The sequence below is a fragment of the Odontesthes bonariensis genome, chromosome 9 (assembly GCF_027942865.1).
Source record: "Odontesthes bonariensis isolate fOdoBon6 chromosome 9, fOdoBon6.hap1, whole genome shotgun sequence".
In the NCBI taxonomy this organism is placed as follows: Eukaryota; Metazoa; Chordata; class Actinopteri; order Atheriniformes; family Atherinopsidae; genus Odontesthes; species Odontesthes bonariensis.
This window is the reverse complement of record NC_134514.1, coordinates 12,037,715-12,092,318: the sequence shown is the minus strand read 5'-3', so window position 1 is coordinate 12,092,318 and position 54,604 is coordinate 12,037,715. Positions and strand designations below refer to the sequence as shown.

Genomic DNA, 54,604 nt, shown 5'->3' with positions numbered 1-54,604 from the left:
GCATGCTAAATCGGTAAGCATTAGGCTACTGAAGAAAGCTAGTCTTTTTAGTTACATTATATTATTATCTTTCTTCTCGGCTATAACCTTTGGTAACGGCCACTGGCCCTAACCTGACGCCCTAGCTGTCAAATCACCGGAAGTACTGGCGCACACACAAAAGCTCTCTCCAGGCATATCTTTCTTTCATTTCGCCTAGATGAAATTTAATACCACTCTTCGAAAAATCGGCGAAATTTAAGACATTTTAAGACCTTAAAAATTTTTTTTTTTTTATAACTTTTTAATACTTTTTAAGGATCCGCGGAGATCCTGTAATGGCGGTATGGACAAATCCACTTGATGGATGGGGGCAGTGGGCGCAATCGTAACACGCACCTGCTTCTGAACTTGTCCTGAAGAGGCAAGGTCTGTGCACATGGCCATTAACGGGCTGCTATCAAATGTAGACTAGATAAATACATTTAAAAATCGTTTAAAAAAAATAAAATAAAAAATCGGAGGCCACCGGCCCAGATGTGGACCGGCCCACCGGGCATTTGCCCGGTCGCACAGATTGCCAGTCCGAGCCTGGTTACGCTACGAGGCGACAAGGAAGATTTAAACTCTCCCGACAACCCTGGAAACTTTTCATCATTGCTAAAGCTGATGGCAGTGAAAGATGATGTGCTGCAGAAAATGAAAGTGCGGCAAGTGAAAACCGGACTTCTCTGGACTGTGGGGGGGTTCATCCGAACCCCCGGAACCTCCTCTACCTACGGGCCTGAGTACAGTTTGTTTTATTTGATTTCCTAAAAACAAGATAGACAAGATACTGTCTGACTGTCATTAGAGGAAAGTTATGGAAGGTGAAAGACAAGTTGAACCATGCCATACTATATAATGGAAAAACACCTTAGGTGACCCACCACAGTACTGCTACAGTTTGTATTACATTTGTCAGAGATCCCCGGATCACGTCATGGCTACTCCTTTAACTGGGATTCAGCTCGGTTTCAATGCAAGTATATCCGCGTCTTTACAGGCCTTAACCCCCCCTCCCCATGGATCCGAGCCGTGTTGCATGGTCCTTGTTGCCACATGGTGCAGCAGTTGCCAAAATGTACTGAGAAAGTAGAGAACTGCTTGTGACTCGGTGCAAAGATAAAAACTGTAACGCTTGCTCAAACCACTATGAAATCTTCGAGGTTGGAGTTTTTTTACATCAGAAACATTTTGAAAATAATACGAGGTCTGAAAAGTCCCGTACAGCCCCAGTTGTGGCCCAGGGATGCCCCATCGGGACAGCTGGGGAGACCATCGTATTTCTTATTCTGCTTGATAGCCTGAAGGCTGTGGATTGGTCCGCGTGCACAGATTGTGATTTTTTTTAACTTATATTGTTTTCAGAAATTATATCTTCCCTTAGATCAAATAAAGTTTGAAAGTCTGTATCTTTATGTTAGTTTTGCAGTCAAAGTTGTTTTTGTTGTCACCGTGGCCTGTGCATTCAGAGAGCACCAGCGGGGAATGCAGTCTTGGGATTATTGTATCCATGGCTGTGATTTGGTTTTGTTCACATGGGTTTAGACTACAAACAAAATAGTGATGCTAACTAGAAAATTTCTGAAGAAATTTAGAAGGGGCCTGCCAAAGTGTACGTATCGCTCAACCAATCACAGCTGCTCAGGAATGGTTCGCAAGGCCTAAAGAAGAAGCATTCAAGCCTAAACGGCATCAAAACCGTTTAAATTTAAAGTTGCGAACTGTCCCTTTAAAGAGGCGTTCTGTACCTTTAAAGCGGCGAACTGTCCCTTTAAAACGGCGAACTGTCCCTTTAAAGAGGCGAACTGTCCCTTTAAAAAGGCGTTCTGTACCTTTAAAGCGTCGAACTCTACCTTTAAAGCGGCGAACTCTACCTTTAAAGCGGCGATCTGTCCCTTTAAAGCGGTGAACTGTCCCTTTAAAGTAGCGAACTGTCCCTTTAAAGCGGCGAAATGTACCTTTAAAGCGGCAAACTGTCCCTTTAAAGAGGCGAACTGTCCCTTTAAAGCGGCGAGCTGTCCCTATAAAGAGGCAAACTGGCCCTTTAAAGCGGCGAACTGTCCCTTGAAAGCGGTGAACTGTCCCTTTAAATTCAATTCAATTCAATTCAAAAATACTTTATTTATCCCAGAGGGAAATTAAATGTTGATGTAGCTCAATTAAATCAAGGAGTTATTATAGATGCTGATGGCTGTGGGCAGGAATGATTTCCTGGAGCGGTCCGTTTTGCATCCAAACTGAAGAAGCCTTTGACTGAAGAGACTCTGTTTTCCGATAACAGTCTCATGGAGAGAATGTTCAGGGTTGTCCATAATTCTCTTGATTTTATGCAAAATCCTTCTTTGCATTGTTGTCTCCAGAGTTTCCACAGTCGTCCCCAGAACAGAACCAGCCTTCCTTATCAGGTTATTGAGTCTTTTTAGGTCCCTGGTTTTTATGCTGCTGCCCCAACAGATGACGCAAGAGGAAATGACGCTCTCAACAACAGACATGTAGAATATCTGCAACATCTTGTTGCAAACCTTGAAGGACCTTAGCTTCCTCAAGAAGTAGAGTCTGCGCTGTCCTTTCTTGTAGATGGCTTCACTGTTGTGTCTCCAGTCCAGTCATTTGTCCACATGAACACCAAGGTATTTATATTCCTCAACCACCTCCACTTCTTCTCCCATGATGGAAACAGGGTTCGATCTGACCCTGTTTCTCCTGAAATCTACAATCATCTCCTTTGTTTTGTTAACATTCAAGATGAGATGATTGTTCCCACACCATGCCACAAAGCTGTTTGTCAGGTAGTCATTAATCCAGGTGATTGTTGAGGCCTCCACCTGAGTCTTCTGGAGTTTCAGACGAAGCAGATCAGGCTGAATTGTGTTAAATGCACTGGAGAAATCAAAGAACATGATCCTCACAGTGCTGCCTGCTTTGTCCAGATGACAGTGGGTTTGTTGAAGCAGGTGTATGATAGCGTCTTCAACTCCAACTCCATGGCGATAAGCAAACTGCAGGGGGTCCTGATATGTGCTGGTTTGCTTACACAGGTGGGTCCACAGGAGTCTCTCCAGGACCTTCATGATGTGGGATGTCAGGGCAACAGGTCTGTAGTCATTGATGTCTGAAGGATGAGTTTTCGTTGGTACCGGAACCAGACAGGATGTCTTCCACAACAGTGGTACCTTCTCTTGGGTCAAGCTAAGGTTGAAAAGGTGTTGCAGAATCCCACAGAGCTGCTCTGCACAGGCCTTCAGGACTCGGGGGCTGACACCATCTGGACCTGCAGCCTTGTTCCGGTTCAGTCTCTCCAACTGCCTCTTCACCTGACTTCTAGAAACAGAAAAGTGGGAGGGGGAGGCAAAGGGGACAGCAGCATCTCCTGATTGGGTTGAAGACAAACTAGTGGAAGCAGAAGAATCCATGACTGAGGTGGAGGTGGAGATGTTACAGGAAAGCTGTGGGTCAGAGGAGGGTGGGATGTCTCTTTGGCTGGGAACAGGAGGGGAGGATGGTGAGCTTGATCCTGAACTGAACCTGTTGAAGAATGTGTTCAGCTCATTTGCTCTGTCCAGACTTCCATCCATCCGATCCTCCCTCTGTTTGAGGCCTGTGATCTTCTTCATTCCTGACCACACATCTCTGATATTGTTCCTCTGCAGTTTACTCTCAAGCTTCTTTCTATACACCTCCTTGCTCTCTCTGATCTTGACTTTGAGCTGCTTCTGTATACTCCTCAGTAACTCCCTGTCTCGCTCCCTAAAGGCTCTTTTTTTCTTGTTCAATAGTTCCTTTAGCTCACTGGTGATCCAGGGTTTGTTATTAGGGAAGCATCTCACTGTTCTGGTGGGGATGGTGTTGTCCACACAGAAGTTTATATAGTCAGTCACACACTCAGTCATGGCATTAATGTTCTCTCCATGTGGCTTACAAAGAGAAATCCAATCGGTTGCATCAAAACAACCCTGTAAGGCTTCTTCAGCTTCTTGTGACCACTTTCTAACAGTCCTTTTTGTGACAGGTAGTCTCTGGACAAGGGGTTTATACGCTGAACAGAGAAAAACAAGGTTGTGATCTGATTTACCCAGGGGAGGTCTTGATTTGGAAATGTATGAATCCTTGATATTTGTGTAAAACAAATCCAATGTCTTGTTTTCTCTGGTAGAGCAGCTGACAAACTGTTGAAAAGTTGGCAGTGTAGCAGAGAGTGAGGCATGATTAAAATCACCAGATATTGCCACAAAAGAATTGGGGTGTTGTGTCTGTATCTGAGCAACAACGGAACTGATGACATCACATGCAGTGTCGGCAACAGCGGAGGGTGGAATGTAAACAGCCACCAAAACAACACTGGTGAACTCTCTTGGCAAATAATATGGACGAAAACTTACTGCCAATAGTTCAATGTCAGGACTGCAGAGACGACTCTTCACAGTAACATGTCCTGGGTGACACCATCTGTTGTTGACAAGCACTGCCAATCCACCCCCTTTCCTTTTCCTGCTACTCTTTAAATCTCGATCTGCTCGTACAGTCAGGAAGCCCGGCAGAGAGACGCTGGAGTCGGGGATATGATCCTGCAGCCATGTCTCAGTAAAACACATAATGCTACATTCCTGATATTCTTCCTGAGTCCTTGTCAAGGCTAGAAGTTCATCCAACTTGTTAGCTAACGATCTTACATTGCCCATGATGACGGATGGCAGAGATGGTTTGAACTTCTTCTTTCTTTCTCTCCTCTTTGCTCCTGCTCTGCATCCACGACGCCTCCTTTTCAATTCCAGTGGGATTTCTGGCTTCAGTTGTCGAATTATTTCTGCTTTTCCATTGTTAATCAGCTGCTCCCTGTTGTAAACCACCTTGTTGCTATGGTTATGCATCATAACAAAAGAGAAAAATATACAAAAGTATTGTGAAAAATCAATCCAGCTGCACAATATCCAAGGCAGGAAGGAACAGTTGTCCAAAAAATGCAATTTCTTCCAAGAAAAAACAGGAATGAAATTTAGAAAAAAGAATAAATCTCAATGTGAGGTACAGAGCTACTCCAACGTGCTGCCAACCTCAGCAGCGCATTCTAGAAAAGTGGCGAACTGTCCCTTTAAAGCGGCGAACTGTCCGTTTAAAGAGGCGAACTGTCCCTTTAAAGTGGCGAGCTGTCCCTATAAAGAGGCAAACTGGCCCTTTAAAGCGGTGAACTGTCCCTTTAAATTGGTTAATTGTGCTGTTGAAACTTCAAAGGACTGGCTGGGCCACTAATAGTCTTGTTTCTATGGTAACATTTAACTGACAGCTAAGGTGCCACAGCTGCGGCTACACTAATTCTATGAGACTCAGGCTTCTCAGAGCCAAGAAAACCTCTACGAACAGATGCTTCCCATTCGGAAACCGTAAGAGGTACGGAAAATATTCTCGCAGAATGAGCGAGGGACGCCTTTGGACTTCAATATTCCTGCGTTTCAGATCTGTAACACATTCACAGTGACAGCACGGATGAGAGAAAGGAGGGCTGCAGGAGCGGCTGAGATTCTGAGAATTGGATGAATTAAAATGGGGATTTGAGGTCTTTGAGCCCCGACATCACTTTGCTCTGAGGGGCTCTGAGTCAGCCCTAGATGAAATATCACAACATTTTATTAATCCCAACATGCGTGCCTATATTATGACAGTACATAATGGCATTGGAGCGATATTTGTAGGCGTGAGGGCGATTCGAAAATGAATCTTAGGTCAGAACTCTTGCTCTTCCTACACTCTAATGAAATGGTAGTTGTGCTCTAAAAATTCAAATTTTTCAGATTTTGGCCAAACTTTTGGGTCGCTTGGAGGCATGCTGTGGGAAATCCGTAACAGGTATCGACATGGCGTCTTCACTTCTGAACACAGCACGGACGTATCTACAAACTGACATTTGAATGGCGTTTTTAGGTTAATGCATGATAACACAGTAACTGCTCAAAATTTAGGGTTTTTTAGGATTTTTCCAGGTCATCCCCCTGTTTATTCCTAGGGGGGCATTGGGGGGCTGTTTTTTGCTTATTACGTCGCCATGGTAACTCCAATCTTCAATAAAAGTAATAGCCCGCGAAAACTCATCGAGCCGGTCGTTTTGATATATATATTGTTGGGATGTGCGGATTAATGTGGACGGAAGAATAAATATATATATAAATAAATAAATAAATGAAGAGACGTTTTCAATGTTAAATCCCATAGACTTTTGCCAACGGAATAGTAATAGGTGCCTTGCCATGCATTTGCATGGGGGTTATTCTCTTATGGCTAATGACCTCCAGTAAAACTCACTAAAGGGCCAGATTGGTTCATTAATTATTAATACCATATCCCCTGTTGAGAGAAAGTGGAAAAAGCTTTAGCTGTTTTCCCCTGAAGTTGTGATCAAAACTTTGATAAACATGCTTGTCGAGGGCTGCCCGGCTTTGAGGAGGGGGCGGGAGAGTCAAGTTTTTTTCTACAATTCTAGGTCAACATTGGCTAAATCGACAAAAACTCATCACTTCCGAGGCTGCTCGGCGTCTCTGGGGGTAGATTAGACGTGGGCGTGTCAATATGAGGGGCTGTGTCGTGATGATTAGAGTTAGTGTTTGTCCATCATGAGAGCTGTTGTGGCAGCCGAATTTTTAAGCGGGGAGAAGCACGCTGGAACTTCAGTCCCAAAGCGGATACGAAAGAGACTGGTTGTCTGTGAAAGTGCTGTAATACTTTTAGTTGTTTCTTTCCAGAATTCATGCTGCCCATTCACAAATGTTACCTTTTTTTAAGAATACTTACCACCACCATCAAACTCTAAGTATTCATTATGACAGGGAAAAATGCTCCACAGATTCTGATCCAGCCACAGATCCAGCCATTTACAGGCCTTAGATTCGATCATACTTGATTTTGGCCTTGCTGTGTGAATTTTCAAAGTCTATACCTTCTTTCTATGTGTTTGCTGGGCATACTTGTCACACTAGACACAGCTATGTTATAACTAATTCTTTTTAACTTTGTTGTCTTCTGCTTTGGGATGGCACGAGCCACTACAACCCTGAACGCGTAATATGGGCTTCCCCTGTTTTAAAAGTCAGCAGCCGCAACTGGTCTCCTCATGTCAGTATAGCACCAGAGAGAAGAACAATTGCTCTGGAACACACTGCAAAGAGAACAATCTACTTCATAGGCTACTTTATTCAGTTTTCAATGAAAGGGGGGTAAAAATGGGTACACCTTTGCCAGAAATACATATAAACACATATAAACAGGGGCGGACTGGGGAGAAAAAGTGAAAAAAACATCTGTAAATTAACTTGTTATCTCGAGAAAACGATCAAAAAAAAGTTTATACGTACCACGTCCGCTCTGGGCTTCCATAGAAATCGAAAAATCTTTCATTAACGTAAACAGCTTGAACAAAAAAAAAAAAAGCATATAATAAAATTGTAAAAGTCAAATCAATAATAGCTGCGATGGACTGGCGGCCTGTCCAGGGTGTACCCCGCCTCTCGCCCATTGACTGCTGGGATAGGCTTCAGCCCACCCGCGACCCGATCGACGGATTCAGCGGTATAGATAATGGATGGATGGATGGAAATCAATAATAGTTCAATTTTACTATCCAACATGACTGTAGCTGAGAAATGTAAAGCCATACACATTAATTTGTTGTCATGTTAAAGAGACCACAAAGACGCCGTCAAAAGCCCTCAAAAGCTGTGGTGTGGGGCAGGAAACCAAAGTCGAACAATTTGGTGACTAATTTGGAGTTAAGTGAATTTGATTTGTTTGGATTATGATTGTATTACAATCCCACCTGATGACCCCAATGACATGTTGGTCAGCACTGCTCACTGAACTATATCATAGGGAGGATAGGGAATTATTCACTGAGTCTGGTCCTTTTTATATATATTTTTTTTAGCACAAGTTTCTTGTGTTTACCTTGAATCTAAATCTAGCCTAGCTAGTAACTGTTGTGAATAGGGCAGCTGACAACAAGGGAAAGACCATGTGACAGATTGGAAAGACAGCTGACAGGAGGCAAAGGCCCTAAAGGTGCTGCCATGGGCTAGCAATCCATGGTCGCGGTAGCAAGGCCTAGCAGCTTTGTTACAACCAGCATAAGCTACAGAGAGATTAAAGAGAATACCCCTAGAGTCAGCGAGAGCAGGGGCGGAAGATGACTCACAGGCAGACTACATGGCAACTGACACTGGAACGAACATGACTAAGAGGTGGATAAAGCTACAGAAGAAGAGAGAGAGGGAATTAATGTTTTGCAGGAAGAATTGAGAGGCAGGCTAGCAATACTCAGAAGGGCTGAAAATCCTAGGAAAAAGAGAAAGAAGAAAGAATATGTAAGGACGGCATTTTACAGGGACCCATTCAAGTTTGTTAAAGGATTGTTTAACCAGGAAAAGGGAGGGCAGCTTAAGGCAACAAAGTCAGAGGTGGAAGAGTATCTAAGAAATGCATATTCAGATCTTGAGCAGCGTAGAGTAGTAGGCCTTCCACCTGAAATGCCACCATTAGGAGAGATAGCTCATAAGATGGATGTTAGACGACCTAGGTGGAAGGAGGTTGAGGAGGTAGTCAGGCGTGCAAAGGCTTCGTCGGCCCCAGGGCCAAATGGTGTCCCCTACCGGGTTTATAAAAGCACCTTTGCCTGTAATAGTTGTTAACTTAGTAAGAGCATATTTTCAGGATATTAGACTGTGCTTAAGTACAGCAGGTTTCACAATAGCTTGGCAGAGGCTAGAAATAGGCATTATGGCAGGGTGTACGATTTCTCCATTAGCATTTACAATGGCGATGGAGATAATTATTAGAGCTTCCAAGTGGGTTGTAGGTGGAGAGAGACGTCAGGATGGCATGCGCCTTACACCAATTAGAGCATACATGGATGATATGACATTAGTGACTACAACAGTGCCATGTATGAAGAGAATACTTGAGCGACTTAATAAAAATCTAAAGTGGGCTGGTATGAAAATCAAACCTACTAAGTCTAGAAGTATCTCAATGAGAAGAGGGAAATTAAGTGATAGAAAGTTTGTAATAGATGAAGAAAACATTCCAATAATTAAGGAAAAGGTAGTAAAGAGTTTAGGCAGGTGGTACCAGGCAGACATGAATGATGGAGAGCAGGCAGTGCAGTTTCGGAAAGATGTTGCTGAGGGACTGGATAGAATAGATAAATCAGAGCTTCCAGGAAAGTTGAAGCTGTGGTGTCTGCAGTTTGGATTGTTTCCTAGGTGGCCACTGTCTGTGTATGAGATTCCATTATCTGTTGTAGAAAAAATGGAAAGATTAGTTAGTTTTTATATTAGGAAGTGGCTAGGTGTTCCTAGATGCTTAAGTACTGTGGCACTGTATGGCAAAGGCATACTCCAGCTCCCAGTATCTAGTCTAGTAGAGGAGTTTAAATGTACTAAAGTTAGGTCAGAGCTCCTGTTAGCTGGGAGTAAAGATGTGGTAGTTAGTAAGGTGGTTCCAAACCCAACCAAGGGGAGGAAGTGGAAAACAAGAATGGCAGCTCAGGAGGCAGAAGCAACTCTTAGACATACAGAGATTGTGGGTAATGTGCAAATAGGCCAGGGAGACTTGGGGCTTGGCCCAGGCAAACCAGTGTGGAGTAGAGCAGGTCCAAAGGAGGAAAGAAAGCTAGTTGTTGAGCAGGTTCGTAGACAGGAGGAAATGTTAAAGGGTGCAAAGGCAGTGGCTCAGGCTAAGCAGGGATGGTGGTTGAATTGGGAAGGTGTAGAGAAGAAAAAGCTTAGTTGGAAAGAACTGTGGAGTATGGAGGAAAGGAGTATTAGATTTTTGATAGGGGCAACATATGATGTATTGCCAACTCCCCAGAACCTAAAACTCTGGGTAAATAGAGACCCGTTATGTTCGTTATGTTCAGGTACTGCAACTCTAGGCATATTTTGTCAGGTTGTAAGGTTAGTCTGTCACAAGGCCGATATACATGGCAACATGACTGTTCTGCCTCCCAGGCAGTTGGAAGTTTGTGTGTTTTGGCGCCCCCCTGTTTGGTAGTGTGGTCAAATGTGATATTTCACCAGGAAGTAAAAAATTAGCACATGTTCCTGTCACTCTATGGAGAGGTCAGCAGATGATGGAGCTGTTTTCTAATCTGTCGCCATCTGTTTGGTTTGAGCCATAGAAAGCATTGTCTGTAAGTAAAATTTATTATTTACACAGATATATTTTTAGTTTGAAGTATATTGATGGAAATTTTTATGTTGCTAGATTACTATCTAGATATTGGTTTGGTAACATTGCTCAGCATTGGATATGCTCATTGTTCATACAACCAGGATATTTAAGATACCTGTACTTTATTTTCTAATATAATTCATGGAATTTTGGTTTAATATTCATGCTTTAGTATTTGTATAAGAAATTTATTTGAGCATATTTCTGTTATTATTTCAGTTTTACACCTTGTCTGACACAAGAGTCGTCATTAAAACCTGGAGCTTGAGACGCTACATCCTGACTCTCGCGTCAATCATTCAGGGAGTTTGGCTGGCTGTCTAATTTTGGTTATGCACACCATCAGGAGGACAGTACAGTAAAAAGACAAGTGAACAGTTGGTTCAACAGCAACTTCAGTGACAGATCAAAACAGAAGAAAAAGCTCATCATGGCAACACGTAAGGAGAACGACAACATTTCTCATGTCAGCAGCAGAGCCAGCACGCACACATCCGCCTCTACAGCTAGTGCAGCAGCCAAGGCCCGTGCAAAGGCAGAAGCAGAACGCGTACGCGCATCATTCGCAGAGAAGGAAGCTAAATTAAAAGTTGAGCAGGCCGAGAGAGAAGCAAGGGCGGTCCTTGAGAAAGCAAAACTTGATGCTGAACTGCAGATTTTGGCACGCCAGCGAGAAGCAGCAGCTGCCAGCAGGCAGGCAGATGTCTTGGAGGCCGCTGAAGAACGGGTTAGAGCTCCAGACAACGCGCACGGCAGTGTGAGGTCTTTAAAGACGGAGATCGAGGATCGCACGAGTGCATATGTAAGAGAGCAGAATGAGATACATGTATCCTCACTCCATGATGACCTCGGATCTCCACCCAGTCGGGCTAACGAAACCTTAGTCTCATGGGGAACTCCAACTGGTTCTCCCGCAATTGGCCCCTCTCCCCAAAAGGCTGCCATCTCACACGAAGTGCCCATCCAACGTCCTGACTCTATGCCACCTTTTCCTGCTAAAAGGACCGATCGAAATGAAGATGAGTCACACTCTAAACCACAGCACCACAATGTAGCCCCTTCAGCTCAACTCTACCCCTCTCATCACCTTACTGGCCACAATATAACTCCTTCAGCACAACAGTACACCTTTCATCATCAGACTTACCACAAGATGAACCCTTCGGCTCAATCCTACATCCCTCATCAGCATACTGACCCTGCTCATCAACTCAAGACACCGGTGATGACGGACTTCGTAAAGTACTTAGCACGTTGTGAGCTAGTGACTACCGGTCTCATCCAGTTCGACGATCGCCCTGAGAGTTTTAGGGCATGGCAGTCTTCCTTTCACAACGCCATTAGAGGTCTTGGCCTTTCAGCCAGCGAAGAATTGGACCTCTTGACTAAGTGGCTGGGCAAAGAGTCATCCTGCCATGTCCGTATAATTCGTCAGGTGCATGTCAACAATCCTGATGCAGCACTGAGGAACACATGGAGTAGGCTGATTAAGTTATATGCAGCACCTGAGGGACTTGAAAAAGCTCTTTTCAAGAAACTGGATACATTCCCCAAGATCGCCAGTAAGGACCATGTCACACTAAGGGAGCTCGGAGACCTCCTTATGGAGTTTCTATCCGCAAAAGAGGATGGATACCTACCTGGGTTGGCCTTCCTGGATACCTCTCGGGGGATCAGCCCTATAGTAGAGAAACTTCCCTACGGTTTACAGGAGAAATGGATAACGCGAGGCTCTAAGTTCAAAGACGAACACGACGGGTTCTTTCCCCCATTCTCCTTCTTCGCAGAATTCGTATACTATGAAGCAGAAACCAGGAACGACCCAAGCTTTGCTATCCCCAACAGTAGCAATCCTCCTGTGAAAGATAAGGCGGGCTATAGGACCGGAAAAATACCAGTAACAGTCCACAAAACGGAGGTTGCTGCAGAGACTGAGTCTAACATCTTCTCAAAGCAGGCGGAGAACCCTGGCAAGAACTGTCCAATCCATCATAAGCCACACCCATTGAAGAAATGCCGTGGATTCAGAGCTAAGACACTCGAAGAAAGGAAGTTGTTCCTTCGCGAAAATGGGATATGCTATAGGTGTTGTGCATCAATCTCCCATTTGGCCAAAGACTGTAAAGTCACCCTCAAATGCAGCGAGTGCGAAAGCGACCGCCATATCGCCGCCATGCACCCTGGTCCGGCACCTCAGACACCCAAAGTTCCAGCTCTTACTTCTATGCCAGAGGAAAAGGAGGAAGGAGAAGAACTTGCGTCTGTGCCTACAGTCACGTCACGCTGCACTGAGATTTGCGGCGAAGGGCAGCCAGCAATGTCCTGTTCAAAAATATGCTTGGTACGTGTATTTCCCGAGGGGCAGCGCGACAAGGCAATCAATATGTATGCGATACATGATGACCAGAGCAACCGCTCATTGGTAAGGCCTGAATTCTTTGACCTATTCAACGTCAAGAGCAACTCCTCTCGCTATTCATTAAAAACATGCGCTGGCATAATGGAAATGTCAGGCCGCAAGGCAGAAGGCTTCGAGATAGAGCCCGTGAATGGAGGAGTTACCCTTGCTTTGCCACCACTGATAGAATGCGACCAAGTACCCACCAATAGGTCAGAAATTCCGACGCCAAAGGTAGCTCTGTTCCATCCGCACCTGAGGTCTGTGGCAAAGCACATCCCTGAGCTTGATCCGAACGCGCAAATCCTTCTCTTGCTAGGGAGAGATATCATAAGAGCACATAAGGTGCGCCAGCAGGTCAACGGCCCACATGATTCCCCCTTCGCTCAGAAATTGGACTTGGGCTGGACGGTGGTTGGGGAAGTGTGCCTTGGACACGCCCACAAGCCTAGGGTGAGCGCTTTCAAGACCCACGTTTTGGAGAAGGGACGCCCTTCCTTCTTGTCACCCTGCAACAACTTCATCGACCTGAAAGAGAAAGTGTGTCATGGCGGGGAGCAACCAAGCGGTCTCACCAACATCCGCAAGTCCAGTCCGGAAAGAGTTACAGAGCATCGCTTAGGTCAGAACCTGTTCCAAACCACAGAAAACGACAATAAGGTTGCTCAATCCATTGAAGACGTAGCCTTTCTAAAGATTATGGACTCAGAGGTGTACAGGGACGACAAGAACAACTGGGTTTCCCCATTACCTTTCAAGGTCCCACGAAGACGACTCCCAAATAATCGGAAGCAGGCACTCCATCGCCTTTCCTCACTTTGTCGGACCCTGAACAAGAAACCTGTGATGAAACAACAGTTCTTTGACTTCATGGGAAAGGTGTTTGAGGATGATCATGCCGAACTAGCGCCTCCCCTGATGCAAGACGAGGAATGCTGGTACCTCCCGACATTTGGGGTTTATCACCCTCGAAAGCCTGATCAAATTCGAGTGGTTTTTGACTCCAGCGCACAGGAAGGTGGCCTCTCCCTCAATAATGTGCTGTTGACAGGTCCAGACCTTAATAATAGCCTGCTGGGAGTCCTAATCCGTTTCCGAAAGGAGCAAGTGGCAATCATGGCGGACATCCAGAAAATGTTCCACTGTTTCCTAGTCAGAGAGGACCACCGGAACTTCTTGAGGTTCTTGTGGTTCAGGGATAACGACCCAACAAAAGACATCATTGAGTACCGGATGAAGGTGCATGTTTTTGGCAATAGCCCTTCGCCTTCCATCGCCATCTATGGGCTGAGGCTTGCCGCCAAAGAGGGTGAAAGTGAACATGGCGCAGACACACAAAGGTTCATAGAGAGACACTTCTATGTGGACGACGGGCTCATGTCCTTGCCCAGCGACACTGAGGCTATCAGCCTTCTCAAGAGGACGCAAGCATCTCTCGCCGAGTCAAACCTTCGACTCCACAAGATCGTCTCTAACAGCCCAGCTGTGATGAAGGCTTTCCCACCAGAGGATCACGCTGTAGGCATACAGGATCTAGACCTGAGTGAGGAGAGCACTGTTTTACAGCGCAGTCTTGGGTTGTGCTGGGAGATAACTAGCGATGCATTTACCTTCCAAGTGTCCGTGGGTGACAAGCCGTTCACCCGGCGTGGTGTCCTCTCCACTATCAACAGTGTCTTCGATCCTCTCGGTCTAGCCTCTCCTGTCACGGTGCAAGGAAGAGCTCTACTACGGGAACTTACCTGTGACACTTCTGATTGGGATGCTCCACTCCCACAGAAGAAGCGAAGTGAATGGGTAACCTGGCGAGACTCACTCCTAGAGCTGAAGCAGTTGCACATTCCGCGTACCTACACACCAGATTCCCTTACTAAGGCACGACGACTGGAACTCTGTGTGTTTTCTGACGCCTCCACCAAGGCTATTGGTGCAGTTGCTTACCTTAGAGCCATTGATGAAGATGGGAACAGCAACGTTGGCTTCGTCCTAGGGAAAGCCAAGTTAGCTCCTCAGTGTAAGCCTACCATCCCTCGGCTCGAACTTTGCGGCGCTGTGCTAGCAGTGGAAATGGCAGAGCTCATCCTTGATGAGATAGATCTCAAGATGGATGCAGTCAAGTTTTACTGCGACAGCAAAGTGGTCTTAGGGTACATACATAATGAGGTGAAGCGCTTCTACGTGTATGTACACAACAGAGTGCAGCGGATACGTCAGTCGACCAAGCCAGAGCAGTGGCTCTATGTACCAACAGAGCACAATCCGGCTGATCACGCATCCAGGGCTGTCTCTGCATCAAACCTTGGGAAAACTACCTGGTTCAGCGGACCAGCCTTCCTTCAAAGATCGTATGATGACCTGCAAGAGGAATCCGAGTCCTTTGAACTCATCAGTTCTGAACTTGATGTCGAAGTGCGACCTGAGGTGTCAAGCTTCCATACACAGGTCCAAGTACAATCCCTCACAACAGATCGATTCAAGCGCTTTTCTACTTGGGACTCACTAGTGAGAGCTGTCGCCTTGCTCATCCACATAGTCCGGTGTCACAAGTCTAAGGACTATTCTAAGGGATGTAAAGGCTGGCATTGGTGCAAACAACCTCGCACACCTGACGAGCGTTCACAAGCCATGAATGTCATCATACATGCAGTCCAGAGAGAAGCTTTCTCAGTGGAGTTTTCTGCTCTGACCAACGGTGGGGCTCTACCCAGCAACAGCCCACTCTTTAGGCTCAGTCCAGTGGTGGAAGAAGGCCTCATGAGAATTGGAGGCAGGCTCTCACATGCGCCATTGGAACACGCTGAGAAGAATCCCCTTGTTCTACCTAAACGTGACCATGTTTCTGCCCTGTTAGTGTCCTACCACCACAAGCAGGTGAAACATCAGGGGCGCCACTTCACTGAAGGTGCCGTAAGGTCTTCAGGCCTGTGGATCATCGGATGCAAAAGGCTCGTCAGCTCCATCATACATGGGTGTATCACCTGTCGCAAGCTACGAGGCAAGATGGAAGAGCAAACCATGGCGGATCTGCCACCTGAACGCCTCACCACATCTCCACCCTTCAGTTATGTGGGGCTGGATGTTTTTGGGCCGTGGAAGGTCACTGCGAGGCGCACTAGAGGGGGGCATGCTGAAAGTAAACGATGGGCGATATTGTTTACCTGCATGAGCACTAGAGCAGTGCATATCGAGGTAGTTGAGTCCATGGACACCTCTAGTTGCATCAACGCCCTGAGGCGATTCTTTGCAATCCGTGGACCTGCAAGGCAACTAAGGTCCGATTGCGGGACGAATTTCATTGCTGCTAGCAAGGAGCTTGGACTGACGAAACAGCGACAAGGGCCCAGTATCCAGAGATACCTGAGTGACCAAGGTTGCTCTTGGGAGTTCAATCCCCCCTACTCGTCGCACATGGGAGGCTCTTGGGAGCGGATGATCGGAGTAGCTCGACGGATCTTCAGCTCCATATTGCTACAGGAGCACGTCCATCTCTCCCATGAGGTCCTATGCACTTTCATGTGTGAAGTTTCTGCGATCATTAATGCCAGACCCCTTACTCCAGTGTCCACGGATCCAGACTCTCCTTTCCTGTTGACTCCTGCGATGCTACTCACACAAAAGGGTGCTGTGCTTCCTCCACCTGGAGACTTCTCAGATAAGGACCTCCACCAGAGCCAATGGAGACAGGTGCAAGCTCTCGCGAGCATGTTCTGGACCCGATGGAGACGGGAGTACCTCCCTACGCTACAGAGCCGTCGCAAGTGGGTTGGGAAACACCGCAACCTGCAACAAGGCGATGTAGTGCTGTTAAAAGATAGCCAAGCTGCAAGAAACGACTGGCCCTTGGCACTGGTGACAGCGACCTACCCAAGCCAGGATGGAAAGGTGCGGAAAGTCGAAGTGAAAACTGCAGCACAAGGTATGCCAAAGACATTCCTGAGACCTGTCTCAGCCATCATTCTTCTTCTTCCCGAAGAGGACCAAGTTAATGTGAAGATAGTTTAAATATTAAGTGGCATCACAGACGCCAGGCGGGGAGTGTTCTGCCTCCCAGGCAGTTGGAAGTTTGTGTGTTTTGGCGCCCCCCTGTTTGGTAGTGTGGTCAAATGTGATATTGCACCAGGAAGTAAAAAATTAGCACATGTTCCTGTCACTCTATGGAGAGGTCAGCAGATGATGGAGCTGTTTTCTAATCTGTCGCCATCTGTTTGGTTTGAGCCATAGAAAGCATTGTCTGTAAGTAAAATTTATTATTTACACAGATATATTTTTAGTTTGAAGTATATTGATGGAAATTTTTATGTTGCTAGATTACTATCTAGATATTGGTTTGGTAACATTGCTCAGCATTGGATATGCTCATTGTTCATACAACCAGGATATTTAAGATACCTGTACTTTATTTTCTAATATAATTAATGGAATTTTGGTTTAATATTCATGCTTTAGTATTTGTATAAGAAATTTATTTGAGCATATTTCTGTTATTATTTCAGTTTTACACCTTGTCTGACACAAGAGTCGTCATTAAAACCTGGAGCTTGAGACGCTACATCCTGACTCTCGCGTCAATCATTCAGGGAGTTTGGCTGGCTGTCTAATTTTGGTTATGCACACCATCAGGAGGACAGTACAATGACAAAGAATTAAGAAGCTTAGCTGCAGGTATTGAAGATAAACGAAGGCAGGTAAACTTAGGAGGGTCTAAGGTGAAGAGAGTTGCAATTCAGTTTGTTCAAGACGGGGAGAAAGTTAATAAGACGATAAGGAGGCACGGCAGCTTGGAGGATGCTTTTGATTGGGAGATGCAAGTAGATTTAGGAAATAAGCTTGTTGTTCCCCAGGAGATAGCCTCTACAAATCTAAGGCCTGATATAGTCTTGTGGTCTAGGAGTAGAATGAGAGTCTATTTCATAGAGCTGACTGTTCCTTGGGAGGAATTAGTAGCAGAAGCATATGAAAGGAAAAAGCTTAGATATGTGACCCGCTCTGGCGAAATGAGTCGGAAGTCGCAACATTCTATTTTGAGGTACGGGCAGATAACGTGGAAAAAATAATGGATTAAAAAAAAAATTTTTTAGCTAATTTCAAAGAATAGACATTGAAAAACAATCTCCCAAAGTTGTATAGTCCATATAATTGAGGAAAGGCACGTAAATGACAATTCAAATTGACTTGCAAGTTGTATTAAATGCGTTATAATTTAACAGGTTGAAGAAATTCATCGACTCCTCTCCCGTTAACGTCTACCGTTCCTATTACCTCTGAGGATTTGCCTTTACCTCTATCTCTGCTCCCTTCATAAAACCAATCAAAATGCTTAAAAATGTACAAAAACAGTGACACAAAGGCCAACAATAGGCGGGAAGTCACGTTTCGAGTGACTGGTGCACGCGATTGGTCCAGCCATCACTCCTGTCAAACTAGCTATCTGTGTTGGTGTAGCCTAAACAAATCGTAGAAAGTCTCTCAATATTCGTCATTGTCAAAAAAGTCATCGTCTTATATTACAATATTAGTATCGTGTAATACAGTGTAGTGTGTTGATCTGTGTTTTTGTTTTAAAATGTCATTCGCTAAAGAAAGTAGAGTCGCGAAAGCTTTAAACTCTCGTGGCGTCCAATTTTAGCTCTGCTGCTGGACAGCAAGACTTGCTAGCGCTAGTTACTGATTTTTTTGGAGCTGAGGTGATATCTTCTGAAGAAGAAAATGACAGCGATGTCAAAGACTCGGATATGGAAAAGGAGCAAGAATTCACCACTCATGTGGAAGATGACGATGAAGTCATTGAGCAACCTGTGACTGATATTAATGAGGTGACGAGGGCTATGTCGAGCTGTGAAGCAGTGTGTGTGGGAACAAAAATAAATATTTTCTAATCATTTGATCATAAATCAAATTGCCATATTTTTTAAAACCATCCAACGTATGACTTTGACTATGGTATCATTTTAAAGCTTATTTCCATTCCTTTCTTTTGATACCAAAATCTCAATTTTGACATTTGGGTCACTGTGACTCATTTTGCTGGATCAGGTCACATATGTAGAGTTGGGGGCAGAAGCAGAGCAGCGAGGATGGAAGGTTTGAATCTGTCCAGTGGAAGTAGGATGTAGAGGATTTGTTGCAAAGTCTGTTGTCTCATTGTTGAGGGAGCTGGGTGTAAGTGGACAGTGTGAGGAAAATAGTGAAGGAAGTGTCAGATGAAGCAGTAAAATCCAGTCAGTGGATTTGGATTAGAAGAAGCAATAGCAGCTGGGGGCCCAGCAGGGGCAGCACTTAGGGTAAACAGACTTTTGAAAAAGCAAAGAAGAAGTTCAAGATATTTAAGTGGAGGGTTTGGCCAATGTGATCCTTTTGAAACCAGGAAGCCATTTTGGGTGAGTTGGCTTTGAGTGAGTTGTATGGCTTTGTTTTTGCTGGCATTTTTAGTGATTATAGGACTGTTTAGGTGAGTTTGTCTGCTGAATCTGCTAGTGTGTCTTGTCCTGGCTCCACCTCTGGCACCCTTTATATTTTCATTACCCCCTACCCAAACCAGGGTTTGAATCCCATCCCTACTTATCTTAACCTCTTTTATTTCTCCCCCTACCCGAACCACTGTTTGCATCCCCAACCCGCTGTGACTGGTGTGCAGTTGGTGAGAGGCTGAGGTAGCTTGTGGCTGTAAAAGATGGTTGTTGTGGTGTGAGGAGCAGTGTTGGCTTGCTTTAGGGGGGTGACTCTGGGAGGCCAGTGGTCATTGTCTAGCCTCCTGGAGGTGTCGTGGGCCCAACTAGACAAAACACTGATGAAAGTAGGTCCCCACCTGATGACCCCAATGATATGTTGGTCAGCATCGCTCACTGATCTATATCATAGGGAGGATAGGGAATTATTCACTGAGTCTGGTCCTTTTTATATTTTTTTTCTTTAGCACAAGTTTCTTGTGTTTACCTTGAATCAATGAATTGGACTCTTATTGGCTTGAATTATCTCCCTTGGGAGATACCACCGTAAAGTGGAAATAACGACCCCAATCTCAAGATCTCATGAACAGGGGCCTCCGCCAGATGTTCCCAATTCATCCTCACTACTCATTTAGGCTTACCAAGTCTATCTGGTAGTGTTGACTGTGTTCTCTGCTGACCAATCCAACTTACCATCAGATGTTGAGCTCTTCCCTCTTTTCACCCAATTGTCTAAAACAAATGGTGACAAACCATAACTAGCACAGAAACCCAAAAACAAAACATTGCTTGGGTTCTGATCAGGGTGGCCCTTCCATCCAATCTTACGCCTCCAGGTTACTCCATCATTGCCCATTTAGGCGCTGAAGTCCCCTGGCTCTGCCACTGTTTGGTGCATATGCACAAACCATAGTCTGAGCCTTCTTTCCTGCGACTTTCAGCCATAGTCAAGAACTCTAACACCATAGCACTCAGCTGGGGGCTTGTGAATATCCAAACACCCACCCACTGTGTTTGGAGATAAGCGCAACTATCTCTAGTTAATATCACTGCAACCTCATACGCCTGCTCAGGCTCTTTCCCTGACAGCGAGGTGACACCCACACAGACATGGCTCCAGGGGGGTGACCGACCCAGTTTCGCTTTTTTGAGTGAGGTAACTTTGATTATTAACTGGTGATGCTCCGTCTAAATCTTTGACATGCTCTTAGTCTGACTCCTCCCCTGAGAATAATTTGCCTTTGCAGACCCTACCATGGGCTAACGCCCCCAACAGCATAATGTTCTCAAACCCCTCCACCTCATTAAAGGGGTGATTCTATGGAATTGCTACATTTTAGAAAACTAAACTCTGCAACAACAATCTAAACATTTGTGCATATGAAGCCATAACATAGGATCAGAGGATGTCTCAGTGCAACAGGCCATCGTCATCCCAAAGAAAGGCCAGGGTGAGGAATGCTGAGTTTAACAAACAATGCTTCCAAATATCCGGCGGTGCACATGGCAGAGACATGTCTTTAACTTACTGTCTTTGAACCTTTAAAGGATGGGAAGAAATTGTTTGAGAGAATAACTTGTAGATTAACAGATTCAGAAGCTACACTGTTATTAATACAGACATAGATGTAATGTACGCAGCTTAATTCCTCTTAATTTCAAAACAGTTGAAAACACCTAGTAACACTTAATATAATATCAGGCATTTTGCATATGTTTATTGTTATCAAATGTAAAAGGAAAAAGGTGGTATACGCATCACTACATGATCGTCTCACACATGCTCGTCTCACACATGCTCTCAAACAGCAAATATCAGCATCTACAGAATCTTGAATTACATTTAAGCATTTGCTGTCGGAAAAGGAACAACTTGAATGACATTGGAATTTGAATATAGATAAAGTATTTTTTTCTTTAACCTGCCGCTTGCTTCTTGTATAAGCCACAGAGGGCATAGTACTTCAGTGCATTAAAAAACATTTTGTCCCTGAGACCATAGATGAGAGGACTCAGACATCTTGGAGCAAGAATGAAAGTTATATAATTAAAATATCTGACATCAATGTATAACATTAGATCAATCTGAAGCACAGCGTCTTCTATGAAGGGGCACCACAGCTGAATGAGACAGAGCAGCAGCTGGAAAGCATGAAGAATCACAGTTCTGAGTCCTTTCCATGTTGACTTTTTACTCTCTCCTGATGCAGCTTTAGCCACTTTCATTATTTCAGCATAGGAGAAAACAATGATAATGCACATTATCAAGAAGTAAAACTGACTTATTGCAGATCTAAGATGACCCTGCCAGCTGTACAAGATGAACCTCTCCACAGAACATACTCTTTCCTGGCTGTAGAGGCTGTAAGTTGCTGATGCAAAGAAAATGGAGAGTAATACAATGCAGGGGACAGAGCTGAGGCCATGAATGAGGAGGATGAGGTACACGGCACTGCGTGTGGAGCACAGCTCTGCATGGCGCAGGGGAATGCAAATGGCCACAAAGCGCTCCAGCGTCATTGCAGTGAGAGTAACTGGTGTGACAAATGTGTACACAGACGAAACAACAAAAATAATCAGACACAACCACGTTTGGATGGTGAATCCAAAATAGCTCAAAATGAGCAGCACATTGGTTATTAACAAAAACAGACAGTCAGAAAACAGAGTAACAGCAAATAAGATGTAGCGCATGGTTGTGTAGAAGAAATCCTTCATTACAAAAGTTGTAATCAAAAAAAGGTTAATGCAAATAAAAGCTGAGACCAAAACCTGAACTAAAATGACCCTATAATTTACCCTCCTAACCAATATTCCACCACCGCTTAGTGAGTTATTGGATGCCATTTATTTGTTTGTTCTTAGCAAACGTTTGAAAGTTAAAAAATTGCCCTGCTTCATTTAAAGACAGATCTTAATTCAAAGAACTTGACTGAACAGTGTCTATACTGATAAATAGTGGCAACAAAGCAGCAAAACATTCAATAGAATTAGAGAGAAAAAGAGTGCACAGAAAAAGAGTCCCAGTTTACCAAACCATCACTGCATGGCTGCACCATCAGTGTCTCCTCTGAGCTCTCTTCAGCCATCTGAGAAAAAGTTGTGCATGAACTCTTTATGAAGGTGACTCGATGTCAAGAGGGACATCACGTGAAAGCTTACTAAACATAGTTACATCATCTGCTGCAAATGCACTTTGTAAATCATAGAAACCAAAGTTATATACACCAAGTGCCATTACGGTGACCTTTGTTTTCCCACCTTATCACCCATGGTGGTTGTATACCTTACATTACAGAAATGCTTGTTTCAACTCTGGAGTGAGCCAGTGTCAAGGCCAAATGCTGTTAGCTTTGAGGATCCTCATCACAAACAAACTAACTCATTGTCTAAAGTTTCACTCAAGCTCAGGTTTGACAGTGTTTACATCCTCAGCTGATGGGAAGTAGCTCTGTGGCAATGTAATGACAAGTGTCTTTCACACTCAAACTGCTCTACAACCACATAAAGACACTTTTCATTATTACTGTACAAGCTGCCCTATTAGTTCGCATTCCTTTTTTATGTAGTGCTTTCAAAAGGTTAGACAACATTCTTCAACATGAAAATCATCTTTTCATTACCAGCGTCTAATGGTGTTTTCCAGAGCATGGTACAGTACACCTCGATGTAGTGGCACACCCGTAGCCAGGATTTTGCTTGGGGAATTTTGAAAATTCAAATCGCTGAAATGGAATTTCCTGCATTTTTGAGAGGATTTCAAAGTATGAAACGGAGACTGTAGATAACTGTTTCAGGCAGTATTGTATTCAAAGAATGTATCCATTTTCGATGAAGAATACTTATTCAATATATACATTTTTGTAATGCCTCCAAGTGCATCTTTTTAGACTTTGTAGAACACCCCCTGCCTACGGGCCTGCACCGTAAGGTCTTTGGGCTCTCACAGGCCTACCCACTAAGCTATTTTCATGTTTAACTAATCACGTATGTATTTGACTGTGCATGTGTCCTTAGCCATACTAACAAGATGATATTCACTCAATAGCGTAGCGTAGACTTCACGGGGTACTAAATAGCCCAGGCTTAAATAGTGGAGGGAAATTTACTTATAGAATAGAATAGAATAGAATAGAATAGAATAGAAAAATCCTTTATTTATCCCCCAATATTATTATATATTATTATATATATTTATATATTTATATATTACAATATATAATAATATATATAATATATATTTATATATGATATATTATTATATATTTATTTATTAATAAAACATTAATACAACTTCTTCAGGGGGTCTATTTTCGTTAGATATGCTAAGCTTAACGTTTAGCCTATCTAGCTTTAGCTATTTTCCAACTACATCCTGCAAATAGTTTACAATATCAACCTAGATGCTGCCTTAGCTTATAGGCCAATACGTGCATTTTATGACGTTTAATAGCCATGTCACTTAATTAGGCTATACCAGACGGTAAACGTTACGTGATTAGCCTACCGTGGTGGCTGAGTTTCCCACTCATTGCTGTTGGGATGGGGGTCAAAGTCGTAGCGTCCTCTGAACACGACAGCCCAAAAATACGACTGCCTGTATCACCACAGAAAACCAATAAGACGATAAGGAGGCACGGCAGCTTGGAGGATGCTTTTGATTGGGAGATGCAAGTAGATTTATGAAATAAGCTTGTTGTTCCCCAGGAGATAACCTCTACAAATCTAAGGCCTGATATAGTCTTGTGGTCTAGGAGTAGAATGAGAGTCTATTTCATAGAGCTGACTGTTCCTCGGGAGGAATTAGTGGGAGAAGCATATGAAAGGAAGAAGCTTAGATATGTGACCCGCTCTGGCGAAATGAGTCGGAAGTCTAAACATTCTATATTGAGGTACGGGCAGATAACGTGAAAAAACAATGGATTAAAAAAAATTTTTTTTTAGCTAATTTCAAAGAATAGACATTGAAAAACAATCTCCCAAAGTTGTATAGTCCATATAATTGAGGAAAGGCACGTAAATGACAATTCAAATTGACTTGCAAGTTGTATTAAATGCGTTAAAATTTAACAGGTTGAAGAAATTCATCGACTCCTCTCCCGTTAACGTCTACCCGTCTACCTATTACCTCTGAGGATTTGCCTTTACCTCTATCTCTGCTCGCTTCATAAAACCAATCAAAATGGTTAAAAATGTACACAAACAGTGACACAAAGGCCAACAATAGGCGGGAAGTCACGTTTCGAGTGACTGGTGCACGCGATTGGTCCAGCCATCACTCCTGTCAAACTAGCTATCTGTGTTGGTGTAGCCTAAACTAATCGTAGAAAGTCTCTCAATATTCGTCATTGTCAAAAAAGTCATCGTCTTATATTACAATATTAGGATCGTGTAGTACAGTGTAGTGTGTTGATCTGTGTTTTTGTTTTAAAATGTCATTCGCGAAAGAAAGTAGAGTCGCGAAAGCTTTAAACTCTCGTGGCGTCCAATTTCAGCTCTGCTGCTGGACAGCAAGACTTGCTAGCGCTAGTTCCTGATTTTTTTGGAGCTGAGGTGATATCTTCTGAAGAAGAAAATGACAGCAATGTCAAAGACTCGGATATGGAAAAGGAGCAAGAATTCACCACTCATGTGGAAGATGACGATGAAGTCATTGAGCAACCTGTGACTGATATTAATGAGGTGACGAGGGCTATGTCGAGCTGTGAAGCAGTGTGTGTGGGAACTAAAAAAAATATTTTCTAATCATTTGGGCTTCGGTCTGGTTTAATACCATTTTATATGTGTACAAATAACTTTGGTAAAATTAAGCTTAAAGATAAAGAGTTTATCCCTTTACATTCACAGGATTTTGAAAGATATAGACAAAAAAACGGGCAAAAAACTTTAAACGCGATTTTCTCAGGTTTTCAATCGTAAAAAGAGGGTGGAAGATCATAAATCAAATGGCTATATTTTTAAAACCATCCAACGTATGACTTTGACTATGGTATCATTTTAAAGCTTATTTCCATTCCTTTCTTTTGATACCAAAATCTCAATTTTGACATTTGGGTCACTGTGACTCATTTTGCTGGATCAGGTCACATATGTAGAGTTGGGGGCAGAAGCAGAGCAGCGAGGATGGAAGGTTTGAATCTGTCCAGTGGAAGTAGGATGTAGAGGATTTGTTGCAAAGTCTGTTGTCTCATTGTTGAGGGAGCTGGGTGTAAGTGGACAGTGTGAGGAAAATAGTGAAGGAAGTGTCAGATGAAGCAGTAAAATCCAGTCAGTGGATTTGGATTAGAAGAAGCAATAGCAGCTGGGGGCCCAGCAGGGGCAGCACTTAGGGTAAACAGACTTTTGAAAAAGCAAAGAAGAAGTTCAAGATATTTAAGTGGAGGGTTTGGCCAATGTGATCCTTTTGAAACCAGGAAGCCATTTTGGGTGAGTTGGCTTTGAGTGAGTTGTATGGCTTTGTTTTTGCTGGCATTTTTAGTGATTATAGGACTGTTTAGGTGAGTTTGTCTGCTGAATCTGCTAGTGTGTCTTGTCCTGGCTCCACCTCTGGCACCCTTTATATTTTCATTACCCCCTACCCAAACCAGGGTTTGAATCCCATCCCTACTTATCTTAACCTCTTTTATTTCTCCCCCTACCCGAACCACTGTTTGCATCCCCAACCCGCTGTGACTGGTGTGCAGTTGGTGAGAGGCTGAGGTAGCTTGTGGCTGTAAAAGATGGTTGTTGTGGTGTGAGGAGCAGTGTTGGCTTGCTTTAGGGGGGTGACTCTGGGAGGCCAGTGGTCATTGTCTAGCCTCCTGGAGGTGTCGTGGGCCCAACTAGACAAAACACTGATGAAAGTAGGTCCCCACCTGATGACCCCAATGATATGTTGGTCAGCATCGCTCACTGATCTATATCATAGGGAGGATAGGGAATTATTCACTGAGTCTGGTCCTTTTTATATTTTTTTTCTTTAGCACAAGTTTCTTGTGTTTACCTTGAATCAATGAATTGGACTCTTATTGGCTTGAATTATCTCCCTTGGGAGATACCACCGTAAAGTGGAAATAACGACCCCAATCTCAAGATCTCATGAACAGGGGCCTCCGCCAGATGTTCCCAATTCATCCTCACTACTCATTTAGGCTTACCAAGTCTATCTGGTAGTGTTGACTGTGTTCTCTGCTGACCAATCCAACTTACCATCAGATGTTGAGCTCTTCCCTCTTTTCACCCAATTGTCTAAAACAAATGGTGACAAACCATAACTAGCACAGAAACCCAAAAACAAAACATTGCTTGGGTTCTGATCAGGGTGGCCCTTCCATCCAATCTTACGCCTCCAGGTTACTCCATCATTGCCCATTTAGGCGCTGAAGTCCCCTGGCTCTGCCACTGTTTGGTGCATATGCACAAACCATAGTCTGAGCCTTCTTTCCTGCGACTTTCAGCCATAGTCAAGAACTCTAACACCATAGCACTCAGCTGGGGGCTTGTGAATATCCAAACACCCACCCACTGTGTTTGGAGATAAGCGCAACTATCTCTAGTTAATATCACTGCAACCTCATACGCCTGCTCAGGCTCTTTCCCTGACAGCGAGGTGACACCCACACAGACATGGCTCCAGGGGGGTGACCGACCCAGTTTCGCTTTTTTGAGTGAGGTAACTTTGATTATTAACTGGTGATGCTCCGTCTAAATCTTTGACATGCTCTTAGTCTGACTCCTCCCCTGAGAATAATTTGCCTTTGCAGACCCTACCATGGGCTAACGCCCCCAACAGCATAATGTTCTCAAACCCCTCCACCTCATTAAAGGGGTGATTCTATGGAATTGCTACATTTTAGAAAACTAAACTCTGCAACAACAATCTAAACATTTGTGCATATGAAGCCATAACATAGGATCAGAGGATGTCTCAGTGCAACAGGCCATCGTCATCCCAAAGAAAGGCCAGGGTGAGGAATGCTGAGTTTAACAAACAATGCTTCCAAATATCCGGCGGTGCACATGGCAGAGACATGTCTTTAACTTACTGTCTTTGAACCTTTAAAGGATGGGAAGAAATTGTTTGAGAGAATAACTTGTAGATTAACAGATTCAGAAGCTACACTGTTATTAATACAGACATAGATGTAATGTACGCAGCTTAATTCCTCTTAATTTCAAAACAGTTGAAAACACCTAGTAACACTTAATATAATATCAGGCATTTTGCATATGTTTATTGTTATCAAATGTAAAAGGAAAAAGGTGGTATACGCATCACTACATGATCGTCTCACACATGCTCGTCTCACACATGCTCTCAAACAGCAAATATCAGCATCTACAGAATCTTGAATTACATTTAAGCATTTGCTGTCGGAAAAGGAACAACTTGAATGACATTGGAATTTGAATATAGATAAAGTATTTTTTTCTTTAACCTGCCGCTTGCTTCTTGTATAAGCCACAGAGGGCATAGTACTTCAGTGCATTAAAAAACATTTTGTCCCTGAGACCATAGATGAGAGGACTCAGACATCTTGGAGCAAGAATGAAAGTTATATAATTAAAATATCTGACATCAATGTATAACATTAGATCAATCTGAAGCACAGCGTCTTCTATGAAGGGGCACCACAGCTGAATGAGACAGAGCAGCAGCTGGAAAGCATGAAGAATCACAGTTCTGAGTCCTTTCCATGTTGACTTTTTACTCTCTCCTGATGCAGCTTTAGCCACTTTCATTATTTCAGCATAGGAGAAAACAATGATAATGCACATTATCAAGAAGTAAAACTGACTTATTGCAGATCTAAGATGACCCTGCCAGCTGTACAAGATGAACCTCTCCACAGAACATACTCTTTCCTGGCTGTAGAGGCTGTAAGTTGCTGATGCAAAGAAAATGGAGAGTAATACAATGCAGGGGACAGAGCTGAGGCCATGAATGAGGAGGATGAGGTACACGGCACTGCGTGTGGAGCACAGCTCTGCATGGCGCAGGGGAATGCAAATGGCCACAAAGCGCTCCAGCGTCATTGCAGTGAGAGTAACTGGTGTGACAAATGTGTACACAGACGAAACAACAAAAATAATCAGACACAACCACGTTTGGATGGTGAATCCAAAATAGCTCAAAATGAGCAGCACATTGGTTATTAACAAAAACAGACAGTCAGAAAACAGAGTAACAGCAAATAAGATGTAGCGCATGGTTGTGTAGAAGAAATCCTTCATTACAAAAGTTGTAATCAAAAAAAGGTTAATGCAAATAAAAGCTGAGACCAAAACCTGAACTAAAATGACCCTATAATTTACCCTCCTAACCAATATTCCACCACCGCTTAGTGAGTTATTGGATGCCATTTATTTGTTTGTTCTTAGCAAACGTTTGAAAGTTAAAAAATTGCCCCGCTTCATTTAAAGACAGATCTTAATTCAAAGAACTTGACTGAACAGTGTCTATACTGATAAATAGTGGCAACAAAGCAGCAAAACATTCAATAGAATTAGAGAGAAAAAGAGTGCACAGAAAAAGAGTCCCAGTTTACCAAACCATCACTGCATGGCTGCACCATCAGTGTCTCCTCTGAGCTCTCTTCAGCCATCTGAGAAAAAGTTGTGCATGAACTCTTTATGAAGGTGACTCGATGTCAAGAGGGACATCACGTGAAAGCTTACTAAACATAGTTACATCATCTGCTGCAAATGCACTTTGTAAATCATAGAAACCAAAGTTATATACACCAAGTGCCATTACGGTGACCTTTGTTTTCCCACCTTATCACCCATGGTGGTTGTATACCTTACATTACAGAAATGCTTGTTTCAACTCTGGAGTGAGCCAGTGTCAAGGCCAAATGCTGTTAGCTTTGAGGATCCTCATCACAAACAAACTAACTCATTGTCTAAAGTTTCACTCAAGCTCAGGTTTGACAGTGTTTACATCCTCAGCTGATGGGAAGTAGCTCTGTGGCAATGTAATGACAAGTGTCTTTCACACTCAAACTGCTCTACAACCACATAAAGACACTTTTCATTATTACTGTACAAGCTGCCCTATTAGTTCGCATTCCTTTTTTATGTAGTGCTTTCAAAAGGTTAGACAACATTCTTCAACATGAAAATCATCTTTTCATTACCAGCGTCTAATGGTGTTTTCCAGAGCATGGTACAGTACACCTCGATGTAGTGGCACACCCGTAGCCAGGATTTTGCTTGGGGAATTTTGAAAATTCAAATCGCTGAAATGGAATTTCCTGCATTTTTGAGAGGATTTCAAAGTATGAAACGGAGACTGTAGATAACTGTTTCAGGCAGTATTGTATTCAAAGAATGTATCCATTTTCGATGAAGAATACTTATTCAATATATACATTTTTGTAATGCCTCCAAGTGCATCTTTTTAGACTTTGTAGAACACCCCCTGCCTACGGGCCTGCACCGTAAGGTCTTTGGGCTCTCACAGGCCTACCCACTAAGCTATTTTCATGTTTAACTAATCACGTATGTATTTGACTGTGCATGTGTCCTTAGCCATACTAACAAGATGATATTCACTCAATAGCGTAGCGTAGACTTCACGGGGTACTAAATAGCCCAGGCTTAAATAGTGGAGGGAAATTTACTTATAGAATAGAATAGAATAGAATAGAATAGAATAGAATAGAATAGAAAAATCCTTTATTTATCCCCCAATATTATTATATATTATTATATATATTTATATATTTATATATTACAATATATAATAATATATATAATATATATTTATATATGATATATTATTATATATTTATTTATTAATAAAACATTAATACAACTTCTTCAGGGGGTCTATTTTCGTTAGATATGCTAAGCTTAACGTTTAGCCTATCTAGCTTTAGCTATTTTCCAACTACATCCTGCAAATAGTTTACAATATCAACCTAGATGCTGCCTTAGCTTATAGGCCAATACGTGCATTTTATGACGTTTAATAGCCATGTCACTTAATTAGGCTATACCAGACGGTAAACGTTACGTGATTAGCCTACCGTGGTGGCTGAGTTTCCCACTCATTGCTGTTGGGATGGGGGTCAAAGTCGTAGCGTCCTCTGAACACGACAGCCCAAAAATACGACTGCCTGTATCACCACAGAAAACCAATAAGACGATAAGGAGGCACGGCAGCTTGGAGGATGCTTTTGATTGGGAGATGCAAGTAGATTTATGAAATAAGCTTGTTGTTCCCCAGGAGATAACCTCTACAAATCTAAGGCCTGATATAGTCTTGTGGTCTAGGAGTAGAATGAGAGTCTATTTCATAGAGCTGACTGTTCCTCGGGAGGAATTAGTGGGAGAAGCATATGAAAGGAAGAAGCTTAGATATGTGACCCGCTCTGGCGAAATGAGTCGGAAGTCTAAACATTCTATATTGAGGTACGGGCAGATAACGTGAAAAAACAATGGATTAAAAAAAATTTTTTTTTAGCTAATTTCAAAGAATAGACATTGAAAAACAATCTCCCAAAGTTGTATAGTCCATATAATTGAGGAAAGGCACGTAAATGACAATTCAAATTGACTTGCAAGTTGTATTAAATGCGTTAAAATTTAACAGGTTGAAGAAATTCATCGACTCCTCTCCCGTTAACGTCTACCCGTCTACCTATTACCTCTGAGGATTTGCCTTTACCTCTATCTCTGCTCGCTTCATAAAACCAATCAAAATGGTTAAAAATGTACACAAACAGTGACACAAAGGCCAACAATAGGCGGGAAGTCACGTTTCGAGTGACTGGTGCACGCGATTGGTCCAGCCATCACTCCTGTCAAACTAGCTATCTGTGTTGGTGTAGCCTAAACTAATCGTAGAAAGTCTCTCAATATTCGTCATTGTCAAAAAAGTCATCGTCTTATATTACAATATTAGGATCGTGTAGTACAGTGTAGTGTGTTGATCTGTGTTTTTGTTTTAAAATGTCATTCGCGAAAGAAAGTAGAGTCGCGAAAGCTTTAAACTCTCGTGGCGTCCAATTTCAGCTCTGCTGCTGGACAGCAAGACTTGCTAGCGCTAGTTCCTGATTTTTTTGGAGCTGAGGTGATATCTTCTGAAGAAGAAAATGACAGCAATGTCAAAGACTCGGATATGGAAAAGGAGCAAGAATTCACCACTCATGTGGAAGATGACGATGAAGTCATTGAGCAACCTGTGACTGATATTAATGAGGTGACGAGGGCTATGTCGAGCTGTGAAGCAGTGTGTGTGGGAACTAAAAAAAATATTTTCTAATCATTTGGGCTTCGGTCTGGTTTAATACCATTTTATATGTGTACAAATAACTTTGGTAAAATTAAGCTTAAAGATAAAGAGTTTATCCCTTTACATTCACAGGATTTTGAAAGATATAGACAAAAAAACGGGCAAAAAACTTTAAACGCGATTTTCTCAGGTTTTCAATCGTAAAAAGAGGGTGGAAGATCATAAATCAAATGGCTATATTTTTAAAACCATCCAACGTATGACTTTGACTATGGTATCATTTTAAAGCTTATTTCCATTCCTTTCTTTTGATACCAAAATCTCAATTTTGACATTTGGGTCACTGTGACTCATTTTGCTGGATCAGGTCACATATGTAGAGTTGGGGGCAGAAGCAGAGCAGCGAGGATGGAAGGTTTGAATCTGTCCAGTGGAAGTAGGATGTAGAGGATTTGTTGCAAAGTCTGTTGTCTCATTGTTGAGGGAGCTGGGTGTAAGTGGTCAGTGTGAGGAAAATAGTGAAGGAAGTGTCAGATGAAGCAGTAAAATCCAGTCAGTGGATTTGGATTAGAAGAAGCAATAGCAGCTGGGGGCCCAGCAGGGACAGCACTTAGGGTAAACAGAATTTTGAAAAAGCAAAGAAGAAGTTCAAGATATTTAAGTGGAGGGTTTGGCCAATGTGATCCTTTTGAAACCAGGAAGCCATTTTGGGTGAGTTGGCTTTGAGTGAGTTGTATGGCTTTGTTTTTGCTGGCATTTTTAGTGATTATAGGACTGTTTAGGTGAGTTTGTCTGCTGAATCTGCTAGTGTGTCTTGTCCTGGCTCCACCTCTGGCACCCTTTATATTTTCATTACCCCCTACCCAAACCAGGGTTTGAATCCCATCCCTACTTATCTTAACCTCTTTTATTTCTCCCCCTACCCGAACCAGCGTTTGCATCCCCAACCCGCTGTGACTGGTGTGCAGTTGGTGAGAGGCTGAGGTAGCTTGTGGCTGTAAAAGATGGTTGTTGTGGTGTGAGGAGCAGTGTTGGCTTGCTTTAGGGGGGTGACTCTGGGAGGCCAGTGGTCATTGTCTAGCCTCCTGGAGGTGTCGTGGGCCCAACTAGACGAAACACTGATGAAACGAGGTCCCCACCTGATGACCCCAATGATATGTTGGTCAGCATCGCTCACTGATCTATATCATAGGGAGGATAGGGAATTGTTCACTGAGTCTGGTCCTTTTTATATTTTTTTTCTTTAGCACAAGTTTCTTGTGTTTACCTTGAATAAATGAATTGGACTCTTATTGGCTTGAATTATCTCCCTTGGGAGATACCACCGCAAAGTGGAAATAACGACCCCAATCTCAAGATCTCATGAACAGGGGCCTCCGCCAGATGTTCCCAATTCATCCTCACTACTCATTTAGGCTTACCAAGTCTATCTGGTAGTGTTGACTGTGTTCTCTGCTGACCAATCCAACTTACCATCAGATGTTGAGCTCTTCCCTCTTTTCACCCAATTGTCTAAAACAAATGGTGACAAACCATAACTAGCACAGAAACCCAAAAACAAAACATTGCTTGGGTTCTGATCAGGGTGGCCCTTCCATCCAATCTTACGCCTCCAGGTTACTCCATCATTGCCCATTTAGGCGCTGAAGTCCCCTGGCTCTGCCACTGTTTGGTGCATATGCACAAACCATAGTCTGAGCCTTCTTTCCTGCGACTTTCAGCCATAGTCAAGAACTCTAACACCATAGCACTCAGCTGGGGGCTTGTGAATATCCAAACACCCACCCACTGTGTTTGGAGATAAGCGCAACTATCTCTAGTTAATATCACTGCAACCTCATACGCCTGCTCAGGCTCTTTCCCTGACAGCGAGGTGACACCCACACAGACATGGCTCCAGGGGGGTGACCGACCCAGTTTCGCTTTTTTGAGTGAGGTAACTTTGATTATTAACTGGTGATGCTCCGTCTAAATCTTTGACATGCTCTTAGTCTGACTCCTCCCCTGAGAATAATTTGCCTTTGCAGACCCTACCATGGGCTAACGCCCCCAACAGCATAATGTTCTCAAACCCCTCCACCTCATTAAAGGGGTGATTCTATGGAATTGCTACATTTTAGAAAACTAAACTCTGCAACAACAATCTAAACATTTGTGCATATGAAGCCATAACATAGGATCAGAGGATGTCTCAGTGTAACAGGCCATCCTCATCCCAAACAAAGGCCAGGGTGAGGAATGCTGAGTTTAACAAACAATGCTTCCAAATATTCGGCAGTGCACATGGCAGAGACATGTTTTTAACTTACTGTCTTTGAACCTTTAAAGGATAGGAAGAAATTGTTTGAGAGAATAACTTGTAGATTAACAGATTCAGAAGCTACACTGTTATTAATACAGACATAGATGTAATGTACGCAGCTTAATTCCTCTTAATTTCAAAACAGTTGAAAACACCTAGTAACACTTAATATAATATCAGGCATTTTGCATATGTTTATTGTTATCAAATGTAAAAGGAAAAAGGTGGTATACGCATCACTACATGATCGTCTCACACATGCTCTCAAACAGCAAATATCAGCATCTACAGAATCTTGAATTACATTTAAGCATTTGCTGTCGGAAAAGGAACAACTTGAATGACATTGGAATTTGAATATAGATAAAGTATTTTTTTCTTTAACCTGCCGCTTGCTTCTTGTATAAGCCACAGAGGGCATAGTACTTCAGTGCATTAAAAAACATTTTGTCCCTGAGACCATAGATGAGAGGACTCAGACATCTTGGAGCAAGAATGAAAGTTATATAATTAAAATATCTGACATCAATGTATAACATTAGATCAATCTGAAGCACAGCGTCTTCTATGAAGGGGCACCACAGCTGAATGAGACAGAGCAGCAGCTGGAAAGCATGAAGAATCACAGTTCTGAGTCCTTTCCATGTTGACTTTTTACTCTCTCCTGATGCAGCTTTAGCCACTTTCATTATTTCAGCATAGGAGAAAACAATGATAATGCACATTATCAAGAAGTAAAACTGACTTATTGCAGATCTAAGATGACCCTGCCAGCTGTACAAGATGAACCTCTCCACAGAACATACTCTTTCCTGGCTGTAGAGGCTGTAAGTTGCTGATGCAAAGAAAATGGAGAGGAATACAATGCAGGGGACAGAGCTGAAGCCATGAATGAGGAGGATGAGGTGCACGGCACTGGGTGTGGAGCACAGCTCTGCATGGCGCAGGGGAATGCAAATGGCCACAAAGCGCTCCAGCGTCATTGCAGTGAGAGTAACTGGTGTGACAAATGTGTACACAGACAAAACGATATAAATAATCAGACACAACCACATTTGGATGGTGAATCCAAAATAGCTCAAAATGAGCAGCACATTGGTTATTAACAAAAACAGACAGTCAGAAAACAGAGTAACAGCAAATAAGATGTAGCGCATGGTTGTGTAGAAGAAATCCTTCATTAAAAAAGTTGTGATCAAAAAAAGGTTAATGCAAATAAAAGCTGAGACTAAAACCTGAACTAAAATGACCCTATAATTTACCCTCCTCACCGACATCCCAACACCGCTTAGTGAGTTATTGGATGCCATTTATTTGTTTGTTCTTAGCAAACGTTTGAAAGTTAAAAAATTGCCCCACTTCATTTAAAGACAGATCTTAATTCAAAGAACTTGACTGAACAGTGTCTATACTGATAAATAGTGGCAACAAAGCAGCAAAACATTCAATAGAATTAGAGAGAAAAAAAGTGCACAGAAAAAGAGTCCCAGTTTACCAAACCATCACTGCATGGCTGCACCGTCAGTGTCTCCTCTGAGCTCTCTTCAGCCATCTGAGAAAAAGTTGTGCATGAACTCTTTATGAAGGTGACTCGATGTCAAGAGGGACATCACGTGAAAGCTTACTAAACATAGTTACATCATCTGCTGCAAATGCACTTTGTAAATCATAGAAACCAAAGTTATATACACCAAGTGCCATTACGGTGACCTTTGTTTGTTTTCTCACCTTATCACCCATGGTGGTTGTATACCTTACATTACAGAAATGCTTGTTTCAACTCTGGAGTGAGCCAGTGTCAAGGCCAAATGCTGTTAGCTTTGAGGATCCTCATCACAAACAAACTAACTCATTGTCTAAAGTTTCACTCAAGCTCAGGTTTGACAGCGTTTACATCCTCAGCTGATGGGAAGTAGCTCTGTGGCAATGTAATGACAAGTGTCTTTCACACTCAAACTGCTCTACAACCACATAAAGACACTTTTCATTATTACTGTACAAGCTGCCCTATTAGTTCGCATTCCTTTTTTATGTAGTGCTTTCAAAAGGTTAGACAACATTCTTCAACATGAAAATCATCTCTTCATTACCAGCGTCTAATGGTGTTTTCCAGAGCATGGTACAGTACACCTCGATGTAGTGGCACACCCGTAGCCAGGATTTTGCTTGGGGAATTTTGAAAATTCAAACCGCTGAAATGGAATTTCCTGCGTTTTTGAGAGGATTTCAAAGTAAGAAACGGAGACTGTAGATAACTGTTTCAGGCAGTATTGTATTCAAAGAATGTATCCATTTTCGATGAAGAATACTTATTCAATATATACATTTTTGTAATGCCTCCACGTGCATCTTTTTAGACTTTGTAGAACACCCCCTGCCTACGGGCCTGCACCGTAAGGTCTTTGGGCTCTCACAGGCCTACCCACTAAGCTATTTTCATGTTTAACTCATCACATATGTATTTGACTGTGCATGTGTCCTTAGCCATACTAACAAGATGATATTCACTCAATAGCGTAGCGTAGACTTCACGGGGTACTAAATAGCCCAGGCTTAAATAGTGGAGGGAAATTTACTTATAGAATAGAATAGAATAGAATAGAATAGAATAGAATAGAATAGAATAGAAAAATCCTTTATTTATCCCCCAATATTATTATATATTATTATATATATTTATATATTACAATATATAATAATATATATAATATATATTTATATATTATATTATATATTATTATATATTTATTTATTAATAAAACAGTAATACAACTTCTTCAGGGGGTCTATTTTCGTTAGATATGCTAAGCTTAACGTTTAGCCTATCTAGCTTTAGCTATTTTCCAACTACATCCTGCAAATAGTTTACAATATCAACCTAGATGCTGCCTTAGCTTATAGGCCTATACGTGCATTTTATGACATTTAATAGCCATGTCACTTAATTAGGCTATACCAGACGGTAAACGTTACGTGATTAGCCTACAGTGGTGGCTGAGTTTCCCACTCATTGCTGTTGGGATGGGGGTCAGAGTTGTAGCGTCCTCTGAACACGACAGCCCAAAAATACGACTGCCTGTGCCACCACAGAAAACCACCCAAAGATAAAACCTTTCCGACTCAGTATCTTGGTGGCTATAATCGCTGTTTCAGATACTCATGGCTTTCAGACCACAAATGGATGGTATACAGCGAGAAAGTGGACGGGGTGTTTTGTATGCCGTGTGCGATTTTCTCTGCCGAGCCATCAAGGGGAAAGTTTGTTCCCACACCGTTCAGAATTTGGAAAAAAAAAAGCGAAAAAGTCAAGGATCCCGAGCACTGTATGTACCACAACAAAGAAATGGAAAAGGCTGCCTTGCTAAAGGAAACAGTAGAGCGACCACACACCAGAATCACCGCCCAAATTGATGCAAGAAAGGCAGCTAATATCCAAAAAAACCGAGAGGTCCTGAAATCAATTTCCCTAGCAGTACTGTTCTGTGGCAGGCAGTGCGTTGCGCTCAGGGTCGGACTGAGAAAAAAAATCGGCCTTGGCAATTTTCCCCGGGACCAACCCCCCCTCAGTATTAATTTGTATCTTCAATCTAATTAAATAAAAATAAAAAAACGAGCACAGACCGCTCAGTCAATGGCATGTACCTATAGAAAAAATACACATATCACACAACCTGACTATCGACTGCTAACAACCATGATCAGTAACCTACACAAACCCAGACACATAATGGCTCGGCGGCCAGCAATCGGATAAACCAATGAAGTGAATCAATCCTGTGAAAGAATGAAAACAAGTGACTGAAACCTGCACTCACCCATTATGAAGTTAACTCTGCCAGCCCCTCCATAATCTTGCCCCTGCTCAGCCAACTCCTTGACGTCGGGTATGGTTGGTAACGTTACGGCGGCTAGCATTAGCAACGAGGCTGCTAGGCATGCTAAATCGGTAAGCATTAGGCTACTGAAGAAAGCTAGTCTTTTTAGTTACATTATATTATTATCTTTCTTCTCGGCTATAACCTTTGGTTACGGCCACTGGCCCTAACCTGACGCCCTAGCTGTCAAATCACCGGAAGTACTGGCGCACACACAAAAGCTCTCTCCAGGCATATCTTTCTTTCATTTCGCCTAGATGAAATTTAATACCACTCTTCGAAAATCGGCGAAATTTAAGACATTTTAAGACCTTAAAAATTTTTTTTTTTTATAACTTTTTAATACTGTTTAAGGATCCGCGGAGATCCTGTAATGGCGGTATGGACAAATCCACTTGATGGATGGGGGCAGTGGGCGCAATTGTAACACGCACCTGCTTCTGAACTTGTCCTGAAGATGCAAAGTCTGTGCACATGGCCATTAACGGGCTGCTATCAAATGTAGACTAGATAAATACATTTAAAAATCGTTTAAAAAAAATAAAATAAAAAATCGGAGGCCACCGGCCCAGATGTGGACCGGCCCACCGGGCATTTGCCCGGTCGCACAGATTGCCAGTCCGAGCCTGGTTACGCTACGAGGCGACAAGGAAGATTTAAACTCTCCCGACAACCCTGGAAACTTTTTATCATTGCTAAAGCTGATGGCAGTGAAAGATGATGTGCTGCAGAAAATGAAAGTGCGGCAAGTGAAAACCGGACTTCTCTGGACTGTGGGGGGGTTCATCCGAACCCCCCGAACCTCCTCTATCTACGGGCCTGAGTACAGTTTGTTTTATTTGATTTCCTAAAAACAAGATAGACAAGATACTGTCTGACTGTCATTATAGGAAAGTTATGGAAGGTGAAAGACAAGTTGAACCATGCCATACTATATAATGGGAAAACACCTTAGGTGACCCACCACAGTACTGCTACAGTTTGTATTACATTTGTCAGAGATCCCCGGATCACGTCATGGCTACTCCTTTAACTGGGCTTCAGCTCGGTTTCATTGCAAGTATATCCGGGTCTTTACAGGCCTTAACCCCCCCTCCCCATGGATCCGAGCCGTGTTGCATGGTCCTTGTTGCCACATGGTGCAGCAGTTGCCAAAATGTACTGAGAAAGTAGAGAACTGCTTGTGACTCGGTGCAAAGATAAAAACTGTAACGCTTGCTCAAACCACTATGAAATCTTCGAGGTTGGAGTTTTTTTACATCAGAAACATTTTGAAAATAATACGAGGTCTGAAAAGTCCCATACAGCCCCAGTTGTGGCCCAGGGATGCCCCCAGGGATGCTGGGGAGACCATCGTATTTCTTATTCTGCTTGATAGCCTGAAGGCTGTGGATTGGTCCGCGTGCACAGATTGTGATTTTTTTTAACTTATATTGTTTTCAGAGATTATATCTTCCCTTAGATCAAATAAAGTTTGAAAGTCTGTATCTTTATGTTAGTTTTGCAGTCAAAGTTGTTTTTGTTGTCACCGTGGCCTGTGCATTCAGAGAGCACCAGCGGGGAATGCAGTCTTGGGATTATTGTATCCATGGCTGTGATTTGGTTTTGTTCACATGGGTTTAGACTACAGAATAGTGATGCTAACTAGAAAATTTCTGAAGAAATTTAGAAGGGGCCTGCCAAAGTGTACGTATCGCTCAACCAATCACGGCTGCTCAGGAATGGTTCGCAAGGCCTAAAGAAGAAGCATTCAAGCCTAAACGGCATCAAAGCCGTTTAAATTTAAAGTTGCGAACTGTCCCTTTAAAGAGGCGTTCTGTACCTTTAAAGCGGCAAACTGTCCCTTTAAAACGGCGAACTGTCCCTTTAAAGAGGCGAACTGTCCCTTTAAAAAGGCGTTCTGTACCTTTAAAGCGTCGAACTCTACCTTTAAAGCGGCGAACTCTACCTTTAAAGCGGCGAACTGTCCCTTTAAAGCGGTGAACTGTCCCTTTAAAGTAGCGAACTGTCCCTTTAAAGCGGCGAAATGTACCTTTAAAGCGGTGAACTGTCCCTTTAAAGTAGTGAACTGTCCCTTTAAAGCGGCGAAATGTACCTTTAAAGTGGCGAACTGTCCCTTTAAAGAGGCGAACTGTCCCTTTAAAGCGGCGAGCTGTCCCTATAAAGAGGCAAACTGGCCCTTTAAAGCGGCGAACTGTCCCTTTAAAGCGGCGAACTGTCCCTTTAAAGCGGTGAACTGTCCCTTTAAATTCAATTCAATTGTCCATAAGAAGCCTTTGACTGAAGAGACTCTGTTTTCCGATAACAGTCTCATGGAGAGGATGTTCAGGGTTGTCCATAATTCTCTTGATTTTATGCAAAATCCTTCTTTGCATTGTTGTCTCCAGAGGTTCCATAGTCGTCCCCAGAACAGAACCAGCCTTCCTTATCAGGTTGTTGGGTCTTTTTAGGTCCCTGGTTCTTAATCTGCTGCCCCAACAGGTGACGCAAGAGGAAATGACGCTCTCAACAACAGACATGTAGAATATCTGCAACATCTTGTTGCAAACCTTGAAGGACCTTAGCTTCCTCAAGAAGTACAGTCTGCTCTGTCCTTTCTTGTAGATGGCTTCACTGTTGTGTCTCCAGTCCAGTCTGTTGTCCACATGAACACCAAGGTATTTATATTCCTCAACCACCTCCACTTCTTCTCCCATGATGGAAACAGGGTTTGATCTGACCCTGTTTCTCCTGAAATCTACAATCATCTCCTTTGTTTTGTTAACATTCAAGATGAGATGATTGTTCCCACACCATGCCACAAAGCGGTCCACCAGCTCTCTGTACTCAGCTTCTTGTCCATCTCTGATACACCCGACCACTGCAGAGTCATCTGAATATTTCTGTAGATGACAGGAGTCTGACTTGTACTGGAAGTCTGAAGTGTACAGAGTGAAAAGGAACGGTGAGAGTACAGTCCCCTGTGGTGCTCCTGTGCTGCTGATCACCTGGTTAGACACACAATTCTTCAGTCTGACAAACTGTGGTCTGTTTGTCAGGTAGTCATTCATCCAGGTGATTGTTGAGGCCTCCACCTGAGTCTTCTGGAGTTTCAGACGAAGCAGATCAGGCTGAATTGTGTTCAATGTACTGGAGAAATCAAAGAACATGACTGCTTTGTCCAGATGACAGTGGGTTTGTGAAGCAGGTGTATGATAGCGTCTTCAACTCCAACTCCATGATGATAAGCAAACTGCAGGGGGTCCTGATATGTGCTGGTTTGCTTACACAGGTGGGTCAACAGGAGTCTCTCCAGGACCTTCATGATGTGGGATGTCAGGGCAACAGGTCTGTAGTCATTGTCATACAGGATGTCTTCTAAAATAGTGGTACCTTCTCTTGGGTCAAGCTAAGGTTGAAAAGGTGTTGCAGAATCCCACAGAGCTGCTCTGCACAGGCCTTCAGGACTTGGGGGCTGACACCATCTGGACCTGCAGCCTTGTTCCGGTTCAGTCTCTCCAACTGCCTCTTCACCTGACTTCTAGAAACAGAAAAGTGGGAGGGGGAGGCAAAGGGGACAGCAGCATCTCCTGATTGGGTTGAAGACAAACTAGTGGAAGCAGAAGAATCCATGACTGAGGTGGAGGTGGAGATGTTACAAGAAAGCTGTGGGTCAGAGGAGGGTGGGATGTCTCTTTGGCTGGGAACAGGAGGGGAGGATGGTGAGCTTGTTCCTGAACTGAACCTGTTGAAGAATGTGTTCAGCTCATTTGCTCAGTCCAGACTTCCATCCATCCGATCCTCCCTCTGTTTGAGGCCTGTGATCTTCCTCATTCCTGACCACACATCTCTGATATTGTTCCTCTGCAGTTTACTTTCAAGCTTCTTTCTATACACCTCCTTGCTCTCTCTGATCTTGACTTTGAGCTGCTTCTGTATACTCCTCAGTAACTCCCTGTCTCGCTCCCTAAAGGCTCTTTTTTTTCTTGTTCAATGGTTCCTTTAGCTCACTGATGATCCAGGGTTTGTTTTTAGGGAAGCATCTCACTGTTCTGATGGGGATGGTGTTGTCCACACAGAAGTTTATATAGTCAGTCACACACTCAGTCATGGCATTAATGTTCTCTCCATGTGGCTTACAAAGAGAAATCCAATCGGTTGCATCAAAACAACCCTGTAAGGCTTCTTCAGCTTCCTGTGACCACTTTCTAACAGTCCTTTTTGTGACAGGTAGTCTCTGGACAAGGGGTTTATACGCTGAACAGAGAAAAACAAGGTTGTGATCTGATTTACCAAGGGGAGGTCTTGATTTGGAAATGTATGAATCTTTGATATTTGTGTAAAACAAATCCAATGTCTTGTTTTCTCTGGTAGAGCAGCTGACAAACTGTTGAAAAGTTGGCAGTGTAGCAGAGAGTGAGGCATGATTAAAATCACCAGATATTGCCACAAAAGAATTGGGGTGTTGTGTCTGTATCTTAGCAACAACGGAACTGATGACATCACATGCAGTGTCGGCAACAGCTGAGGGTGGAATGTAAACAGCCACCAAAACAACACTGGTGAACTCTCTTGGCAAATAATATGGACGAAAACTTACTGCCAATAGTTCAATGTCAGGACTGCAGAGACGACTCTTCACAGTAACATGTCCTGGGTGACACCATCTGTTGTTGACAAGCACTGCCAATCCACCCCCTTTCCTTTTCCTGCTACTCTTTAAATCTCGATCTGCTCGTACAGTCAGGAAGCCCGGCAGAGAGACGCTGGAGTCGGGGATATGATCCTGCAGCCATGTCTCAGTAAAACACATAATGCTACATTCCTGTAATTGTTCCTGAGTCTTTGTCAAGGCTAGAAGTTCATCCAACTTGTTAGCTAACAATCTTACATTGCCCATGATGACGGATGGCAGAGATGGTTTGAACTTCTTCTTTCTTTCTCTCCTCTTTGCTCCTGCTCTGCATCCACAACGCCTCCTTTTCAATTCCAGTGGGATTTCTGGCTTCAGTTGTCGAATTATTTCTGCTTTTCCAATGTTAATCAGCTGCTCCCTGTTGTAAACCACCTTGTTGCTATGGTTATGCATCATAACAAAAGAGCAAAATATACAAAAGTATTGGGAAAAATCAATCCAGCTGCACAGCATCCAAGGCAGGAAGGAACAGTTGTCCAAAAAATGCAATTTCTTCCAAGAAAAAACAGGAATGAAATTTAGAAAAAAGAATAAATCTCAGTGTGAGGTACAGAGCTACTCCAACGTGCTGCCAACCTCAGCAGCGCATTCTAGAAAAGTGGCTAACTGTCCCTTTAAAGCGGCAAACTGTCCCTTTAAAGAGGCGAACTGTCTCTTTAAAGCGGCGAACTGTCCCTTTAAAGCGGCGAGCTGTCCCTTTAAAGAGGCGAACTGGCCCTTTAAAGAGGCGAACTGTCCCTTTAAAACGGCGAGCTGTCCCTATAAAGAGGCAAACTGGCCCTTTAAAGCAGTGAACTGTCCCTTTAAATTGGTTAATTGTGCTGTTGAAACTTCAAAGGACTGGCTGGGCCACTAATAGTCTTGTTTCTATGGTAACATTTAACTGACAGCTAAAGTGCCACAGCTGCGGTTACAATAATTATATGAGACTCATGCTGCGTGTACACCAAGAGAGACCTACGCTACCTGAGCGCCGGAAATCATTATTTCTCTATGGAGGGTGAGCTACCTGGGCTACCAGAGCGGATTCTGCAGTGGCGAAGCTACCTGAGCGACCAGAGCGGATTCAAGCGATTAAACTCAAGCTACCTTTATGGTAATGAGCTATGACGCGTTTCGGCGAAAACCAATGACAATCTACAGATTGTAGGGGTCCGACAATCCGCGGGGTTTGCGGAAACAAACATGTAAACTTTGGTTCCTATCCAAACAATAGTCATTTAATCCTGAGACTGTTGCAATTGCCGTGTCGAGTGCTTCAATACAATAGTGTAGTAACTCCACGCATACCTTTCTCACTGCAATTAAGTTTCATTTCAGATTTTATTTCGAATTTAGTTTATTTTTCACAGCTGCCTCTGCTATTCCTGCTCTTTTCAGGTGTACCTAATGTAGTTTTACATCATTTGTAAAATGATGTATATCTTGTATAACAAATTGTAAATAACAACACGTTTATTCGTGTCCCTGCCGTCTTTTTCCTCATGTTTTTTTCTCGCGGGGGTGCTGCACAGCCGCGAGGCTTTTAAGAATTGAACATTCTAAATGTGACGTCACGAGCTACCAAAGCAAATTCTCAAGAGAAGCTTCTCCAGCTACCAGGTAGCGGAGGTCGCTCTTGGTGTACACGCAGCATCAGGCTTCTCAGAGCCAAGAAAACCTCTACGAACAGATGCTTCCCATTCGGAAACCGTAAGAGGTACGGAAAAAGTTCTCGCAGAATGAGCGAGGGACGCCTTTGGACTTCAGTATTCCCGCGTTTCAGATCTGTAGCACATTCACAGTGAAAGCACGGATGAGAGAAAGGAGGACTGCAGGAGCAGCTGAGATTCTGAGAATTGGATGAATTAAAATGGGGATTTGAGGTCTTTGAGCCCCGACATCACTTTGCTCTGAGAGGCACTGAGAGCAAACGGTAAGCCCTAGATGAAATATGACAACATTTTATTAATCCCAACATGCGTGCCTATATTATGACAGTACATAATGGCATTGGAGCGATATTTGTAGGCGTGAGGGCGATTCGAAAATGAATCTTAGGTCAGAACTCTTGCTCTTCCTACACTCTAATGAAATGGCAGTTGTGCTCTAAAAATTCAAATTTTTCAGATTTTGGCGAAAACTTTGGGTCGCTTGGAGGCATGCTGTGGGAAATCCGTAACAGGTATCGACATGGCGTCTTCACTTCTGAACACAGCACGGACGTAACTACAAACTGACATTTGAATGGCGTTTTTAGGTTAATGCATGATGACACAGTAACTGCTCAAAATTTAGGGTTTTTTAGGATTTTTCCAGGTCATCCCCCTGTTTATTCCTAGGGGGGCTTTGGGGGGCTGTTTTTTGCTTATTACGTCGCCATGGTAACTCCAATCTTCAATAAAAGTAATAGCCCGCGAAAACTCAACGAGCCGGTCGTTTTGATATATATATTGTTGGGATGTGCGGATTAATGTGGACGGAAGAATAAATATATATATAAATAAATAAATAAAGAGACACGTTTTCAATGTTAAATCCCATAGACTTTTGCCAACGGAATAGTAATAGGTGCCTTGCCATGCATTTGCATGGGGGTTATTCTCTTATGGCTAATGACCTCCAGTAAAACTCACTAAAGGCCCAGATTGGTTCATTAATTATTAATACTATATCCCCTGTTGAGAGAAAGTGGAAAAAGCTTTAGCTGTTTTCCCCTGAAGTTGTGATCAAAACTTTGATAAACATGCTTTGAGGAGGGGGCGGGAGAGTCAAGTTTTTTTTACAATTCTTGAACAAAAAAAAAAAAAACAACATATAATAAAATAGGAAAAGTCAAATCAATAATAGTTCAGTTTTACTATCCAACATGACTGTAGCTGAGAAATGTAAAGCCATACACATTAATTTGTTGTCATGTTAAAGAGACCACAAAGACGCTGTCAAAAGCCCTCAAATGCTGTGGTGTGGGGCAGGAAACCAAAGTCGAACAATTTAGTGACTAATTTGGAGTTAAGTGAATTTGATTTGTTTGGATTATGATTGTATTACAATCCCACCTGATGACCCCAATGACATGTTGGTCAGCACTGCTCACTGAACTATATCATAGGGAGGATAGGGAATTATTCACTGAGTCTGGTCCTTTTTATATTTTTTTTCTTTAGCACAAGTTTCTTGTGTTTACCTTGAATCTAAATCTAGCCTAGCTAGTGACTGTTGTGAATAGGGCAGCTGACAACAAGGGAAAGACAGATTGGAAAGACAGCTGACAGGAGGCAAAGACCCTAAAGGTGCTGCCATGGGCTAGCAATCCATGGTCGCGGTAGCAAGGCCTAGCAGCTTTGTTACAACCAGCATAAGCTACAGAGAGATTAAAGAGAATACCCCTAGAGTCAGCGAGAGCAGGGGCGGAAGATGACTCACAGGCAGACTACATGGCAACATGGCTAGCAATACTCAGAAGGGCTGAAAATCCTAGGAAAAAGAGAAAGAAGAAAGAATATGTAAGGACGGCATTTTACAGGGACCCATTCAAGTTTGTTAAAGGATTGTTTAACCAGGAAAAGGGAGGGCAGCTTAAGGCAACAAAGAGGTGGAAGAGTATCTAAGAAATGCACATTCAGATCTTGAGCAGCGTAGAGTAGTAGGCCTTCCACCTGAAATGCCACCATTAGGAGAGATAGCTCATAAGATGGATGTTAGACGACCTAGGTGGAAGGAGGTTGAGGAGGTAGTCAGGCGTGCAAAGGCTTCGTCGGCCCCGGGGCCAAATGGTGTCCCCTACCGGGTTTATAAAAGCACCTTTGCCTGTAATAGTTGTTAACTTAGTAATAGCATATTTTCAGGATATTAGACTGTACAGCAGGTTTCACAATAGCTTGGCAGAGGCTAGAAATAGGCATTATGGCAGGGTGTACGATTTCTCCATTAGCATTTACAATGGCGATGGAGATAATTATTAGAGCTTCCAAGTGGGTTGTAGGTGGAGAGAGACGTCAGGATGGCATACGCCTTACGCCAATTAGAGCATACATGGATATGACATTAGTGACTACAACAGTGCCATGTATGAAGAGAATACTTGAGCGACTTAATAAAAATCTAAAGTGGGCTGGTATGAAAATCAAACCTACTAAGTGTAGAAGTATCTCAATAAGAAGAGGGAAATTAAGTGATAGAAAGTTTGTAATAGATGAAGAAAACATTCCAATAATTAAGGAAAAGGTAGTAAAGAGTTTAGGCAGGTGGTACCAGGCAGACATGAATGATGGAGAGAAGGCAGTGCAGTTTGGGAAAGATGGATAGAATAGATAAATCAGAGCTTCCAGGAAAGTTGAAGCTGTGGTGTCTGCAGTTTGGATTGTTTCCTAGGTGGCCACTGTCTGTGTATGAGATTCCATTATCTGTTGTAGAAAAAATGGAAAGATTAGTTAGTTTTTATATTAGGAAGTGGCTAGGTGTTCCTAGATGCTTAAGTACTGTGGCACTGTATGGGAAAGGCATACTCCAGCTCCCAGTATCTAGTCTAGTAGAGGAGTTTAAATGTACTAAAGTTAGGACAGAGCTCTTGTTAGCTGGGAGTAAAGATGTGGTAGTTAGTAAGGTGGTTCCAAACCCAACCAAGGGGAGGAAGTGGAAACCAAGTATGGCAGCTCAGGAGGCAGAAGCAACTCTTAGAGATACAGAGATTTTGGGTAATGTGCAAATAGGCCAGGGAGACTTGGGGCTTGGCCCAGGCAAACCAGTGTGGAGTAGAGCAGGTCCAAAGGAGAAGAGAAAGCTAGTTGTTGAGCAGGTTCGTAGACAGGAGGAAATGTTAAGGGGTGCAAAGGCAGTGGCTCAGGCTAAGCAGGGATGGTGGTTGAATTGGGAAGGTGTAGAAAAGAAAAAGCTTAGTTGGAAAGAACTGTGGAGTATGGAGGAAAGGAGTATTAGATTTTTGATAGGGGCAACATATGATGTATTGCCAACTCCCCAGAACCTAAAACTCTGGGTAAATAGAGACCCGTTATGTTCGTTATGTTCAGGTACTGCAACTCTAAGGTATATTTTGTCAGGTTGTAAGGTTAGTCTGTCACAAGGCCGGTATACATGGCAACATGACCAAGAATTAAGAAGCTTAGCTGCAGGTATTGAAGATAAACGAAGGCAGGTAAACTTAGGAGGGTCTAAGGTGAAGAGAGTTGCAATTCAGTTTGTTCAAGAGGGGAAGAAAGTTAATAAGACGATAAGGAGGCACGGCAGCTTGGAGGATGCTTTTGATTGGGAGATGCAAGTAGATTTAGGAAATAAGCTTGTTGTTCCCCAGGAGATAGCCTCTACAAATCTAAGGCCTGATATAGTCTTGTGGTCTAGGAGTAGAATGAGAGTCTATTTCATAGAGCTGACTGTCCTTTGGGAGGAATTAGTAGCAGAAGCATATGAAAGGAAAAAGCTTAGATATGTGACCCGCTCTGGCGAAATGAGTCGGAAGTCGCAACATTCTATTTTGAGGTACGGGCAGATAACGTGAAAAAACAATGGATTAAAAAAAAATTTTTTTTTAGCTAATTTCCAAGAATAGACATTGAAAAACAATCTCCCAAAGTTGTATAGTCCATATAATTGAGGAAAGGCACGTAAATGACAATTCAAATTGACTTGCAAGTTGTATTAAATGCGTTAAAATTTAACAGGTTGAAGAAATTCATCGACTCCTCTCCCGTTAACGTCTACCGTTCCTATTACCTCTGAGGATTTGCCTTTACCTCTATCTCTGCTCGCTTCATAAAACCAATCAAAATGCTTAAAAATGTACACAAACAGTGACACAAAGGCCAACAATAGGCGGGAAGTCACGTTTCGAGTGACTGGTGCACGCGATTGGTCCAGCCATCACTCCTGTCAAACTAGCTATCTGTGTTGGTGTAGCCTAAACTAATCGTAGAAAGTCTCTCAATATTCGTCATTGTCAAAAAAGTCATCGTCTTATATTACAATATTAGGATCGTGTAGTACAGTGTAGTCTGTGTTTTTGTTTTAAAATGTCATTCGCTAAAGAAAGTAGAGTCGCGAAAGCTTTAAACTCTCGTGGCGTCCAATTTCAGCTCTGCTGCTGGACAGCAAGACTTGCTAGCGCTAGTTCCTGATTTTTTTGGAGCTGAAGTGATATCTTCTGAAGAAGAAAATGACAGCAATGTCAAAGACTCGGATATGGAAAAGGAGCAAGAATTCACCACTCATGTGGAAGATGACGATGAAGTCATTGAGCAACCTGTGACTGATATTAATGGGGTGACGAGGGCTATGTCGAGCTGTGAAGCAGTGTGTGTGGGAACAAAAATAAATATTTTCTAATCATTTGATCATAAATCAAATGTTCATATTTTTAAAACCATCCAACGAATGCTTTGACTATGGTATCATTTTAAAGCTTATTTCCATTCCTTTCTTTTGATACCAAAATCTCAATTTTGACATTTGGGTCACTGTGACTCATTTTGCTGGATCAGGTCACATATGTAGAGTTGGGGGCAGAAGCAGAGCAGCGAGGATGGAAGGTTTGAATCTGTGCAGTGGAAGTAGGATGTAGAGGATTTGTTGCAAAGTATGTTGTCTCATTGTTGAGGGAGCTGGGTGTAAGTGGACAGAGTGTGAGGAAAATAGTGAAGGAAGTGTCAGATGAAGCAGTAAAATCCAGTCAGTGGATTTGGATTAGAAGAAGCAATAGCAGCTGGGGGCCCAGCAGGGGCAGCACTTAGGGTAAACAGACTTTTGAAAAAGCAAAGAAGAAGTTCAAGATATTTAAGTGGAGGGTTTGGCCAATGTGATCCTTTTGAAACCAGGAAGCCATTTTGGGTGAGTTGGCTTTGAGTGAGTTGTATGGCTTTGTTTTTGCTGGCATTTTTAGTGATTATAGGACTGTTTAGGTGAGTTTGTCTGCTGAATCTGCTAGTGTGTCTTGTCCTGGCTCCACCTCTGGCACCCTTTATATTTTCATTACCCCCTACCCAAACCAGGGTTTGAATCCCATCCCTACTTATCTTAACCTCTTTTATTTCTCCCCCTACCCGAACCAACGTTTGCATCCCCAACCCGCTGTGACTGGTGTGCAGTTGGTGAGAGGCTGAGGTAGCTTGTGGCTGTAAAAGATGGTTGTTGTGGTGTGAGGAGCAGTGTTGGCTTGCTTTAGGGGGGTGACTCTGGGAGGCCAGTGGTCATTGTCTAGCCTCCTGGAGGTGTCGTGGGCCCAACTAGACGAAACACTGATGAAAGGAGGTCCCCACCTGATGACCCCGATGATGTGTTGGTCAGCACCACTCACTGATCTATATCATAGGGAGGATAGGGAATTATTCACTGAGTCTGGTCCTTCTTATATTTTTTTTCTTTAGCACAAGTTTCTTGTGTTTACCTTGAATCAATGAATTGGACTCTTATTGGCTTGAATTGTCTCCCTTGGGAGATACCACCGTAAAGTGGAAATAACGACCCCAATCTCAAGATCTCATGAACAGGGGCCTCCGCCAGATGTTCCCAATTCATCCTCACTACTCATTTGGGCTTACCAAGTCTATCTGGTAGTGTTCACTGTGTTCTCTGCTGACCAATCCAACTTACCATCAGATGTTGAGCTCTTCCCTCTTTTCACCCAATTGTCTAAAACATACGGTGACAAACCATAACTAGCACAGAAACCCAAAAACAAAACATTGCTTGGGTTCTGATCAGGGTGGCCCTTCCATCCAATCTTACGCCTCCAGCTTACTCCATCATTGCCCACTTAGGCGCTGAAGTCCCCTGGAAAAAAAAAAAAATCCCAGGTGGCACCCCCTCCAGAACACCACCCAGGGAATCCGACAACACCAGGCAGGCTCTGCCACTGTTTGGTGCATATGCACAAACCATAGTCTGAGCCTTCTTTCCTGCGACTTTCAGCCATAGTCAAGAACTCTAACACCATAGCACTCAGCTGGGGGCTTGTGAATATCCAAACACCCACCCGCTGTGTTTGGAGATAAGCCCAACTATCTCTAGTTAATATCACTGCAACCTCATACGCCTGCTCAGGCTCTTTACCCAACAGCGAGGTGACACCCACACAGACATGGCTCCAGGGGGGTGACTAACCCAGTTTCGCTTTTTTGAGTGAGGTAACTTTGATTATTAACTGGTGATGCTCCGTCTAAATCTTTGACATGCTCTTAGTCTGACTCCTCCCCTGAGAATAATTTCCCTTTGCAGACCCTACCATGGGCTAACGCCCCCAACAGCAGAATGTTCTCAAACCCCTCCACCTCGTTAAAGGGGTGATTCTATGGAATTGCTGCATTTTAGAAAACTGAACTCTGCAACAACAGTCTAAACATTTGGGCATATGAAGCCATAACATAGGATCAGAGGATGTCTCAGTGCACCAGCCCATCCTCATCCCAAACAAAGGCCAGGGTGAGGAATGCTGAGTTTAACAAACAATGCTTCCAAATATCCGGCGGTGCACATGGCAGAGACATGTTTTTAACTTATTGTCTTTGAACCTTTAAAGGATGGGAAGAAATTGTTTGAGAGAATAACTTGTAGATTAACAGATTCAGAAGCTACACTGTTATTAATACAGACATAGATGTAATGTACGCAGCTTAATTCCTCTTAATTTCAAAACAGTTGAAAACACCTAGTAACACTTAATATAATATCAGGCATTTTGCATATGTTTATTGTTATCAAATGTAAAAGGAAAAAGGTGGTATACGCATCACTACATGATCGTCACACACATGCTCTCAAACAGCAAATATCAGCATCTACAGAATCTTGAATTACATTTAAGCATTTGCTGTCGGAAAAGGAACAACTTGAATGACATTGGAATTTGAATATAGATAAAGTATTTTTCTTTAACCTGCCGCTTGCTTCTTGTATAAGCCACAGAGGGCATAGTACTTCAGTGCATTAAAAAACATTTTGTCCCTGAGACCATAGATGAGAGGACTCAGACATCTTGGAGCAAGAATGAAAGTTATATAATTAAAATATCTGACATCAATATATAACATTAGATCAATCTGAAGCACAGCGGCTTCTATGAAGGGGCACCACAGCTGAATGAGACAGAGCAGCAGCTGGAAAGCATGAAGAATCACAGTTCTGAGTCCTTTCCATGTTGACTTTTTACTCTCTCCTGATGCAGCTTTAGCCACTTTCATTATTTCAGCATAGGAGAAAACAATGATAATGCACATTATCAAGAAGTAAAACTGACTTATTGCAGATCTAAGATGACCCTGCCAGCTGTACAAGATGAACCTCTCCACAGAACATACTCCGTCCTGGCTGTAGAGGCTGTAAGTTGCTGATGCAAAGAAAATGGAGAGTAATACAATACAGGGGACAGAGCTGAGGCCATGAATGAGGAGGATGAGGTACACGGCACTGCGTGTGGAGCACAGCTCTGCATGGCGCAGGGGAATGCAAATGGCCACAAAGCGCTCCAGCGTCATTGCAGTGAGAGTAACTGGTGTGACAAATGTGTACACATACGAAACGACAAAAATAATCAGACACAACCACGTTTGGATGGTGAATCCAAAATAGCTCAAAATGAGCAGCACATTGGTTATTAACAAAAACAGACAGTCAGAGAACAGAGTAACAGCAAATAAGATGTAGCGCATGGTTGTGTAGAAGAAATCCTTCATTAAAAAAGTTGTGATCAAAAAAAGGTTAATGCAAATAAAAACTGAGACCAAAACCTGAACTAAAATGACCCTATAATTTACCCTCCTAACCAATATTCCACCACCGCTTAGTGAGTTATTGGATGCCATTTATTTGTTTGTTCTTAGCAAACGTTTGAAAGTTTAAAAATTGCCCCACTTCATTTAAAGACAGATCTTAATTCAAAGAACTTGACTGAACAGTGTCTATACTGATAAATAGTGGCAACAAAGCAGCAAAACATTCAATAGAATTAGAGAGAAAAAGAGTGCACAGAAAAAGAGTCCCAGTTTACCAAACCATCACTGCATGGCTGCACCATCAGTGTCTCCTCTGAGCTCTCTTCAGCCATCTGAGAATAAGTTGTGTATGAACTCTTTATGAAGGTGACTCGATGTCAAGAGGGACATCACGTGAAAGCTTACTAAACATAGTTACATCATCTGCTGCAAATGCACTTTGTAAATCATAGAAACCAAAGTTATATACACCAAGTGCCATTACGGTGACCTTTGTTTTCCCACCTTATCACCCATGGTGGTTGTATACCTTACATTACAGAAATGCTTGTTTCAACTCTGGAGTGAGCCAGTGTCAAGGCCAAATGCTGTTAGCTTTGAGGATCCTCATCACAAACAAACTAACTCATTGTCTAAAGTTTCACTCAAGCTCAGGTTTGACAGCGTTTACATCCTCAGCTGATGGGAAGTAGCTCTGTGGCAATGTAATGACAAGTGTCTTTCACACTCAAACTGCTCTACAACCACATAAAGACACTTTTCATTATTACTGTACAAGCTGCCCTATTAGTTCGCATTCCTTTTTTATGTAGTGCTTTCAAAAGGTTAGACAACATTCTTCAACATGAAAATCATCTTTTCATTACCAGCGTCTAATGGTGTTTTCCAGAGCATGGTACAGTACACCTCGATGTAGTGCCACGCCCGTAGCCAGGATTTTGCTTGGGGAATTTTGAAAATTCAAACCACTGAAATGGAATTTCCTGCGTTTTTGAGAGGATTTCAAAGTAAGAAACGGAGACTGTAGATAACTGTTTCAGGCAGTATTGTATTCAAAGAATGTATCCATTTTCGATGAAGAATACTTTTTCAATATATACATTTTTGTAATGCCTCCACGTGCATCTTTTTAGACTTTGTAGAACACCCCCTGCCTACGGGCCTGCACCGTAAGGTCTTTGGGCTCTCACAGGCCTACCCACTAAGCTATTTTCATGTTTAACTCATCACATATGTATTTGACTGTGCATGTGTCCTTAGCCATACTAACAAGATGATATTCAGTCAATAACGTAGCGTAGACTTCACGGGGTACTAAATAGCCCAGGCTTAAATAGTGGAGGGAAATTTACTTATAGAATAGAATAGAATAGAATAGAATAGAATAGAATAGAATAGAAAAATACTTTATTTATCCCCCAATATTATTATATATTATTATATATATTTATATATTTATATATTACAATATACAATAATATATATTATATATATTTATATATTATATTATATAATATTATATATTTATTTATTTATAAAACATTAATACAACTTCTTCAGGGGGTCTATTTTCGTTAAATATGCTAAGCTTAACGTTTAGCCTTTCTAGCTTTAGCTATTTTCCAACTACATCCTGCAAATAGTTTACAATATCAACCTAGATGCTGCCTTAGCTTATAGGCCCATACGTGCATTTTATGAAGTTTAATAGCCATGTCACTTAATTAGGCTATACCAGACGGTAAACGTTACGTGATTAGCCTACCGTGGTGGCTGAGTTTCCCACTCATTGCTGTTGGGATGGGGGTCAGAGTCGTAGCGTCATCTGAACACGACAGCCCAAAAATACGACTGCCTGTGCCACCACAGAAAACCACCCAAAGATAAAACCTTGCAGACTCAGTATCTTGGTGGCTATAATCGCTGTTTCAGATACTCATGGCTTTCAGACCACAAATGGATGGTATACAGCGAGAAAGTGGACGGGGTGTTTTGAATGCCGTGTGCGATTTTCTCTGCCGAGCCATCAAGGGGAAAGTTTGTTACCACGCCGTTCAGAATTTGGAACAAAAAAAGCATCCCGAGCACTGTATGTACCACGACAAAGAAATGGAAAAGGCTGCCTTGCTAAAGGAAACAGTAGAGCGACCACATACCAGAATCACCGCCCAAATTGATACAAGAAAGGCAGCTAATATCCAAAAAAACCGAGAGGTCCTTAAATCAATTTCCCTAGCAGTACTGTTCTGTGGCAGGCAGTGCGTTGCGCTCAGGGTCGGACTGAGAAAAAAAATCGGCCTTGGCAATTTTCCCCGGGAACAACCCCCCCCTCAGTATTAATTTGTATCTCCAATCTAATTAAATAAAAATAAAAAAAACGAGCACAGACCGCTCAGTCAATGGCATGTACCCATTGAAAAAATATACACACATCACACAACCTGACTATCGACTGCTAACAACCATGATCAGTAACCTACACAAACCCAGACACATAATGGCTCGGCGGCCAGCAATCGGATAAACCAATGAAGTGAATCAATCCTGTGAAAGAATGAAAACAAGTGACTGAAACCTGCACTCACCCATTATGAAGTTAACTCTGCCAGCCCCTCCATAATCTTGCCCCTGCTCAGCCAACTCCTTGACGTCGGGTATGGTTGGTAACGTTACGGCGGCTAGCATTGGCAACGAGGCTGCTAGGCATGCTAAATCGGTAAGCATTAGGCTACTGAAGAAAGCTAGTCTTTTTAG

The 54,604-nt window shown here is 42.8% G+C and overlaps 4 protein-coding genes across 4 annotated transcripts; all 4 read right to left on the bottom strand.

Moving 5' to 3' along the window:
• Positions 1-20,997: 20,997 nt before the first annotated feature.
• On the bottom strand, positions 20,998-21,927 carry LOC142389036 (odorant receptor 131-2-like). Its single transcript, XM_075474588.1, has one exon. The coding sequence runs from the start codon at positions 21,925-21,927 to the stop codon at positions 20,998-21,000; it is 930 nt and encodes a 309-aa protein (XP_075330703.1).
• A 5,565-nt stretch (positions 21,928-27,492) lies between these two features.
• LOC142389035 (odorant receptor 131-2-like) lies at positions 27,493-28,422 on the bottom strand. Its single transcript, XM_075474587.1, has one exon. It carries the CDS (start codon positions 28,420-28,422, stop codon positions 27,493-27,495), a length of 930 nt encoding a protein of 309 aa, XP_075330702.1.
• A 5,560-nt stretch (positions 28,423-33,982) lies between these two features.
• LOC142389034 (odorant receptor 131-2-like) lies at positions 33,983-34,912 on the bottom strand. The gene has a single exon (XM_075474586.1). It carries the CDS (start codon positions 34,910-34,912, stop codon positions 33,983-33,985), a length of 930 nt encoding a protein of 309 aa, XP_075330701.1.
• A 16,098-nt stretch (positions 34,913-51,010) lies between these two features.
• LOC142389033 (odorant receptor 131-2-like) lies at positions 51,011-51,940 on the bottom strand. The gene has a single exon (XM_075474585.1). The coding sequence runs from the start codon at positions 51,938-51,940 to the stop codon at positions 51,011-51,013; it is 930 nt and encodes a 309-aa protein (XP_075330700.1).
• Positions 51,941-54,604: the final 2,664 nt, after the last annotated feature.

Coding starts and splice junctions, on each gene's coding strand:
- LOC142389036 (XM_075474588.1), bottom strand. CDS start 21,927: ATGGCATCCAATAACTCACTAAGCGGTGGTGGAATATTGGTTAGGAGG.
- LOC142389033 (XM_075474585.1), bottom strand. CDS start 51,940: ATGGCATCCAATAACTCACTAAGCGGTGGTGGAATATTGGTTAGGAGG.
- LOC142389034 (XM_075474586.1), bottom strand. CDS start 34,912: ATGGCATCCAATAACTCACTAAGCGGTGTTGGGATGTCGGTGAGGAGG.
- LOC142389035 (XM_075474587.1), bottom strand. CDS start 28,422: ATGGCATCCAATAACTCACTAAGCGGTGGTGGAATATTGGTTAGGAGG.